The 65,039-nt window shown below is 38.3% G+C and overlaps 1 protein-coding gene across 1 annotated transcript; it reads right to left on the reverse strand.

The window, feature by feature from the left end:
• Positions 1-15,104: 15,104 nt before the first annotated feature.
• On the reverse strand, positions 15,105-55,854 carry SH3YL1 (SH3 and SYLF domain containing 1). The gene is made up of 10 exons (XM_074153633.1): positions 55,824-55,854; positions 52,123-52,233; positions 50,977-51,090; positions 50,407-50,471; positions 47,149-47,261; positions 44,455-44,583; positions 42,299-42,443; positions 41,587-41,659; positions 40,803-40,859; positions 15,105-15,694 (listed from the first exon to the last, which is right to left on the reverse strand). The coding sequence occupies exons 1-10, from the start codon at positions 55,852-55,854 to the stop codon at positions 15,495-15,497; spliced, it is 1,038 nt and encodes a 345-aa protein (XP_074009734.1). The 3' UTR covers positions 15,105-15,494.
• Between the last annotated feature and the right edge of the window lie 9,185 nt (positions 55,855-65,039).

Raw genomic sequence — 65,039 nt, forward strand, 5'->3', positions numbered from 1 at the left:
TGCTTCTCTTTCAAAAAAAATAACTGGGTAGCTAGGTGTGGCCCCTGTAATCATAGTAGCAATGTGCCACAGAGGTATCTAAGAAGAAAAGTAAAAATACCTGTCTTTTTCCTTCTCTCTGTGCAAAATTTTGTACTGAGCCTAAAAGCATAGTTTCCTTTGATTATGCAAGGAACTGAGTTGATATACCAAAAGTGAGGAGGGCGGGGGGGAAGGAGGAAATTCCAGGATAGCGGATGCGAAGAAATCAGTTTTTTACTTAGTTCTGATGGATTTTTGGAAATCACACGCATTAGGGGTAGATGCGCGGAGGCCAAGAGGGGAACTGCTCCACTGAGACTGGCACGGTCCATTGCTTACACGCTCGCTCACAGCCGAACGCTTTCTACTCACTGCTCGTGCCATTTTGGCGGCAGGCTCACCCTGACCAGCGCTCAGGGCAGCTATTAATAACCCACAGGAGGGAAAGTTTTGCTATCAAAAATTACAAATAGCCTTGCCTGAGACATCGTTTTTCTTGAGGGGGCTTCCAAGTTTTAACCGTGTTTCTGGCTTCGCAGAACACTTCACAGATTTCTCTGTAATCCTTGTCTGCGGGCCTTGTTAATCTCTGTGTTGTGCCAATTTTATGCTTTTGGCTTTATGTGAAGAGGATAAAGAGAAATAAAAGGGTGTTGAATATAATGGGAAACTCAATAGAACAACAGACATTTCTTCCAGTTATCCTTAGTTTATAAGAGAAAATGGACTCTTCAGTTCTCCTGCTATCTTCCTTCTAGGCCTTATAGATGGCTCCCGAAATAAAATGAGGTTGACACACCAACTGCAAAACACTGGGACAAATTAATTGGTGGTGCCGGTTTTCTGATACAATCCTTTTGTATCCTCTCTCTATTCTACAGCTTCTTCTCAAGTTCATGCCTTCCCTTCCCATCTTGCCCGACTCCTCATTTTCTCACAAATTCCGGTGCTGTCTGTCAGTGCCACTGCAGCTCCTCTTTTCTGAAGCCTACTCATAAGACCATGGTAGCTGGTTAAATTAGGTATTTATTTATCTTCTCTATTTATCTGGAACCACAAGAACTTCTTCCACTAGTGACATATCCCTTGCTCCTTTCCTTCGTCCCACACGACTTGGCATCTGGGCAGTAGTGTCTTGTATGGCTCACAAACACTTATCAAGAAGCCTTGATCAGCTTCTCATCTTGTCCCAATGATATTAATTTAATACAGAACACTTAAAGTATTAGGAAAAAAAAAAAACCCAAAAGATAAGAGGATGGTAAACATGGGTACTCTTGAGCTAATACAGAGCCCACCGCTGTTCTTGCTGACATTGATGGTATCTTTTCATCTGCGATTTGCCTGGGGCTGTGACTGCTGTAACTCTATGGGTGTTGACACATAGCCAACAGATCTGTAAATTAAATGCCCTTCACTTTACCCCAAACTCTTCAAATATGTTCAGTGAGGCAGCTCATTTCTTTAAAGAAGAATGTCCTTAGGCATTCAATATAAAACTCTCTAAAGTTAGTTCCTAATGATTTCAAGAGCAATTGAATCAAACCTTTATAGCATATAAACAATTTTAATCTAATGTTCTTTTTTTTTTCTTTGGTTTGGCTTTTTTTTTCTTTTTTTTTTTTTCTTTTTTTTTTTCGTTTCAGCATTTACTGAAGGACTTCTAAGACCACAATGGAAAAGCAGAAAAAACCAGCCCTTTTTTCTTGCATACTTTTTTTTTTTTTTTTTGTGATGAGAACCTCCTATTTTGTATTCATCATTCACGTGATACTTCTACTTTCCACAGAGGTTTCAAGTTAGATAGGATATGTAGCATCTGTGTACTCCCACCGGCAAACAGACAGCAGCCAAACTTGCCAAACCAGAAGGGGCATTTGCTCGGCCTGGTGACCTGTTGGCTTTGGACAAGCACAAACTACGGCCATTTTTAGCGTCTCTGAGACAGATCTGTTTGCTGTCTGTTTGCTTTAGGGTAAGCCAGGCAGGTGCTCAGGCAACAGTGCCTTTCCAAACAAAATGGGCTTGTCCGCAACAGAACCTTGCACAGACTTCCACTCTGCCGTGGAGGAGAGCTGCTGCCTTCACTGCTCTTCCCCCACCATGTTCCCACAGTATGGATGCTTATTTTAAACTTTTTTTTTTTTTTTCCCTTTCCCACGTCCTTGCTTCTTTTTGATAACATACATATAATTGTGAAAATATAAAGGGGCCAAAGGTTTGCTTTTGGAGTGATGGATGCCTAGGACATCTGGGGTTTACCCGAGATGGCAAGTCTTCTCTAGGGTATGGCTTCGATTATTTTGTGGGCATGCAGTAAGATTTCAACTAATTTGCTTTCACTTTCTCTAATACCATGGAGACCACAGGGAGCTCAGCTTGTTACTGTGCTGTCCCCTAAAATAAGTGACTAGTCCAAAACGACTGCACAGAAGCTGCCAAGGTACCAACATGGAGAATCTAAGAGGAGTGGTTTAGAAATGCACTTCCATCTTTCAAATGTGCCTGTGTTCCCTTCCATTTATCAGTCCCTGAAGTGTTCGAAACACAGGATGTTCCTCACATTGCACATGGGGCAGAGTAAGTGGCAAGGCTGGCTCAACCAAGAGATTGTCCCCAGCAAGTGGCAGACTGGTGAACTGGATGGACACAAATGCCCAGTTTTTTTCTCTCTGCTACTGCTTTGCCATTTTCCCAGCCTGGCAGCCTGCTCCTTGATCACTTCTGTTTGTGAATAATAAAAAAGCTGCGACCAAAACTTCATCTCCTGGTTTAAGGAGATGATGCTTTATCTCATGCCAGTCTCTCTGATGTGTAAGCTGCATGTAACACCTGAGTTCAGACAAGGCCGTCAGGCTTTGAGAACAAACTTATCTACATTTGCTCAGAGAAGACATAATTTTAACAGGGGTTACTTACATTTCTGTGCTGACCTTAGAAAATCACTTTATTCGTACTTAAAGAGAGATTTTTTCCATGTCAGTTCACTCCTCAGCCTCCCTGCTGAGTACATTAACTTGGAAGCTTGTTTCATCTATGGGGACAAAATATACTTCTTATAATAGAGAGCAACATTATTTGGTTCAGCTCCGTTTTGGATTCATGGGGTAACATCGGCGAAGGAATTACACCTAGGCACTCAAATTAAAATCAGGGCTACATCATATCTGCACCCTGAGTTATATTTGGCAATGTACAAGTATTTTGAATGTCATGGGAAGTGAGCAGACCTTGAAAAAATATGGATACTCCAAATGTTGATATCATTGCTATAAACTTTTTCGTTGCTCTGGTATTTGGAGTACTCTACACTGTTTAATTTGGGCTATTTACATTCCAAATGAAAGTAGCAAGAACTCCACCATAAGTTTATCTTTCTTTGACTAATCTTAACATGCAACCAAGTCTCTGTCTAGCTCTCCAAGAACCACACGGTACAGTTATATTTCAGAAGCACATTATCTACGCCGTCTGCTTTAGCCGTTTTACTGACACTGTCGAAGTGGCCTCTTTGGAAGCGCTTTCCTCTCTCCAGTGACTATGTAGGGAATTTGCTCTGCTAATTTTTCTCTTCTGAACCAGGGCAAAATTAGATCTTACAGTAGGCTAAACCAAACGATGCCAGTATGTCCACTAGCTAGCATCAAGTTAGAGTTTTGATCCTTTAAATTTTATTCATGCAAGTAAATCAGCAGTGCTGCTTGTGGAGTGGAAGAGAAGTGAAGCTACGTTATTAAAGGTCACGGGACGAGGGCTTCAGAATATCTGTGGCTTTTGCTCCACTCAGCCTTAAAATTCCCATGCTCAGCCCCCTCCTTCCATTGCTGTACTTTAGCCAATTTCTAAGTAATATTCCCAGCACAATATAAACTTCAAAGCAGGCTCTTTTTTTTTTTACAGATGTAGTAAAGTCACAGTTATGAAAATAAACATCAGCTAATAACGTAATAATGATGGAAAGGGCAAGACGCAATATAATCCAATCAAAGAGGTTCAGTCCAGCATCCGTTGTTCACCAAATACTACATATAGATACACACACATGCAGAGGTACTCATAAAAACTGCTACACAGAATCTACCCTTAGGTTATCCAGTCCCTTCACTTTATTACCTACTGATGCAGTAAAGCCTTTTGGCATTAATTTAATAAATGCAATGAATACCTACAAAAAAGATACTGAAGAAGAGGATTTGAAAGAATCTTCTTTCTCTGCAACCACAGTTTCAGCTGGCTTCAGTGCATTTTCCTTTGACATTCAAATCTAACACATCAGTGCAGAGGAGAAAGTTTGCGTTTTCTTTATTGCAGTCAATTACTAGACTGCTATACTGATAGTGCAAGAAAAATGATGGCAAGTGAAGAAAAAAGGAAGGAAAGAACTATAATTATGAAGCACACATTTACAGCTTTCTGTATATCTGATGTGCACATTCTACTGCAGGGATTTCAATACCTTTTTATTTCAGTAGTTAAGATCCTTTGCTCTGAAAGGCAGTGAAATGCATAAATACAAATCTAAGAGCAGTATGTACGAAAATTACTGAAATACTGTAGGATGACAAAACTACTGGGAATAGCAGAAGAAAAGTCTCAGGAGGCTGGAACACCTGAAACACACTTGAAGAAAATTTCTTTTTTCCTGATTTTTATTGAAATTATCCTTCAAACTATTTTCCACATTTTTTGGGGAAAAAAATTAAACACCTTTTATTTTAAAGAGTTAAAAAAATGGGTAATTTCTGAAAGGGAGTATTTAATGCAAAATTCCATCCTGTTGAAAAATTACTTTTGTCAACAACAAAACCCACAGCTCTGATTTAAAAAAAAATCAGAGAAGACAACATACCAAGAAGAGCAGATTCCCCTTTCAGGACCCAGAAGCTGGGACACTGGCCTCCATACGCTTCTCAGTGCTTATGCAAGGAGAGTCCCTTGCTGTCATCATTACAGCTCCGTAGGTCTGTGCATGGAATGCAGGTAGCTGTATGTCTGGGGCAGCATCTGTGGATGGTTTGCAAAAGTGCTTATAGCGTGCTGAATTTATAACTGTATAGCCTTTAATCTGAGGGAACTGACATTCGTGAGCTGTAAAAAGTAGATTTGAATAAACATAAATTAACACATTCACCGCTCCCACAAAAATAGTGTAAATTAATAGGAATTTGACTGCTGTGTGTTCACTTGTTTCACAAAGCATAGATAGCATTGCTATCCTTGTGTGCGCAGCACGTCACTCAAGGTTATCTTGTTCCACTACCAAGTCCTGCAATAGATTCTTCACAATCTTTTTATTTAAGTTGGCCATTGTTTCAGTGGTACTTGGGCAAGTTTCATCTTGTTTCAGTAAAGGTTAGGTGGTTTGTACCTCCTGAAGCATGTGTGGTACGAAGACATTGAGAGCCTCCTCGCACTCAGCGTATCTGCTGACCTCATCTGCTAAACCAAAGATCTGTTTAAAACATATCGTCATTTCAATTAAAGTTAATTCTGACACAAAAGAAAAACATGCAATACACCCATACTATTTTAGGCATATCTAATTCATTGATCTTATTAGGAGTTGGCCTTTGAATTCCTTTTGGCTGTAGAAAGTCGTGGGATACCCACAGGATTATTTTACACAGTCACGCAAATTGATAGGTTTTGTAGTGAGAAAAAGATAAAGACAACTATAGACAACTTAAGAAAGTTAAGTACAAGTGCCAGATTTAAAAGGGAAGATGCTGCCTCAGGATGCCAGCCATGTTATATAGCTGTTTTTCCAAGACAGGAACGCAAGAGTTGAAGGGACCGTATAAAATCCATCCCGGTGAAGAAAGGTGAAGGGAATACTTGGTGCCTGCCTGCAGGGAAATGGGGAGCACACTGAAAGAGAGGGGAATAGAAAAAGAAAAAAATGTAGCTAGGCAGTCTGACAAGGACAAAGGCAACTTTACACAGACTCTGCAGAACATACAAGCAAAGAAAAAGATTTAGGTAAGAGAGAGGAATAAAGATTTCTTGACTTTTTAACCCTTTCCTGCATGTATCTCTGTTTGAAGAAAGCCAATTCCGCATCACTAGTCATAGGTTCTTAGATGAAGGGATATTTTTTGTGGTGCCAGATACAGCTGAGTTTATCTTGTCATGCCATCTGGAAGTAAAGAAGTGCAACCGTGGGATAAGTTTAAAATTAAAAGAACTGTGATAATATTCCTAGCTACAAAAGCATGAGAGTACAGACACCCTGGAGCCCTGACAATTTTCAGAAGCTTTCCACCATTTTCATTTATCACGCTAAAATGTTCATTGTTTCCTTAGACTTTTGGGTTTCAGGTCACACTCTAGGGGAAGAATTTCCTTTTCCTTCCTTATTCCAAAAATTACAAGATATGTAATATCTATTCAGGAGCCAAGGCATCAGGAGGGGTTAACCACATTGTTAATGCTTTCACTTGACGCTGCACTGCGTAAGTAAGTATATATGTTGCAAAGGATGACTCTATCATGGAAGGTAGTATCATATTCAGTTCCTCAGGCACAAAGAAAATACCTGCATAGGAAGAAAGTATCTTTGTGGTTCAGTAAAATGCGAAGTTCTCTAGTTTTTGAGCAGTGCACAGGTCAGTTACAGAAAGGAGGTATAGAGACCTGACAACCCATTTCCAGGAGGAAATGTGAAAAAGGTCTTGAGGAGAACTTGAAACTTTTATTTTCTTCCAGGACATCAGTTTGAAAAGCCTTCAAAAATTTTTCAAATAAACTTTGATGTGTTCCACTGCCCAAAATTATGTTTCCCGTGAAGCCAATAGCAATGCTCCTGCAGATTTCAGTGGCTATAAAATCAAGATGTGACTGTTGATACAGAAGGTAGTGCAACGTAATTCATTTTGTGCTTTGAGACATCAGACCAGATTTGTTAAGATGTTGTAATTGCTCAGCTGCCATTGATCTAAGTGGAGGCAGGCAGTGTAATAATATTCTTCTGTAATATCTGCATCAGATCAGAGGACTTAAATCTTGAAGTCATCATATAAATCCCTATGATCAACTAACACGTCAGATCACTTAAACTGATAATACTTCAGATCACTTAAACTGATCATGTTCATATTTTTAATTCAAGTAGTAGCCTCAAACATACAATGACTTTTTCATCCAAGGTTATACTTTTGTTATCTATCGGTATCTATTTTCTTCGTTTAGCTTTTGCTACCTGCAAAAAACTTTGAAAAACAAACACAGCAAATCCACGGAAATTATGCATTTATTGAGACATGTCAGAATTTTAAGGCTTATTCTCTGCTGATTCCATTAACCTTTACTCATCCCCTAGCCTACATTGTTCAGACACCTCTTCTGGTTTTCACAGCAGCTTATAAAATACTTCCATTAAAATCCAGAAAGGAACTTTCCATCTATCATGGAGGTGCACGACTTTCTTCAAAAACAACAGCCTAGGCTCTGCCAGGGAAGAATGACTTTTTATCTTTGTGACAGAAATCCCAGCTGACAGCCCTGTTTACGCTACGGAAAATAATGACTGCTGACAGTCTCAAGGACCACCGGGTGGGTTATTTACATTTGAAACATTTGAAATCAACTCTGTTTAGATAATGTTTCAGTTTTGCATCTGGCTTGCCTGCACATGTTGCTTGTACGCTGTATTAAAGTTAGTACATCTCATTGGAACTGTAATCAATAATGTCCAAGTTTCCTACTGTCAGCCAGGATCTATTAACGTGAAACTGCTGAGTTTCATGTTAAACATTTTGTTCATTTAGATTTTGGAGCCCAGTTGTTAACAGAAAACTCTTCATGTTTAAGAAAACTGGCTTTTTTAAAATGTAAGTGAATAACATTTAGGCTTTTTATTCTGACATCAACCTGAGGAGAAAAATATAAATATAATTTTTTAATATTATAACATGTAAAAGAAAGATACTCCAGGCTACCTGAGTTCCCTTAGGCTTAGGTATATCATCAACAATTAATATTGTTAAATTAAGAGCCCTAGATTAAGATAATCCATTTAGCAGTGTATGATTTGAACAATTTTAAGAAATAGAAAAGATCTGTATTTTCTTCAGTTCAGGAAGTTCTCTTTTCAGATCACTATTTTCCATCTCTTTGTTTTGCCAAGAATATTTCTAAACTGATCAAAAGAAGAAGAACTCAAAGGGTGCTATATTAATCTAAAACAATTTTCTGAGTATCAAGTTAGATAGACACATATTTTTATCCAGCATTTGTCTTAGTACCAAAAAAGGCAATGATGAAATAAGCAGATAGCTTAAGTGTGTCAAAACTAGCAACTAAGATTAACATCCCATATTAATTCCTATTACCAAAGTAGATATGAACTTATATTGCTGTTAATTATATCTTTCCCTTTCTTAGATTCTCCATTCTTCATTCACAGTGGCAGTGATCCATAGCTTCACTTCATGTTCCAGTTTGGAAGCTTTTGTTAATAGGATTTGAAATTATGTCTCCTTACTTAATTTAGTAGGTCATGGAGAAAAAAATCGTACTTACTTCTGAAATGCAAGAATAAAGTATCTATATACAGAGATCATCCTGAAGGACTGCCAACAAAATGACATTAGGATGACAGTTTCAAGGAACAAGTTAATCTTCTCTACTACAGACTCCAGAAAGCTCTCTAGAAGGCACTTCACGCAACCTCCCTCTCTTGACTGACCGCTTTGGAAAACCAGACAGCTGACTCGGGAGGACTCCTACCTGAAAGTAGGTGCCACAAATCTAGGTATATTTTCAAAAATAAAAATGTTCTTTGGATGATGTGTTGGTTGGTGCTGGATATCCTACCCCTCCACTTTTGTTTTTGTTTTTTAACACGTATCAGCACCGCAGCAGTGAGTGCTACTCTACAGGAGGGGACCTCTGTGTATCAGAAGAAAAAGCCTTGCTACCAGAGGAAAATTCTTGGCATCATGAAATACTCTAACTTAAGCTAAGGTAATGTTCCAAACCTTGAGAAGGCAAAACAAGGAAATAGCTACAGGATTTTACTTTTTATATAGCATATTCTTTTTTATGTTATCCAATAAACAATTGTGATTAGGAATCTTTGAAAAGAAAGTCTGTTTCCTTTGGCTGCCATGTTCATGAGCAGACTCCAAGGGATCCATAGGAAAAGATGCTGGCAAACTGCACAGGAATCTGCAAAGAAGGTCAAGGCTGCTTCACAGCTTCGGTTGTAATTGGCTTCAAACGTGTGAGACAAAGTATGGGGTGGCTTTTTAAATGACAGAAATGACTGACCAGAAGAACACATAGATAGCAATACAGGGGAAAAAAATAGTTAGCACGGACTGATGCAAACTCATTATCCTTTCTGCTAGGAATGTGAGCTACTGGAAAGCTACATTAAGAATATGTGTTGCTTGAGTGTGTGATGGCCATGGAGAAAACACGGATTGGATTGTTTTCAGAGGCATATAAATACATCAATAATCTTTGTCTTACACTGTTATTTGAACAGCAGCCCGGCTTCTAGTAAAGTCAGCAGAGTAACAGAGATTTTAAGTAAATCTAGCACCATTTAACGTTTAAAGTCTACCTCAAAGCTACCAAAAGAATCCCACTGATGTAAAATCAACTGGAACAGGCCCAAGTATTTTCAGCGTTGCCAGAAGGAAACAAAGGGTTAGTCTGAAAAGCATGAAATCAGATATGCAGGAGAAGTAATCCAAAACACATGAAATACAATCTTCGGCTCCGAATCTTAAAGCAGCTTGTCCCGGTTCACATTTGTAAGAATCTGATGGCTGACAAGAAACCAATTAGAATAAGAGACTGATGTTTTGAATTTCTGGCTTAACTGTGGCCTTAATTTTGACATCAAATATGACAGAAGGAAATTGGGAACATTAAAATACAAGACACACTAAAGGGAATACCGGGCTGAGAGCAAGTAATATCCTGAGACAGGTTTTAAATGGTAATGGGCAGATCCAGTTTCCACAAGAAATGACCACCACAAAATGTAGAACTCAAATTAAAACCAGTATTTTAACAGACATCACTTCTACTTAAAAAGGTGTATTTTGGCCCAAATTTCTGCAGTTGATAAAATCTTACAGAATGGCACCTATTTAAGTGACTTGATGCTTTAGTAATCAGATATGTCTCCCAAGCAGCTGGAACTGTCAATCTGTGACAATACTTTTGCATCCAGGTGCTTTATTTATTTCCCTCAACAGCGTTATTTCAATTTATTCTGAGGCATAACTCACATTTAATTGCGTGAAAATTAGAGTCTAAAATTATTTAAAACCCCTGGAGTAAAGGATTTGACTAGCATTTGCATTTGGAAAATAAAATTGAAATGTCTGAAAGCCTAAAAGGCACTACAAATATTGCAAAAACAGGATGTTCAGAAACTCAGAATTCTAATCGTGTTTGTTGTGAGACCATACATCTGATTTGACTGAACAACAACTTTCATTTACAGGAATGATGTGAGAATTTAGGCACCCAAAGCCAGTTAACTAGTCATCGTCCCGCGTTGTCCCCCCACAGCTATTTGGTACAGTGGTGAGCATTACTCACATCATATATGGTTCAGGTTAGAAGGCAGCTTAAAGATCATTGAGTTCCAACCCCCCTGCCATGGGCAGGGACACCTCCCACTAGACCAGGTTGCTCAAAGCCCCATCCAGCCTGGCCTTAAACACTTCCAGGGATGGGACATCCACAACTTCCCTGGGCAACCTGTTCCAATGTCTCACCACCCTCACAGTAAAGAATTTATTCCTAATATCTAATCTAAATCTTCTCTCTTTCAGTTTAACACCATTCCCCCTCCCCCGATCACTACACTCCCGATAAAGAGTCCCTCCCCATCTCTCCTGTAGGTCCCCTTTAGGTACTGGAAGGGGCTATAAGGTCTCACTGGAGCCTTCTCTTCTCCGGGCTGAACAACCCCAGCTCTCAGCCTGTCCTCACAGGAGAGATGCTCCAGCCCTCTGATTGTCTTCGTAGTCTTTCAATGTTTAGAAGGAGGCCACAGGAAGGTTAGGTTTAACTGCCCTCAACACTGTCACACATAGTCCTCGAGCATTCAGCAAGTCAGATGCTAAAAGGCCATGAATAGCACAGGAATAGTACAAGACTGGAGAAGGATATGCAGATGGAAGAGAAGAAGAGAAGAGGGAAAATTCTTTGCTTCAAAATGTCTTAAACAATAAAATTGCTTTTGTGAATGGAATTAATTGTATTCAAGTAGTTTACGAAAACACTTCATATACTTAAAATGACCTTCAGGCTCGTATTACCACTACAGACAACATCCTCAGGTTCAACAAGCAAGCACCTCCTGGTTCTTCAGGCAGGCAAATCTTCCATGTGATAGACAATTATGTTTAGCCACTCTAGGCACTGCCCCTTGCCCAGCTTGCTTTCTCTGCCTCTCATATAAACTTTTGTATGAAACAAATTCTTAAGCTGAAGGCTAGAAATATGCGTAAGTGTGCTAGGAGCATTTTCCTTTTCCATAACGTTAAATGGGATGTGGACTTTGCCAGGTGTAAGGTTCAAGAACCATTGAAGAGAACCCCAAAGGCAGTATTACCTGTAAGCTTTATAAAGGCAGATGCAAAGACTCGGTGATGCAGATGGCAGAATTCCTCTGCAGTCTACACTTACCAGAATTTTGTTTCAACTGTTAAAAAAAAGATGCAGGTAAAGAATTACAGGATGAGTCACAGACATAGAAGAACACGTGGATATCAATCTAGCGTTAGGGTTAGCATGCATTAGTTCACACACTCCTGGCATTTAAGGAACTATTTACACTTAATTTTCGATGAAATTAACTAAAACCTTTTCCAAAGAATGAAGCTTGGTATTTCTTGTTATTTATTTTTCTTACATTAGTTATGGCATGGGAAAAGCCCAAAAGGTTTTCTTTGCAGTATTTCTAATTCAATTAAGAGCAAGAACCAATTAAAAACTCAAAAATGGTTTCCCACGAACTTTTAGACTGAAGTGTTGGATAAATTTAGATTCTCAATACAACCTAATTTGATTTCAAAATGTTCTGGCCAAGTTTTTTAGAAATAGATGCCTATAGGTAGGATGTTGTGCTTATATTTAGGTAACACAGAAGAAAGCTCTACATTTCAAAAGTTTATGCATCTAAGTACCCACAATAAATCAACTTAAACAGCTGCAGTTCAGCTCCCTTTAGATCAGACAATTCTTTTAAAGATCTACTGCAAAGGCTACATAAATGACTATTTTTGTCTTCCTTATGATCCTTTAGGCATAAGCTATGTATAGAATTGGTAGAAATGTATGCAATATGGATTTAAGACCGTAACGTTTGACACAAGTTGTAAAAATTTGGTTTCAAAATTTGGGCAAGTATGATTAGACCTACTGCAGAAATTTATTGAGCTTTTAAAGGAGAAATTCAATCATTTCTCAAGGAGATGCCAGCACTCAATCCTAAGGAATTTTTGCCTGCCATCCTGTCGTGGTTTAGGCTGGACACATCCTACTCCCAATTTATTAAGGCAAACAGAACAGAACATCACTGAGGAAGACATTCCACCAGACTGAGCTGGTCCTGATCCAAACGTGGAGCCAAAATAACCACCCAGTGCATGCGTGCGTGTGTGTGGGCATATACAGAAAGAGTGAAACAGAAGAGTTAATCAGGAAAGACCAGCCTGAGATGTTTTTGTGGAGGGTTCAACAAACGGAAATGTTTGACCTGATACGAGAAGGGAGAGTGTGATTACATGTTCACTTGTTGCTGAAGAACTGGAGATATTAGCCATGTCGGAAACTTATACCTAGAACTAACAGAACTAATTTTGGTCAGCAATGGCCTGCAAGGAAAAAAAGAATGGAAGAAAATGTCAGAGCAAAAGTTTTGCAGTTATACTTATAACCAAAGTTATTTTTAAAATTATGAGTTAAAGTTAAATTACTAGAAAATCAACAGATTTTTGCAATACAGATGTTACAATGAATAGAATCTGAACACACTCCAGTTATGGTTTTGTTAATGTACTTAAAAGTACCACAAATGAACATAAATGGACAAAATGATGTAAACTGTCAAAGAGGTGTTAGGAATAAACTGAAAAAGGTTTACAAAATTTTTTAAAATTTCTGAAAGCATAGACACCATTTAAAATAGTTAATGAAAGTGGATATATTAATTAAAATGGATGTGGAAGAAAGATCTGTTGATAACAGTTACATAATGTTTGTGTCTTAACAACTACCTGATGAAATGCCTGTAAGAAAGAAAGAAGCGTTTTTCAGTTATCCCCCTGCATTTTGTATCTTTGGCTGGTATCAGGATAAAATAAGTATTTTGGTTTTTAAGCTAATCTCAATGGTTTAAAGATAAACTTTAAAATGTAGCATCCTGTCCCATTAACAGAAGCTGAATAATTTTCTTATTTACATAATTTGTTGACAGATGGTTGCCTAAAAACTCCGAGTATTGAAAAATTTGGAAGCATGGAACTGTCAGATATTATTGTTTCACCATTACAAACATTATGTAAAACTTGGTGTATTTAATAATTATGGTTTTTTTTTTTTTCCTGAGTCTTTTCAATGGACTCAACTTGCAAAACTAACACACCCTGTAGTCAGCTAATGTAAATTTTGCTAAATACCAAGATAAATCAGATATCTAGTCTTCTGAAGTTTGATTCTCTGGAAAGGGTGGATTTGAAGAAACTAAGCTGTCATTTGACTTAAAACAACATAAAACAGAGAAGGAGAGTGAGTTTTGATCCAAAAGCTGGTGAGGAAATTGAATGCACTAGGATCTTCCTGTGAATTGAACTCTTGCTGGATAAACCTGGAAGATAGTCTTCGACATATATTCTCTGGTAAGCTTTTACTGTGGAAAAATATAATTTCCTTGATGACAGTGGATTGGAGAGTGAACTGGACAGTGAACAGCCTCACAAGGAAAAACTTACACTCACTGAACAAACTCAGATCAGAGGAGAAGCTACATCATTTCAACATGTCTAAGCTCCAGAAGTGCCTTCCTATAGGTGATGGAGCTTAGGAATTAACTCAAACTCAGGTTTGAAAATATGGGAAGGGGGAAAATACAGCTTAGCGAGACTATGGAAAGTCTTCAAAGAGGAGCAAGATTAACTTCCCTTTATATCTCTCCAGTGGTAAGCAATGAAAGCTATCACAAATGGATATAGATGGCAAAGCTTTAAGATTTACCTCAAAAAAACTCGTTTAGTCCTCTAAACTATTATGAGGAATATCTTTGAGTCCACTAGAAACCAAGCAAGACCCAAACTCCTGCTGAAGGTGAAAAAGACCTAAGTATTCATTCTTTTTTTTTTTTCTTCAACTGTGACATTTACGCAAGCATCTCGGTTTCTGAAAGGATGAACATGAAAAACTCCAAGTGTCATTCTCACCTCTGCTCTGATTTGTCACATCAAGTCAATATCTGCACCTGTAAAATGAAGTTGATTTGTGAAAATATTCAAAATTAAGTTGAAATCTGAGAATGACAGTGCTATAAATTACTACTACATACAATCTACAGAAACATCTTCCCTACCTTACTGTTAATAATTTAGTCTATTTACTCTGTAACTTACTCTACATTGCTCTTTCCTTAAAGATTAAATGTTAAAAAAAAACAAACTTGAATGGGAAGAAGCAGGAAGAGTTGTACAAGCTCACTTGTGAACTAGGCAAAGATTTCTCTATCTTGCTTTCCATCTGTGGAACAAGCTCCTGCGGGAATCAAGGGACATCATAAGACTATGTATTTTCTGGGAGGGACTATTCATGCATTTTATTAAACAAACTTTCAGAAGTGCTTAAATTCTTCAATTACAAAGGAAATATAAGCTATCAGAGAAGCTGAACTGCTTAACTGTTAGAGTTGTTTAAAAAAGGTCTTTGTATGCAAGGGCAAACATCCGGGACCAGACCTAAAGTAGGTAATAAAAAAGATTACAATGTCTAAAGTGATTTTTAAAACCAAGTATGAAGGTAATTTCTTCTGCCATACCTGTGAAAAAATATCTGTGTTTAGTAAAAGTAAAGAACTCCAACTCAGAGATGGTTTGAAGCAAATTTGAGACCATTTATTGTAGAAAGAGACCATAAAACATAATTTAATAGAAACCAGTATTTTTCAGCATTTAAATTGTTTGTAATTTTTCCCTCATGTAAAAAATAAATCCATATAGCAAGACAGAATTGAAACTAGACACAAATTGGAGTACTTTTTATATAGCACCTTGCTCAAAAATAAAATTTCATCATAAATTGACTATCACCTACTGTTTATCTAAGAAATAAGTTTAGGAAAAGTTAAGGTCATTTAAGGCATTTCAATTCTGTGTTAGAATAGTCTTGATCAAGAATCTCATTTTAATAAAATCTGAAAAGTTAAAATATATTTTTCAATGTAAATATATTACTGCTTCAATATTTTCTTCTATACAAATTTAATTGTTACTTATGGCAACATAGTTGGCTGGAAAGATGCCAGTTTTTCCTCCTATGCTTCCTTCCCACCAATCAAACTGGGAATCTGTTTTGGTTGTGACTGTGATTTTGTCGCCAGCTTTGAAAGTCAAGTCACCTGGCTGTTGTCCTTCGAATGAGTAAAGTGCAGTCACTTCCACTGGATTACTCCAAGAGTTACCTGAAGTGAAAGGAATTAAATAAAAAGGAAATTACTAAACTGCACGTCCTTAAATACAATATTCTTAAATGACAGCATAAAACATTGACAAAGACACCAAAATAATTTATCTGAGCATATAAACTGCTGATGAAAAAGACCTCCATTTCCATTACATTCTTAGGAAAGTGAAATTTGGATTCCATTCTATCAGCACAGTCTAGTTAATAAAGTAGTACTCTATAGAAAATAAAGATCAGCAATTTTTTCTCTATGCCTCATACAGCCACACAGAGACAGTAGGAACAAAATCGGTGTGTTGAACAAAGTGCAAGTGCTTCCTGAAAGATTGCTGAACAGATACACTTTCAGGTTTTACTTTTGGTATGTGTTCTCTGTGGAGTTTCTTCATAGAAACTGCAAAACTTGAAGCAGGGATTTGATTTTTTTTATCAATACTCAGGATATAGGATGGTAAAATACAAAATATCCACAGCTCTTCCCTTCTCTTTCCATAGGGTTTGCAGTGTCTAGGATTTTGATGTATCTTGCGTGTTAAACAAAACCCACAAAATGTACTAGTGCAAAGAACTGATTATGCTTCGGTGAACTGGAAGTGACTTGGCTTGCACAGTGGTATTTTAGACCACATATACAAACAGCTTTTATTCTCTTTCCACCAGTCTCTTAAATAACTCTTTCAGTCCTTAGCTGGGGTTGGAATCATGCCATGAGTCTTCTCATCTAATTTTAAAACATCTGAAGTCTTGAATACTCCCGCCTCCATTCCTGTTGACACTTTTTTAGCCAATATCTCAATGTTTATTATTATTGAAGTTTTAATCTAAGTGAATATCTTCAATTTGCTAATAACTATGTTTGCTCTCAATTCCTTTAACTGTCTGAACTATACAAGGTAGTTGCATTTGTTTAATGTTGATTTAGAAAACAGTTAAATCTCTCGCATTACTGGATCTAGAAGTGAAAAATGGAAGGTGCAATGGAAGACTAGTTAAGAGAAAATAATGAAGACATTTACAGAGTCAGGTAGAGAAATTTCAAGATGTATTGCTGCAAAAATGCTCAAACATGCAAGATTAAAGGCTTTTAGCATTAGCTGCACCTGCTTGCTGCCAGAACTGTGTTGCAAAATGAAAAAACCAAGCTCTGCTTAGTCTACACATTGCAAGTACGGAGCTAGAAAGGATGGTGAGAGAAGAACTGATAGAACCTTTTTTTTGGCAGTCCGTGGTTAACAAATGATACCCACAGAACTTTTCTTCTAGTTCCGTTTATCACTTCAAAATAAAGAGGAAAAATCCTTTTCCCCCCAAGCCTCCCAAATACAAATTGTAGCCAAAACAGGACAGACAGAAGACAATGGATTACAAATATATGCATAAACAGCATAGATTTTTTTTCCCCCAGCATCTGTCAATATATATGTTCATTCCATAGTCCAGTTCTTTCCCTTCATGATCTGCATTTTTATCAATCATCAAAGATTAATAAAGAATTATTTGGCCATGTGCTGGGAGAGTGTTGGTTGCAGAGAAGTCAAATGCTGTCTTCCTTGATCACACAGTCTCTCTCTCCTGACACCTGTATTCACCTGATCGCACACCACTATTTCTTTTGATGTGAAAACAAAACCAAATGAGAATACCTGTGTGCTCCACCAGTTACTCCTACCAAAAAAAAAAAAAAAAAGGCAGCAAAACAGTTTTTCTAAATATCTTTTTTTACTTTTACACCTGAAACCCTGACAGACTGAGTATTCAGCAATTACATAATCTTCCTCCAAGAACTCAAGCATTTGATGCAGTCAGGATGATATGATGTCTTCCCATGCAAAGTGTGGTTTGAAGCTAGATATTTTGATTGGGGAAATCATAGCAAAAACCACAAAAAGAAAAGATGCTTTGACTTTTTACTCCTAGTTTTAATTGAAGAACAGTAAGAGAATACTGAGGCTCAGGACTCTTTAGGTGTTCAGGCATGAAAACGGTTATGACCCAGTTGCATATAAAAAGGAAGAGGGGGTGTGTTTTGCTCCTGTGCCACATTCAGGCAGCACCCATGGGTAAAAGCACATTTTATAAGTTACAGTGAAGGCTACAAATGCTCACACTTTGCATTTTTAACCATGTGTGTTTCCATCCACCTAAACGTTCAAATGGAAAATCACTCAAGAAAAATTAGAGTTATTATATAACTGTCCAAACTATGGCAATATACTTGGAAAAAAATAGATAATTGACAGCACAAAAGAAGAGACTGAAAGTGCTAAAAGTGATGGTGAGAACTTCTTTTCATTACATGCAATAGAAGAACTGTCATCACCGCTTTAATGTGCTGAACTTGTAGCAATGGCTGCAAGTAATAGTTACGTCCTCCATGGATGAACTTGCATTAAGAGCAAGACTGTAATTCCTCTTATACAAACTATTGAACATACTAAAATTGGCTCAGAAAAAGTAGGAAGAAAAATGAAGGGAAACTAGACACAAATTAAAGCATGACAAGGTGGAACAAAAGAAATGCGTGTGAGATAAAGTGTAGGAGCGCAACTGATGTGCCACAATCACGCCTCCAATTATTGTTTGCTCTGTCACATGAAAAGATTGTTTTATGCATTTCCTTTCCCATTTTTGGCCCCTGTGCATGTGTATCTTTTCACATGTGTATCTTTCTGTGTATCAACACACGGAAACCTTAAAACACTACAGCTGATTACGAACACCAAGTTCCGCGTCCTTGCCCCCTTTGCTACCTGCTATCATTTAAAGGCATTTTCCAGCTTTATTCCTGTCAGCTATTTCATAAGAATTCCTACTTAATTTTCCCTAGCAGCTCTTTCCCATACTATAGTTTCATTTTATTTCTCACAAAGATTATAACCCCTGTGCTTTAATTCTGCATTTTTGTAACATAAAACAAATAAAATGCATATTTATTGCCTGCAGGCTGCAGCATCCCATACCTCATATTTATATGGATCATCCTAACAAATAGGTATCTTAAATGAATGCACTGTTATGAAATCTTCCACATATATTATAAGGGGGAGCTATTTCATGTTCTCATTTCCCAACCTCAGTTTTATATGAAAGGGTTTTACATAAAATTGTTATAGTCTGATAGATTGCTGAATGCGTATATTGAAACCACATTTGCAGCTCACACAAGATGGTGCTACAGTGCTACATACAGCATATGATACCGAAATCATTGAGATTTATGAGTATGCACACTGGAATAAAAACAAATTACACCGCGGAAAATCCTTAATTAATGGTATCTGACTACACACAGCACACTTCTACAACCACAGTGGTCAAAACAGCAATACAGAAATTTTGGCTGAAGATCAATTAGTGCAGCAGGCAGCATACATATTCAATGCTCTAGCATACATGGGTATGGTGTATGCTTGATAACAAACTGCTCTGACCACAATATCCTTTCATTTTTTTTCATCTTTACGTACCAGAATGATTTGAACTTTTTTGGTAAGGACTACTGCTATGGATTAAGGACTTGATGACGTATAAACTAGAGTGAATTTATGGCCTCTTGGGTGCGCTGCAGTACCAGCCCTAGAATGAATGAAAAAGCGCTAAAGCTATCTTTAATTACAGCACATTTACTGCAGAAGGAAAGCCTTCTCTAGAAAGTTGCTATAGAGCAGATACACTGGTTGCAGTTCTATTAGTCAGCTGAAGAGTGCCAGAGGCTTTCTTTGACTTTGAGGCCAACAGGCATAGACTGGCCACATACATACTAGTAAACACTCACCATCCAGAGAGGAGAGCCACGTCCAAACTACCTACTGGTTTCCATACTGGAGTAACTCCTAAACCACATCTGTGAATTAACTGGGAAAGTGCTAGGTAAGAATAATGTCAAGGAACTTTCTAACAACACAACCACATGGGTAACTGAGTTACAGTGCTTGGGCCCATGCCTTCACACTGTTTAATTTACTAGTAGATGTAGCCACTAGTTTCACATTGTAATGTGAACCTATAAAATATTAGTAAACCCATAGGCTGATTCTAAGACTGGGTTTTAGGGAAAAACAGGCATTTTACATCATTTGGGTTCAGCTTATTATGATTTCAAAAACTTAATCCAAGTTAAAAGACAGAATCGTACATTCCAGCTGTGGGTTCCATATATAATTTTACTGGTATAGATGTATATATCCCCTAGCCATTGAATGATGCTGAAGAGCTTGCAGAAGAATTATACAAAAACTGCAAAGTGCTGCTTTTGGCCATTGACACAGCAATAAAACTGAAAGAAGTTTCATGTGATTGAGGTTAGTGGTGAGATTGCTAAACATCCATTTTGCAAAAATTCACTAATTGTCAGCAACTAAAGACCTAGCATGATTTTGTGGGTCATGTGCGTGCCTATATGTTAGAAACCGTAAGTGAACACTGCTGATTTTGGATTCATCTAAACCATATTAAAGAACTTGCAAAGAAGGAGCCCTGTGACTCAGCTGTCACAGCCAACGAGCCATCTGATCAAGGGTACTGATGACCAACAGGGTAATCCCGTCATTGACTGTCCATACATTATGCACTTTCTGCTAAGTCTCTTCTTTAGTAAGTGGGCTGTGGATCTGATTTCTTCTGAAGTTGAAAGGTTATAACATTGCTTCCATTGGGACGCCACATACCATGTCAAAATGTGATTGTCTGGGTAGATACAGTTTTCCTCGAAACTGAATAGTCTTCCAATCTTACTCAATTTTTTTAGTGCAACCTTTAGAATGCCTGGCTATACTTTTCATTATTTAAAAATCCATCTGAATGAGCAAACACATTCCACATACTAACTTCTACTTTTGTAGAGAGAAATGACTGGAACTGCCACACTAAATGTTAAAAGTCAGATGAATCTCCAGCATCAGAGAGGACAAAAGTTATATAGTGCCGGCAGAAAAGCTCCACCAAAAAGTGTCAGCTTACAGAAAAGCTGTAATAGAATTCTCATTGATTAAATGGAGACCTAGAAAACTAAGCAACCACATGAGCCCTGTTTGTGCAGCAGAAGTAAGAGAAAACCAACAAACAGACCAAAGGATGGAAAACAACTAATGGATTTAGGCAGATGCAAACATCTATGCTTTTAAAAACAAATATATCAAGTATCAAAAAGGTTTACTATCACTAGTACAGCATTCAGTGGCATTAACAACCTCTGGTATTGCTCAGAGGTTTAGGATGAGAGCTGCAACTAACAATGAGCAGACAGAAATCTTAGTTCTTTATCCATTATGGGAAAAGAACTTTTGTTTGGAAAGAATTAGTATTGAGTTTATAATTAGAGTTCAGGAAAGAATCTGCAAATTTCTGAGTAAAAACTGATAGTTGGTGCCAGCAACAAGGAAGTGTTTACAGGATATTTTAATAGCCACTCTTAGCAAATGGTCTGGACAACACCACCTGACAAGGTACGATTGTAAAAGTAAATACTGTGTGTGTATACATACATTGGTTATACTAAACTGCCTGAAGGATGTTTGCCCCAAATTATGATATTAAAAAGGAAGACTATTATCAGGCCCCAACTGGACATGTTAAAGAGGAAGAGGACCGTTAACTTGATTCAACAGCTTTACCTGAGCCAGCAACGTGCCGTTGCGGCGAAGGCAGCAAATAGTATCTTGGGCTGCACTAGGTAAAGTATTGCCAGCAGATCAAGAGAGGTGATCCTTCCACCTGAAGTGCTGGGTCCAGCTCTCAGCTTCTTAGTACAGGAGAGACATGGACATGCTGGAGAGAGCCCAGCAAAGGGCTGTGGGGATGATGAAGGGACTGGAGCATCTCTCCTGTGAGGAAAGGCTGAGAGAGTCGGGACTGTTCAGCCAAGGGAAAAGACGGCTCATCAATGTCTACAAATACCTGAAGGGAGGATGGAGCCAGGCTCTTTTCGGTAGTGCCCAGTGACCAAAGCAGAGGAGGTGGGCACAAACTGAAACACAGGAGGTTCTGTCTGGACATCAGGAAACACTTTTTTACCGTGAGGGTGAGCACTGGAATAGGTTGCCCACAGAGGTTGTGGAGTTTCCATCCTTGGAGGTATTCAAAAGCTGTGTGGACATGGACCTGGGCAACTGGCTCTCGGTAGCCCTACTTGAGCACGGAGGTTGGACCAGATGATCTCCAGAGGCCTCTTCCAACCTCAACCATTACGTGATTTGGTGAAAAACCTCATAAAGGGACTTTTGAAACAAAGCAACCTTGAAGTAGAGAAGTAGCATGAAAATTTGTAATTGGGGGTGGACAGAGTTTGGACCAGAACAGCCCTAATCCAAACCCGATTTGATACAAATGGAAATCAGCTTGCCAGCATCACCTCTGTCTAGGCCAGACAGACCAGCCTCCCTGTCAGACCCTGTGACTGGCTTGTGCCCAGCCAGGGCAGCGCAGGAGCACGCAGAGATCTGCAGTAGCCACATTTCTGGCAAGAGGTTTGTGCAAGTAGGAGAACTGCCACTGCGAGAACAGATTGTGCGTGCTCATAACCCGCACTGCCCGTGAGAGGGGATGTGCATGAATCGATGTGGATAGATTGAACACATAATACTTGATCAGCATGCATGCCTGGAAGTGCAACTGAAACTATTTGAGGTTGCATTTAGAAACCACAGGTGTTTGTTTACTTTTTCTAGTTGTCTAATACTGTGATTCATTTGTTGTAATGCTGATATTGATCCTGAATGTGTACTTCACAGATTACTAGCTAATTATCTGTCATTAGTGAATTCATAAAGTACTTTGATCCTGATTTTGGTTTAAGCTACATGAACTGAGCAGTCTTTCTCCATGGCAGTTCTTGCAAAAGTGTCTTCTCCCACAGCAAAGATTAGGGTTCAGGCTGAATGGCTCATGCCCATTGCTTAGTTCTAATAAATAATTTTAATGAAAGAACTTATTTAACTGCTGGTCTCCTAATGATGGTCAGTATGCATTGTGATGATAAAGGTAGGCTTAGAGCAGGAATTCAAATACGTAATAAAAAGCTTAGCTCACGACCAGTCCCACGAGAAGCTCGGATGGCTGTTCCTTTTTGCAAAAACAAATCAGTTTAGCCTAGGACTGACAGAGCAACTGGGCTCCTGTTAGGGTTAAGACTAGGATCAGAGTTTAATAAAGTAAGGGGCTGAAGGGAAAGATTCGTTAGTGGACAAGCAATATCAGGAATGAGATGAGGCATTAAATGGCAAGAGTAAATACCTTACAGATGTTTCTGGATTTGCTATGCTCATCAACCAATAGAATTAGATCTGGAAACTAAAAGATAGCACTGGATCCTTGCAGGACAGGTGAAGGATAGAATAAGTGCAACAAATGTCTTATGGTTCATTCTGAGGTGGATATGAGTTACTGCGCTACAGTGAACATCAGCTTTAAGGGTGGAACTAGTATTTGAGTAAGGAATCCAGTCAGCAACAGCTATTCATCTCCTGCACTCACTGTTAATAGGAGTTTTAACCGGTCCAGTTCTTCCAGTGCTTACCACTGCCCCTCCTCCTTCATATTTTCAGACTTGAAGCTTACTGAGCTATATTTTGGGTAGGATTTGGGTAGGAAATGCAAGCACTGGAGAGATACATTTTCTGCTCGATCCAGCATGATGTGCATTAGAATGTGGAAGGTGGGCAAAAGAAATAGCATGTAGTAAATTCTGAAGGCATCAGGGTAACTACTAATGACAGGGATAGCTTCCAAATTAGTGCTAGGGCTTCATGAGAGTAGCAACTAAAGGTCTAAAATTTGAGGAATGCAGCAGCATTGGGCCATGATGATGCCTAAAGGCCAGCAGAGGAATGGTTTAAGTTTAACTTTGAGGTAGGTAGGTGAACCACTAATTTCAACCTGTAATACTCACAAGAATGGGATGAAAGCTGGATCTGGCAGGGAGTGCTTTTGGTCCTGTTTGAGCTCAGACATACGTAACCTAAGAGTCAGTGGAGGAATGTAACGGACAGGCAAAGTGATAGGGCAGGAAATTAACTTTGAAGCAAGAACTGAATCTAGATGAGAGTAAAGGAATATTGAATTTGCAAAGGTCAGAGAGAAGGATGTTGCAACAATTGAATCATAACAGGACAAAAGCCTGGACAAAAGTGGAGACTCAAAGGCTGCGTCTTTGAAATGGTATTCAGAGAACAATTTATAGGACTCATTGCTTCGAAAGTGAGAACTTCAACTTGGAGATCACACATGCTCTTCAGTGGTCAGCAACAGGCAGTTTCAGATTCTGTTTAATCATTTTTACCTTGAACTCATAATAGTTAACAAAGGAGTAAGACAGGAAGAGATAGATCTGGAACAAAGACAGTTATGACTTGTCTGCAGAAAATGTTATCTAGCAAATGAAAAGGGACAAAGACTAGCTAGCTGGGAAACCTTAACACAGAAAAAGAGAGCTGATAAGGGCACCTTCTCAGTGACACACTGGAAATATAGATGTAAAGGCGATTATAGACATAGCCCAGCAATGTAATTCAGTGAGCACAAACGTTATCAAAGAAAGCAGAAGATGACAATTAATCTATCTATTTATCAGTCAGATTAAGGGAGGATGGAATGCAATTTCTAATATGTGGTTATAAAGAGGTCACCAGCATCTTGGAAGTAACGGTTACATTTACATCAGTGAAAGGAGCAGTACCAAGGCCAACTGCCAGTCTGGCCCTGTCCGTGCCATTAAACTCCGCATCTCCAGATGAGAGTAGCTTCATTCATATTGACTACTGGGGACAGTCTCTGGCACATGCTAACTTCCAAATTACTAAAGACAGCCCACTACCTTTCCCAGATCAAAATCATACCAGGAACCTGCTAACAATTTAATGGAATAAATTATAAAGTTTCAGAGCCCAAGCACATTCCCTGGCAATGTTTAATTTATCAAGATAGATAGACTCAATGGCTTGAACTGGGTGCAAGAGAAACTGCTTTAAAGAGGGTCCAGCATAGTACTTAACAACTACAAAACAACAAGATAAAAGAAGATTAGATAGCAGCAACATGATCAACTATGGGCTTAATAAGATGAAAGAGGATGAGATGCTAAGACTGGGAAGAGATAGTGCTGGATGAGATCGAGAGTTTAAGGGTAAAAAAAAAAAAAGTGACAAGATAGGATGGATACCTGGGACATATAGGTAGAGGGGATAGAACAATGAGAATCTTCTGCATCTGTGAAAGCTGTAAAGTTTAAAGAAGGTATGAGCTGAGGATGAGTAGCACCATCATATTTATATCAGTATCCTCCTGAAAGATACCCAGTATGGACTGGTGAGAAGGGACAGACACTGGTTAGGATCTATAGAATGATCCAGTAATGCAAGACCTCCATAAAGGTGAGGCTGGGAGTGTGTAACTAAATAAAACACGTTCTCTGAGACTTAGGTTGGAGTCTGGTGTGTTGCCAGACATTAAACCACCTTTTTGGCCACTCCTCTTTTTGCACCTATTAGTCATTTGGGGAGGCTATTTAAGAGCTGTACTCCCCCAGTCAGTAAGATAGCTTTCTTAATGTCCAGCTTCAAGTAATTCATTGTTAGTTTCCATCTATTTTTTTGTTTGTTGACATTGGCCTTTGGCTGAAATCTTTCCTTCTTGGCATTTAACTTCCTTATGCCTTTATAGTCAAAAAAACATTTTTTCAAACCTTCAGACTGTTACACTAAAAATAATGTAGCCATCTCATATCAGTGACTCCTTGCTCCACTTGTATTTATTTTCAATTTAACCTAATTTTTCTTGAAAACGAGTAAATAGATTATTACCGTCAAGTAAGATGCCTGTAGATAACTGACTTCTTGCACGCTACCACTAGGGGCAGAGCTGTTTAAATAGAAGGGTTACAGAACTGAAGGAACAGAGAACTCATTTTGTGGAGATCATGGATTTATTACTGAATGAAAACAAAAAAACCACAACAAAACAATTAAAAAATTTGAAATGAATCTGCACAAGAGACTGTCAGAACAGATTTTTTGATGAGGAGGAGAGCCATGAATGAAGAAATGATCAAAGAAAAAAATGGAATGGGAAGGAGAGCAGAGAACACTGGAGGAACAGCCACAGAAAGCCGAGGTACAAGAATGAGAGAGGTATTAGTGATGTAGCGGAGCTGCTCTTTTAGCTGAAGGCTGAGCTGAACCAAAGCTGCAGAACAGGCGATAAAACTAGACAACATAGAGCTAAGTGGTCAAATGAAGTTACAAAAACTAACAATAAAGATTCAGAGAAATCAAAATAAAGGGGATGTGTACATAACATAAAGAAACTTCAATATAGAGAGATACAGACGTTGAATATGAATAGATGTATTCCAAATCCCAGAACTTGAAACCCAGGGCCATATTAGAATTCAACATAATACAATATTGAACAAAGATGTTACTCCTTAGTTTGATGATCATTAATCCAAAAAAAAGTCATCAGTTCTATAAACTGTTTCAACATTAGTAGGTTTTGAAAGGAGAGAGGTCTCTGTGTACAATAATGGAACTTGTTCCAAGATTACCGAAGACAAATAAAAAGGAAGTTGGCAACCAGGAGATTAGAGTGATGCAAAAGCTGAGAGGGAAAATAAAGATGTCATTGTGATTAGTGCCTTTATCTGTTCCCTGACCATAAGAAGAAATAGCAGCACATGAATTAAACGGTGCAGCTATTTCAAAGAAACTAAGGAAACAGGCATAAAACTGACCTGTCAATATTAATTTAGAAAACAATTAAGAACAGCATTAACCACGTTGAAGTCAAAACATTATATTGGTGGTCCAGCACGCAATTATAGAGAGAAATTGGATGGTATGTTGTCTCATATAATGCTAATTCTTCAGCTCTCTTTTCTCCAAAGAATTATGAAGCTGAAACTACTAACGTCTCAGTGATCCATCACCCTTTTCAAGAACGAGGCAAATCCGATGTCTTGGTTATGTATGATCAGTCATACTGGGGAGTATGTACCTTTTACTACGTCTAAACTTACTCTCTTCGTTTCCGTTATATTTTATGTCTATTTCTGAACTATTATGTAAAACAGTAGCTATGAAAATAACTTATGAACATAAAGTTATGCCCTACAGAGATTTGATTTCTTAGGTGAATTGTGTCAGGGATAGTCAAAGCAGCATTGGAAGGGAACTGAGAAGGAGTAGGTGCAGGAAAGATATAAGGCTTACTGCTGGATTTTTGAGGAAACCACTAATTACTCCTACATGCCAGTTTCCTGCAAGCTGTTCAATCCTTTAATTTTAAGGATCTCATGCCTTACGTCACCACTACATTTTGTAATTGCTTGTAAGTAAGAGTTTTAAAACAAAAATGAATACTAGTTTTAAATTCAAGATACGTGAATGAACAGTGGTTTTGATCGTAACAATTCTGTGCCACACTCTAATGAGTAAGAATAAAGAAACAATTGAAGACACACTTTGTCGATATTTTAAAAGACAATCTTAGAAATAGTTCAGTTATCTGAAAGCATGCATGTATGTGACTAAACTTGCCTCTTTAGAAACTAAACAATGGAAACTATTTCATTTATGTTATGATAATAGTCAAAAATTCACAGAATACCTATGAAAACACAGAAAAAGATATTGTATGATGTAAAGAAATAAAGCTACAAAGGTACATATGCTTACTAACTACATGCACACATACAACAAAAAATAATCTTTTGTTACAACTAATTTTTCTACTCAGAGTTTAGAAAGCAATCAAAATTATGAAAACTGCAACAGAAAACAACATTCTTCTACTGAAACAGAAAATATATGGCCTGCAATGGATGTGACTAACATTTTGAATATTTCCTCAAATTTAAAAACCTCTTGTATATATTATGTATTTCCCTTATTAAAAAGGACTGGCTCATTGATGTTTCAGAATTTTATCACATCACTGTGGAAAAAAATTTCCACAATGATGTTATAAAATACTGAAACAACATTGCTTCAAAATATCCACTTTATGACTACATGCAATAATAGAAACACGACAGGATCTTATTCTATGAGACTTTTGGAAAATTGGCATGTTGGAGATTAAGACCTCATTAGGTATAGTTACATAGTTGTACTTTGTAATGTTTTATGGATGCAGAAGTTTAATGCAATTAATTGTCCATGCTTTGATTATATTTGAATTCCGAGGCTTTACTATTCATAAGCAGTTTCCAACAAATATTGCTTGGGTAACGTGAACTTTGGCTCAAAGCTGGGGCTCAGATCCACAAAGGTGATGTTGAGTTCATGTTCACCACTAGGCTGCACAAAATTTAAGTCAGGTTACTGGATTGCCTAGGTTACAATGTCATGATAAGCAGAAAAAAAATACCTTATAATGTTAAGGGGCACTTACTGGGCAATGTCTGTTCTCAGGCCTTACCAATCCCTATGCCTGGCAATTGGCCTACAGCAGCAACATCTTTGGAAAGTGACAACTGGTCTGTCTTTCAAGACTTAAGATGGAAGTAAAGCAAGGAAAGTCAGAGAAAGGATGAAAGGAAGTGCCATATGAGTTACTACACAAAGGAAAAGGGGGCAGTAAACTAAAAGATGTCATGGCTTTCTTCTCTCAAGACAAGATGAAACTTCACCCAGTGAGGGATGAGGAAAAGAGGGTAAAGCAGAAGCATATTGTAGTATGTTGCACACTGGGACTCTCTGAAGAAATTAACTTTTCAGGTCCTGTATGGCAACAAAATATTACATCTGCTAATGCCTATTTAGAAGAAAAGTAATACTCACTTAGAAAGAAAAATAGTAGCCCAACTGTATTCTAAATACTAGAAGTCATGAAAATAATTTCAGTTCTTGAATCACACCAGTTTACAGATCTGTTCTTTTTTCAATCTAACGTGCTTCATTTTCCACATTCTTAGCTCACACCTCTCAGCCTTTAACCTAAGAAGAAAGGGTTTTATCTCACTTCTAGAGCAGAACAGACATATACCTACTCACAAATTTCATTTTAGTTGTTTCTGAACAAATTACAAACCAAGCGTTTGTTCAATCTTACAAGTGAAATCTCAAATGTCCTATCCATATTAAACTACTAATTTACTTAATGGCCTTTTTAATTTTGTTTTTTAAATGTAGACTCACCTCAAAAAACCCTCAGCATACACAAAACAACAACCTCAGATCTCACTGAACAGATGTTTGGGAAGGCCTAAATATGCACGGTAGATTTGACATTTTATATCTACAGGTACTAATCTGCTATAATCAGATATAAGCATAAATCTTTCTGTACAGATACTTGGAAGTATGTCATATGCCACCATTGATCCAATTAATCTCCAATAATGCTCATCTGATCAAAGGTCAGGAGACATGATATTCAGCAAATCACGCTCAGAAGAAATAATCTCTTGCTTTAGCTGTTGTTTTGCCACTAACTATGGCTTGTTTTGGGTAAGTAAACAAAACCACTTGTCTTTCTCTACTTTCTGAAAAAATCTTCTTAAGATTCTCAAAGTAATTAAATTCAACATTGAAACCTGAAAACAATTCCGTCTTCATAACTAAGAAAACAAGGATGGACTTTTTGGGGTAACGGACAGTGTAGTAAAGCAGTACCTTTTAAATGCCTATTTTTGCTATCAGTTACACAAACCTGCTCTCCAGAGGGAGGGCAGGCACCAGTTGCTTTGTTCTAGCCTACAATAACCTACAGGCCAAGAAGTGCCTTGTATCCAGAAGACCTGATGTCTGTTTTATTATAGCAGCTGGAGATTTAAGGCAATTTCAAAACATGCAAGGCACCTCGGATAATATCAAGGAAGGCCTGTGTCATTTCCAGGAACTACACTCTTTAATAGCTCTCACTTCTAAATGCACACCCCAGTCCTGGAAAGGAGTGCAAACCCAAATGTTAAGCCCTCTTCCACTCTTATGGGAACTGTCTCAGCAAATGCTGTTTTCTGAATCTGCTGCAGAGCTAGACATTACGCATTACTTCAACTAGGTACTTTGCCCAGGTTTCCAGTGTTGCAAAGCCCTCCAGTTGATTTCCAGAATAACTTAATAACTACCTTCTCTATTACTAAAGAAATGGTGGCTGGAAAAAACTACTCCATGTTTAATACTTGTTGTTAAAGCCAGTACAAAGCCAAGTGAGCCATAGATATTCCATATAAGGTACACTACCCTCAATTTTGCTCCAGAGCCTCAACAGATTCATCATCAGCTGCAAATCTGTATCCATGGAATGGAGGTGTTATACACACTTTTATAATAGACTCACAAAACCTAGAAAAAGGCTCACGTATCTTTGACCTCTTCTACATAAGCTGGAAATGGACCATTCCAAAGCAGCTTCCATGTCACCAACTTATGTCACTACTGAACAGTGTCACATCTAGCAAACAAAACCAGTGGTTTCATCAGTATTGAAACAGACCTGACTATATTTAAAGTTTAAGTTACTGTGCAAATTAAGCTCATTCAGTATGAAACATATTTCACTGTTTTTGAGTTTCTGGCCTACTAGGGAACATGCTGGCTCATCATCTTCATCTGCTGATGGAATGCTTTCTATCTTTGTTTCAGCACACTCAGCTTTTGCATTAAAGAAGTGCCTTTTTTGTCAAGCATCTGTGGATGTATTTGATATTTAGGATATAAAAAAACCACCTCCTGCTTGCAAGAGTCAATTCCGTAACAGTACTTTTGCTGATTACTTTTTGGATTTTTCTGCCTTTTCAAAAAACATTTACATTTTCATTCAAACTGAAATGGTCAAATAAACTATATCAATGTCAAGGGCTTTATTATGTTCAAGACTACATTAATGCAAATAATGCCTGTGCTGAAATCATACTGCAAAAGCTGAGACGCAACGCTAAGCATAACCTTCATATTCTGAAAAACACAGTACGGTAACGAGAACTGAGCACTGGTTTATGCAGGTCAAGCTGACAATTTAGGAATGATTTGCAGATCTTTTATTATGTTGACAAGTTTCTCCATGTTTCCTCTACATGTAGAGTTAACATCTCAACCTGAATACATGGTCTTTGCACTTTGCTTCTCAAATCTACGTACTGTCAGATTCAAAACCCAACTTAATTCTATTACAGTTTCTGCCAGTTTCTTAGGGTAACATTTTGTGAAATACTGATTGAAAATTTTTTCAGCCTTGCATGGAGGCATTACTTGTTGCAACTTGCAACATCCACCCTCATGAGGATGAAGCATCCTGGACTGCCACCGTGACCCTGCCTGTGTCCACATTATGCTTCCCAGGATGGCACAGCCAACCTTCGCTGAATACTCATTACATCAGTCGGGCAAAAAGTACACAGTTATGACAAAGTTCATGAAATGAAACAATACACAGTTCTGCAATTTTCAGCTAAAATTTAAGAATGGTGTTGACAGTATTCTTCATACTTTTATGAAATGATGCAATGCTACATATACTTTTAGGTCAAGTGAAATATTGGATTTGTAGATGCTCCTTCAAAAGAAAAAGCTTATAGTAACTACATTTGCAAAAAAAGTATGTCTTAGATCAAGTGTGATGAAATTCTGTCTTGCAGATGGGATTCACCCACTAACTCAAATTTGTCCAATGTGCAACAAACACGAAGGCAGATTTTTCTGCCAGCAGTTTTCTACTTTCTTTTTTTTTTAATCTTCTTTTGACACTTTCCTTGTTAAATACCAAAGGATCTGCTAAGAACACAAACATGCACCACTGAGAGGAAAGGGGGAAGAGGGGTACATGAAAAAGGAAAGTATTATCAGAGCCTTCCCTTAGCGCTTAGTAGAAAGTAGATGTTCAGTATGGTTCTAGGAACAGATGTGCAGCATTTCCTCCCATCTCCTTCCTGCCTCTCACCAGAGATAAGGGGAGTCTTGGGGACTTGGAAGACAGGATGTGCTCAAACATGCAGTTTTCAGATGTAGTGAATTTTCTTGTCCCTGCTATCAAGATGGATCTGTAAAGCATCACCCTACCGTTACTGCAAAATGATCTCCATTTCTCAGATCGGTGTTAGCTTTCATCTCAAGTCAATCAAGCACAGAGCATTTTGCTGCAGTGGATAGAAATCCTGTATAACTGTCACTTCCTTGAGGTACTTAAAAGTCCTGTTTGGCTTCTATTAGTATTAATGAAGCAGAAGCTCCCATACTCCCAAAGGCTTTTCTAGATAAATAGATAGGAAAGCAATTTAAATTTGCCTTTGTTGTACTACTTGAACAATACAGAAAGAAAATACTATCTAATGCAGTACACAGCTCTGAAACAACTTTTTAAGCATCTATTTCATAAATATGCTAAAACATTAAGCTGCATGCTTTACAAGGGCCTCAGACAAAAGACTTTAGCCTATACCTTTTAACATTTTTATGGTCACATGAACAATTTCACATTTTAACTGTTGTAAATCAGAATTATCACCTTAATAGTGCTTTACACTTAAAAAATAAGCATAGATTGCACTGAGATTTTCCAATTATTTAAGTCTAGTTTCCTAATTTTTAAGTCATTAAAAAATGCCAAAAAGAAAATTGTTCCCCTTGCCAGTATGTCTGGTTCATATTTAGCATAACAGCTCTCTGCCAATGCATGCGAACATCAGAAAGACCCTAATTTCATCCTAGCACGTCTGACCTCAATTTCTCTGTGCCTTGTTGTATTTTGAGTTAGCTGATTATAGGCAGTAAGTTATTTGTTTCAGTATGACCAGTGAAGTCCTGCATGCTACATATTTTCCCCTCAGCTTGCCACAACATAAGCCGTAAGCAGCTTGATTATCTGACTTATTACATTCATGATAGTAATAGTACGATCCTAGTAAAAGTGAATCAGGGATAAAAATAGTCTCAAAAATAATTTCCTGGGATTTCCTGGGTTTGGTTAGTATTAAGAAAGAGCTCATAATAGCAAGAAAATTAATACTGTGGGGGACCACCAGATGGATGTTTTATTTTTCCGGTAACTAAATATAAATATGTCACAAGCCTTGCCACGAAAACTACAAAAATATACCAAGCTTAGCTAAAACTCTTAAAACAAAAAAAAAAATACCACCAAACAAAAAAAGGTACTTTAGTTACTTTCCATGGGGTTAACTTCTTCATGTTTAGTAAATTAGTAGACAGTGTCATGAAGGATTATGACAGATACTTATTTTAGAAATTTTTTACAAAGTGAGATATATGATGTATCTATGAGTCACACTGAGCTGTCTTATTGATTTTACAGTTTATAATCTGCTAGAGTTCCTCCTCAAATTATAGTATAGAAGGAACAGATTACTGCACAGCTTGATGAGGGTTCTTGCTTACAATGTGAAATAGTTCTACTTGATCCTGCAGCAAATCTCTGCCTTTCTTGGAAAAGGAGTAATGCATGAACTGAAGAATGAAAAGTGGCTTCTTTTCAGTTCCAAATACACAGCACACATCCACAGCAGCTAAAGGAATATGCACATATCTGATTTTATGCGAGTTTGGGTTTTTTTAAATAATTTTATCCAGTTTTCAGTTAATTATTGAAATCAGTATCTTTTATTCACCATAAAAAATGTGTACTCCACTTCCCCATGAAGACACATAATGGGAGAACAATTTCATTAACCAGTTAACTTCCTCATCTACAAGGAGTGAGTGACAGCACAGAAATGTCACAGGAAAATATAGGGAATTCAATTGAAAGAACGGCTTCCTTTATCAGCTCTCCATGAGGTGGATTATTCCATTTATCTCTGAGTTCTCACACCCCCATTAACGAACAGACTTTTAAAAGTGTACAGTCTAATGCCTGTGAAAATGACTCAGGGCAAACATTTCTAAAATATCAGCCAGCCTCAGTGACAGAAATAAATCATGTTTCCATGGATGATTTCATTTCCAGTTCAAAAGAGAAATGCATTTTTCCCCTCATTGTGAACCATGGAGTCTTCCTCCATCCTTCAAAAATCCTGTGGATTCCTTCTCCCAGGTCTATGCAAATAGCATGGTACAAAAACCATTTTATAATCTTACTTAACTAAAAGTTAAAAGCTTTTCATTCATTTTCACTGCAACACAAGTGAGCAAATGAATCTTCAGAACGATGACACCATTTAAAATCATCTTGTTCCAGAACAGTGAAAGAAGTAAAAATTGCAATATTGACAATATTCTAGAAAGACAGACTGTAAGCATTTGCTTTCTGACAACAAAGGAAAAGCAAAAATTCAAGTATCACAGTGGGGAAAAGTTAGCCTCATACCACAGAGATACCTGAATTTTATTGGCTTGAAACTGGTGAAATACTTTTACTTTACTATTGTAGTGCTTAGTCTTAATTACAATAAAAATGCCCAAGTTGAAAGTTGCTCATCGAGAGGAGATTTGGGCACACTTAGATTTTTCTTACAGTGTAGTTGTCAGAACTTTTTTTGTCAGTGGGTATTTCTAAATATGGAACTGCATAGCTGTTATAAATAGCTGCATTTTAGACTTCCAGTTAAATTTAAGTTGTTCCAAAATAGTACTAGTTTTGTTAAAACTAAGAGAAGCATAGCAGAGAAATAAAGCAATTCCTTCAATACACATTTAGCAAAGCAAGCCTATTTTAAAGTTGCGAGCACATAGAGTGATGCTCTCTTTCAGCAACTCTACGGAAAAATTCCATTGTTTCACTACACTGTGTTTAAACAAGCTCAGAAGTACATGTAATTAAAGGTACTAATTAATGCAGAGACAGCTAGAATGGTCCATGTTCCAGGTTACATTTTGTCTTTTCCCTGAGTTTGATCAATATTATCCTACAGGGTAGTAGCTCTAAAAATAACAAGATCATAAGTCAGATGGAAACTGAACTGCAGAACAGGCATGCAAGTAAAATAAGTGAAACAGGAGGTGAAGTCACAAGTAAAAATTATGCCATTGCCCTCAGAGAGCTGCAAAACAGATTTTTTTTTTTTAAGCTTTTTACATCAGAAGCAGTCTATGGATTCTTAGTCCATGTAATCGCGTTGGCTTAGTTAACATGTTTTTAACTGGCCACAAAAAACCCCATCATGTACTAACAAAAAGAAATTCACATACAGACCCTCAAGTTTCCTTGACAAAATACATTTCAGGAGGCATGAAAATCTGTCCTGGAATTCTCACAGCAAACAGATTTTCATAGATCTACTGAACCATCTGCTGTTCATAGATTATTGAATGAAAAATTGAGAGTACCCCTGAAACCATAGGAAACTGGGAAAGATCTGATTCCTGGAGAACCGTAACCACGAAAAGCAGCATCTCCAAGAGGGATTTAGTTTTGACAAACCAAGTTTACCACAACCTCATGGTACCACCTGATGAAAAAGGGTTGATATTGCCTCAACTGTTGTAAGATAGAGTAGCAATATATAAGAAGGTTAAAATAAATAAATAATAGAAAAGGTAAGAACTGGTGTTTAGTCCACATTCATTATTCCTTTTTCGAGCCCAAATCTTATTGATCTCAGGATTTGCTATTTGTAGCCCTATTTAAAATTTGAGAGGAAAGAGATAATGACTTATGACAAAGAGCTCATCAATCTGTTTATCAACCAAAAGAAAGATCGAGGAAGATCAAAAAGTGATTTGATTACAGCACAAGTGTTTCAAAGGGAACAAGAGGGTATGAACCCTCTGGGTAGGAAAGGGCTCTTTAATATAGTGAAGAAAGCCACAACAAACATCATTGTCTAAAAGCTGCAGACAAATTCATATGGGAAGGCATGAATTTTTAATAATGAGATTGACAAATCACTCAAACCATCACTGAAGGAAGGAGGCTTTTTTAGCTTCTCAAAAACGGTGACAAATTTCTCATCTGTTTCTGTGTCTTCATCAGTAGGCTTGATATAGCACTTCTTTCAGTATGTAAGAATACAAATATATGCATAATGGAGCAGTAACAATCTGTTAATATTTTCATATTTTTTTCAAAGTGAAAGGTTTCTGCTGAAATAACTAGTTACAATTCATATTTTGTGGTTTGGGTTTTTTTTTTAAGTTTTAGTGTAATCAAGTTTGGGTGTGGTGATTTTATGCACCACATAAGTCTTAAGAGTTCGATGTCTGCAGATACATAATTTATTCAGTTCAAAAATCAAAAGACGACAGCACACGTTTTCCCCAAGATAAAATCAGATTTTTAAATAGTTAGTTCAAGTACTTGTGGAAGGTAAGAAAGCCAGTGTTTCTGAGAGAAGTCTTAAAAAACCCTTTACAGGCACAAGTTCTTATGAGTTTTTTAAGCAAATCATATGACTGCTTAAAAGATGCAAACAGCATCATTACTTTCTCCTAATTATGACAAAGCACTTGCACTGTTACAAAAAGAACCGCTTTTGTGTTTTCAGTAAGCATTTTGTCTTAAAATATTATAGCCATAGACCCACCCTCTTGTTCATAAAAATTCCTGAAAGGGAACACATTAACTGAGCAGAAGCAGAATGAAACACTTAGCAGTAAACATTTTCGAGGCCAGAGAACTCAAGTCCATGACGATTTCTGATAATTGTGAAAGAAAAGCATTTGGAAGGAAAAAGTTTTTTGTATTTTCATCCCCATTCCTGCCTAAAATCTGTTTCCTGATTGTTTCAGCATCTTGGTAATTTTAAGTGATTCTTTCCCAAACATGTGAACCAGTCCTTTTCTGATTAGCTGAGCTAATGAAAAAGTGAAAAAACCTAACTTCTGATTCTGAACAAATTGGCTGTTAATGATTCAGTTCTCACCAACATTCACTTTAACCCAGCTCCTGCTTTTACTAGCAGATCACCACTCCTGCTGCTACCAGTTCAGTTGGGAAACCACATCACTGCAATGTTTTCAGAATTGTATAGTATTCAGCAAACTGTTCGGAGGACAGATGGTCAACATAGTCAAGTATGGTTACAGAAGTCAAGTAACCATATACCTACAGTTTTGACTACTTTCTGCTCCATGGCAGAACCCCAAGCAGAAATAACTACAAATCATAAAACTAATGAAAAACTAGTATCTAGGATTAGATAGTCTAGTGTGACAATATCAACCTAATGTATCTAAAAAAATTATCCTAATAAAATAAACTTCTCCTGAGTCTACAATGCCCAAGTAGTCCACTAAAGAACCACAGGTCATTTATGTTACAGATGTGGTACAGAACTCTGCAGAAACCTTCTATCCAGATAAAGTAAAGCTAGATCGTGGTAACAGAGCTTGGAAGGACCAGTCAGCACTTTTATTAGATTGTATGACATAGCAGAAAGAAGTAGAAAAATGAAGCTGCAAATCCCTAATTCTAGTAAGGGAGAAGGCAAGGACTTTCACACTCATAAGAAAATATAATTTCTTTATCTGAACACTCTCAAGAAAAATCTCTACTACTGTAGAAACTTCACACTTCATTGAATCACAATAACCCTATCAGCTATTAGGGTGGTTTTGGTTTTTTTCCAGAATTGTAAAGGTGTCTGCAAATTATTATTTTTTTTTAAATAAAATTTGTCTTATTTCCAAGTTTCTGGAAACATTTTAAAGCATTACTGAACCTCATTTTACAACTAAATGCATTACCTTAAGCATTATTCAGTTACATGAAAACAATCTACTTGCATCTGAGTTCAAGTATCACATTATCAGTTTAGGAAAACATGTTTTTCATTTAACATTCTTCTTGCATTTGAAATTGGTTATATTACATTACCTATCTAGATAATTCAGGTCCATATAAAATAATTAAAAATGTTTATCCACAAGACTAGCTCTTCTTCCATCTAATAAGAAGAATTAACGTTTCAACCTTTCTACTACTTTTGTAACTGTTGCAAAACCAAACCTCATAACACAATGCCAACCTCTCCCCTCCCCACCCAAAAGCCAGTCCTAACAACTGGCAACCCAGACAAGCTTGTTGCTCAACATCAAAACCTACCCCTGAACCAGCCATTACACCTAAAATGTAAGTCCTTAGAGATTAGTTTCATTCTCTCTTGAATTAGTTATCTAAAACAGATACAGAGGAGGGCAATGAAGCTGGTGAAGGGCCTGGAGAATAAATCGCACGAGGAACGATTGAGGGAGCTGGGACTGTTCAGTTTGAGGAAGAGGAGACTGAGGGGTGACCTCACCACTCTCTATAACTACTTGACATTGTAGAGAGGCTGGTGCTGGTCTCTTCTCACAAGCAAATAGCGATAGAACAAGAGGGAATGGCTTCAAGCTCCAACAGGGTAGGTTTAGACTGGCCATTAGGAAGAAGTTCTTCACAGTAAGAGTGATCAGACACCAGAACGGGCTGCCCAGGGAGGTGGTTGAGTCACCATCCTTGGATGAGTTTAAGAGTCACTTAGATGTGGTGTTGGGGGATATGGTGTAGGGAAGAACTTTGTAGAGTAGGGTAGATGGTTGGACTCGATGATCCCAAGGGTCTTTTCCAACCTGAATGATTCTATGATTCTAAAAACTCGATATGCCCCTTGCTACTGATGAGAAAGGGACTGCAACTCTTTCCCAGCTTCCGATCAACATGCACGTAGGCTACAGTATTGAGACACTCAGGGAAATTGACTTCAGCCTTGGTTTTTCCCTGTGATAGTAACAATTCTTTAGCTTTTAGAAACACATAGTACTTCTGTGGGTTTGGATAGCATCTGAACCATTACCTACGGAAATACAATCTGCAATAGAAAGCAAAATATACCATGCCAAGCTTGTTCGGTAAACAAAAATTTACTGTGAGACAGTATTTCTTGCAGGACATGTCATTTACACAAGATCCTACTGCCTCTTGCACACCTCAAAGATAAGCTTGCGTGTTTCTAGAAATTGTTAGGAGTCCTCAGTAGTAGACTAATTGAGCCTACATTTTGATTTCAAAGAATCTTGAAAGCCATCAACACATAGCTCTGGAGGATTTCTACCTTGTCACTTGTACCTGAATGGAAGAGCAGTTCAAGAAGGACAGGGAACTGCTGGAGAGGGTACAGCAGAAGACTACAAAGATGATTAGGGGCCTGGAGCATCTCTCTTATGATGAAAGGCTGAGGGACTTGGGTCTTTTTAGTCGGAGAAGAGTGAGGGGGGATCTGATCAACACCTATAAATACTTAAAGGGAGGGTGTCAAGAGGAAGGGGCCAGTCTTTTTTCACTGGTGCCCAGTGACAGGACAAGAGGAAATGGGCACAAACTTGAACATAAGAAGTTCCATCTAAACATGAGGAGGAACTTCTTCACTTTGAGGATGGCAGAGCCTTGGAACAGGCTGCCCAGAGAGGTGGTGGAGTCTCCTTCTCTGGAGACATTCCAAACCCGCCTGGACATGTTCCTGTGCAACCTGCTCTAGGTGGACCTGCTTTGGCAGGGGCGTTGAACTAGATGGTCTCCAGAGGTCCCTTTCAACCCCATATCATAGAATCATAGAATGAATCATAGAATGGTTAGAGTCGGAAGGGAGCTTAAAGACCATCGAGTTCCAACCCCCCTGCCATGGGCAGGGACACCTCCACTAGAGCAGGTTGCTCAAAGCCCCATCCAGCCTGGCCTTAAACACTTCCAGGGATGGAGCAAATCATATCGTATCATATCATTCTGTGATTCTGTCACACTCCCTTTAATATAGCATATGTGTGTGCAAGCTTTTCCTACTTTTTTAGAAACCTCTTCTCAATTGGCATGGGGTTTTGTAAGATGGAAAATTTAGTTTTAATGGACAGAAGACCGATTTTTCTTTCTTTTTGGATGACAGCTACTGAGAACAGATCCCTAGAGTAATCATTCTTTCCCTGGTAAAAGTCCTACAGTAGAACAGCAAATTTTGATTCTCAGAAAGTCTCTGATCTGCAGGAGTCACATCAACAGCTCAGCTTAAGATCCTCCAATGTCGGTCTCCTCAACAGACAACACGCATCAACAGCATGTATGGAAAGAAGATGAAGGAGAACGTAAAGACAATGACACATATAATCTATCTTGATTTTTAGTGAAAATGTGTAATAATATGAACGAAGAAATGAAAAATACAATCATGATTTTGGCCTTCAGACAACAGAGTTTAGATACTCTGTCAAATCACAGTACTCTCCCTGAAATAGACTTTTCACTGTGATCTATTACCAAGCTTGATTTTAGCACCATTTTCAAAAGTAAAAAAAAAAAAAAAAAAAGAGATATCTTTTGTTTCATTTTCTTTCCAAGTGGTGCATGCAGTATGTGAAAAATCTGTGTACATAGTCACATATATAAACATATATATATGTAATATAGAAAGCTTTCATCTTGGTTTTGATCTAGCAGAGACCACCAAAACATTTATTTATAAAATGGACAAAATATTTCATGGGAGAAATAATTTATTTCAGTGACTTTGAAACAGCTAACAGTTTTTTACCTGTGAAAGACGGGACTCCTGGTGGGAAAGAACACTACAGCAGCCAAATGAACACAACTACTTTTGTAATAAAATTTTTTCCTAACAGATCACAAGTTTCCAGATGATGGCCCCCACAGTGCAAGAGTTACATTGCAAATAGTGCAGAGTAAGATTCTTCCATTGGAGCTGAAACTGCTTTAAACTTAAGAGAATCGGAATAGAACAATGAACAAGTAGTATCTTTGTAGTATAATGCAGAGTTATCACAACTCAATACGAAACCCTCAAGGAGTGTAACTGCAATGGAAATCTGTGTTTACGCCAGCAAAATCAGATATGACCAGTGGAAGCACTTTTTAATTAAAACAGGAATTATAGTACCTTGCATAAGGACTTGAATGCAAGCTTGTTATATCAGCTTTCTTTTTCAGTTCCATTAGGTGGTAACGTAAAACAGTTTTACTACTTTCAGTGCATTTTTCAAGCTCATTGAACAGAGCAACAGAACTTTTACTGTTCAGAAAAAGAACATCACTGTTGGAATCTAAAGTCAGGGAATAAGATTCACATTTATGAAATATTTTTCGGGACAGCATACAAGACCTGAATCTCATTTTAACACATGGACAATAAAGAAAAATACGTATGGCCAGATATTGTTAGATGTCTTCCAAAGTACTTTTAGGACTTCTTAGATTCCACACTGCATTAATAAAATATGTGTAAGCTTAGTACTTACCCACAGAGGAATAATCATTTGGAAGTTCAGGATAAAGTTTGTTTGTATTCTTTTTAGCTGAAAGAGAAAATAAAGTAGCAAGAGATATGATATACTAACATATATTGTTATATTTCATATACTGCTTTTCTAATACATGTTCAATAGTTATAAAATGACTGCAGTTATCTAAGGAGCAGTACAGAAGAAAGAAATAAGGACTTCATCTTATATCCTTTATTTCCAGAGAAATAAATCAAGTTAACAACAGGAGCTGCACAGTTAAGCCTCACTTTCCATGAGAGCGCTTTGGTAGATAAACTGTCATAGAAGCAAAACTCTGCCTCCTCTGCTCTACTGTAATACCTCTACCTATTAAAAGATAATGACAATCTGTAAGAGAAACTAAATTTTCTAGAAACCAGAAGTTTCTAGAAGTAGGACTAGCAGTTTCTAGTCGGACTGTTCTTTTTACTAAGAAGTTTCATTGTACTATGGGTCTTCTACATATCCAATAAACATGAATGCTTCCTTTGAACAATTACATGCTTCTGCAACTATACAAACACTATTTCTATAGCAAATTTGTCAGAGAGAAAAGGTTTGTTAATATAAAACAAACAAACAAAACCTTTACCCTTCATCAGTCATGACACTATCCCAACATGCTTTCAGTGTTTGCCCAAGGAGGAACATTAACAAAATATTTTTATACACAGCTACTACTATAATAATTGCATAACATTCATTAGCTTTAATGCTCTAATTTTATATAAAGAATCATCATTATCAAAATGTTTTTAACCTGGTGGCGTTGGTCTAACAGTAGGTTTAGGTGGCTCTGGTCTCAATGATGGTCTAGCAGGTGGGTCATTTACCTAAAATGTACAAATTTTTATAAAAAGTTGCATCACACCTGGAGGAAGATTGTAGCTTCAGAACCTAGAGGTATGTCAAGTTACACTGAAAAAAAATAAAATATTCACTCTTTCTCCACTGAAATTGTATGAACTAAAAAACTAGGTTTATATACACGACTATGAAGTAACTCTATCAGTAACATCAACATCTACAAGAAAATATCTTCTACAGTCTTAGTATCATATTATAAATGTTATTGTTTGAATGGAAGACAGAAAAAGTAGAAAAATGAAGAATATCCATATCGAACTCAGTATGCTCATTATTTGCAGATTAACTTGATTAGGAATACTTGAACAAATTTTTTTAATCATCACCTCAGATTTGATTATGCACTATTATAAAAACAAGGACATACTTTCTTATTCTGGAGGATGCAAAGCAAAGCTAGCAACATTCTTGTCCAGAAGAGCCTACCAGGGCAATACTTGAACGAATGTATTACTCACGTGCAGTATCTACAATGTGTTTAAGAATCCAATAGACAAGTTATGAATGCCACACAAATATCAACATGACCACTGACTAGGAACAGTTCAGGAACAGAAAGAGCCTATGTGAAAAAGAGGTGCACAAACAATTCTCTGTTCCCTTACAGCTTTTCCTGGGTTATTTCTTTGCTCTTCGTTTTCATATACTTCAGTGAAGGATGCTAGAGTTTCATAAAGATCATCTGCTTGAGTAGGAAAAGGCACATCACCAAGCAAAATGGCACTAGCACGAATATCCTGCCCGTAAAACCTGATACAAAAGAAAAGATGCCAGGTATTTGATCACTGTTACATTTCAATCTCTAGACAAATTCATCTTGCACAAACATTCTCCCCCTCCTCCCTGGACCTGCATTTCTCCTACTGATCATCTGTTGAGCAATGACAGAAACTAGTTCAACGCTGTAAACTTGGAATGATAAGTAATTGTAGCAAACCTGAATGCCTACCCTACCACCTTATTTCAAAATGATCTTCACCAGTAATATTCTGTTCCTGGTCACGTGGTATGCATCAGCTAGATCATTTGAAAGCCACTCACACAGCAAAATGAAGGAACACACACCACTTTTGCAAAACATTGTAATAGATTACTTAATGATGTAGTAAGATTCCTTAATGCGTTGGAACCTCAATTTTATGAATGGAGATTGCTAAAGTTACTGACATACTGTCATTGAATCAGTATTAGTCTCTGCTGATATTAGCACAATCAGATTTTTCATACACACAGAACATACAAGTGCAAGACACTCAGAGGTTTCTTGGATTTTAAACTTAACAGGCTGCACAAAGGAAGCAGCATTCTATAAGCTGGGTATTTTCTCTAAGTCAGTGACACTCCAAACCAGACTTTTGGTTTGTTTGTTTCAAGTGACCTAAAATAATATTTCTCATTATGCAGTAAATACCCCAATATCTATCTTCTACAACATCATGCTGGGTTTTGGTAAGGGGTGGGGCTGCAGGGGTGGCTTCTGTGAGAAGATGCAAGAAGCTACCCCCATGTCAGACAGAGGCAGTTCCAGCTGGCTCCAAGATGGACCCGCTGCTGGCCAAGGCCAACCCCATCAGCAATGGTGGTAGGGCCTCTGTGACAACATATTTAAGAAGGGTAAAAAAATGCTGCCCAACAGCAACTGGAAGAGAGGAGTGAGAGTATGTGAGAGAAACAACTCTGCAGACACCAACGTCAGTGGAGAAGGAAGGGGAGGAAGTGCTCCAGGCACCAGAGCAGAGATTCCCCTGCAGCCCATGGTGAAGACTATGTTGAGGCAGGCTAGACCCCTGCAGCCCACAGAGGTCCGTGGTGGAGCAGATATCCACCTGCAGCCCACAGAGGACCCCACACTGGACCAGGTGGATATGCCTGAAGGAGGCTGTGACCCCATGGAGAGGCTGTGCTGGAGCAGACTCCTGGGCAGGACCTGTGGACCCGTGGAGAGAGCAGCCCATGCTGGAGCAGGTTTGCTGGCAGGACCTGTAACCCAGTGAGGGACCCACACTGGAGCAGTCCATTCCTGAAGGACTGCACCTCATGGAAAGGACCCTTGCTGGAGCAGTTTGTGAAGAACTGCAGGCTGTGGGAAGGGCTCATGTTGGAGAAGTTTGTGAAGGACTGTCTTCTCAGTGGGAGGGATCCCATGCTGAACCAGCAGAAGAGGGTGAGGAAGAAAGAGTGACAGAGACAAGGTGTGATGAACTGACCTCAACCCCCATTCCCCATCCCCCTGCACTGCTCAGGGGAAGGAGGTGGAGTAGCTGGGAATGAAGATGAGCCCACGAAGATGGGACGGGTGGGGGGAAGGTGGTTATTTTTTTTTCATTTGTTCTTATTTCTCATTATCCTACTCTGTTATTAACTAGCAATAAATCAAATTAATATTCCCAAATTGAAGGGTTTTTTTGCCTGAGACAGTAATTGGTAAGTGATCTCCCTGCCTTTATCTCAACCCATAAGCTTGTCATCATATTTTTTCTCCTCCCATCCTGCTGAGGAGGAGGAGGATTGACAGAGCAGCTTGGCTGGCATCTGGTGGCTAGCCAAGGTCAACCTGCCACAGATATATAATCTCTAAATATTCAGCATCATCTCAATACCCATTTCAAGATGTTTAAATTGAAGAAACCCTTGGCCCTCAAGCAACTCTAAATTCAGCAAAGTATGTTCTCACAGCAAACTCTTTTTCCAAATTGAATGTGTCTTAGTTCATTTTGTCACTATGTCTTCACCAAATCTTCTATATTTGAAGAGAACTTACTTGCGATTTGTTTCTTTTCTTTCAATTAAACAGGTTCCTTCCAGAGATACACCTGCAAACAGTCCTCGAGATTTGCAGTATGTATAGACAGCAGCAGAGCTTCTCAGGGCAACGTCCCCTTCTAAGTTTCTAGAAGGAAAAAAATTTTGGTTGGCATTCTTCAGTATGGCTTTGCAATATGAACAGCAATTGTCTTTCTATTTTAATCCCATGAAAAGTCAGCAAGAGCTTCACTTCCCTCTGTTCTTACAAACTCTATTGAATATATTCAAGTGGGTCAGACTTGAAATCCATTTTCAGTTCTTATTTCAGACAGGACCAAGTACAAAGTAATTAAATTGTCTGATAAGGTTTCCTCTGAATCACAGAACAATGTTGCCTCATCTGAATGCTCTATGTTAGACCTCCTCTTGCATGCCAAAGTCTGAAACTTATTAACCCATGTTTGAATCATGTTTTAAAATGATCTGATTACGTTTGTGGTGACTTGGAACTCTATTCAATATACCCAAATAGTTCTCGATTTTATGGTGCCCAAAACAGCACAAAATATTTCAAGTAAGGCCTTATCAGACCTCAGTAGAACTGGAAGATTGCAATTTTTGTTTTACACAGGACTACATAATAATTTAGGTTTGAAGATACCTCAGGCAGTCAGCCAGTCCAGCATCCTGCTCAAAATGGATACAACGTCAAATTGAGATCAAGTTGCTCTGGGCTTTGTCTAGCCAGTTTTTGAAGACTTCCAAGGACGTAGTTTCCACGCTCTAAGCAACCTGTGTCAGTGCTCAATTACACTCATGTTGAAAATTTTTTTCTCATATCCAGTCAAATCTTCCTTGTTTCAATTTATGACTACCATCTCTCACTCTCTTGCCATGCACCTCATTTGGGTCTGTGTTCTTGGTGATCCCCTGCCGAGAATAGAAGACCTCAAGGTCTTCTCTCCTCCAGGTTAAATCAGCCGAGCTCCCCCAGCCTCGTTGTTCATGTGGTCCAAGTCCCTGGCCACACACTGCACGCACTCAAGTGCATCTCAAGCATCTCCCTTGTACTGCAGGGACAAAATTGGACACAATATTCTAGACATAGTCTATGAAGTGCCAAGTAAAGGGGAACAATCACTTTCCTTATCTACTGGTTACAGCTCTGCTGATGCAGCGCCCTACACTGTTCACTGCCTTTTCTGTCAGAATGCACAGTTGGCTCAGCTTATTGTCCACAAGGACCCCAGCACCTTCTCCTGCCTACATAACTGCAGGAGGTTCATCCAACCAATGGTGCAGAACTTAGCATTTTTCCTTGTTTAATTTCATGAGGTTTCCTGTTGGATCTTTTCTCTTCATTCTCTAGGTCCATTGCTCTGAATGGCAGCCCTACCCTGAAGTGTACTGGCTGCACCCCATGATTTGGTGTCATCCACAAACTTGACGAGAATATTTTGCATCTGCTCCTCCAGGTCACTGATAGAAATATCAAGCAGGAGAGGTCTCAGAATAGTCTCATGAGGAATTCCACAGAAACCTCATTTCTGAGTACAACATGAATCATTTACCACTATTCTTCAAGCCTGATGATCTGGTTTTTCACCTATTTGCTATCCTGTCCCACCCTGACACCTAGGCGTCCCAGCTTGGACGCAGAGATTTTGCAGGACAGCACACTGAATGTCTCTGCAAGGCAGATGACATTCACTGCCCTACCCTCATTCACAGATCTCTCTCATCTGTGGAACAGGCATCATCTTATCCTTTTTACTTTGTCAGAAAAGACAAAAAAAATGTCAGTAAAAATTTCATCATCATCAAAAAAAAAAAAGGCATAGTGAGGCACATGTCCCATGAGCACAGTCTGAGGCAACTGGGCTTGGTAAGCCTGGAGAAGAAAGCCTAGCAGCAGCCTTCAAGTATCTCTAAAGAGGCAATCAAGAACATGAAGCCGGGCTCTTTATAGCAGTGTATGGTGGAAGGATAAAAAGTTATGGACATAAATTAAAACAAGAAATGTTTTGTCTGAATGGAAGGCAAAACCTTTCACCATGAGGACAGCTGAACAGTAGAGCAGGTTGCCCAGACAGCCTAAGCAGTCTCCATCTTTGGATTTTTTTCAAGACCCAACAGGAATAAAGGCCTGAGCAACCTGATCTGAAGTCGTAACAGACCTTACTTTGAGTAGGAGGCTGAATTAGAGATCTTCCAAGTTAAGTTATTCTGTGATCGTATCATCTCATCCTTCAAAGTAAACTGGCTTAACCACTTAAGGTTTAAAAGTAATTATTTGGTGTATTTTTTATTTACTGTCAGGTGGATCTGTGGTGACAGAAAGCACAGACCCATAGGTTAATTAAAATAATAGTTCAGTCAGGCACAGTAGCACCTGTGCTCTTTATTGAGCTTAGCCAAGCAGTCTCCTGAGAAAAGAGAATAAATCTCAGAACACTTTCCTTCTAACAATAAAAGCCTTTATCAGGAAAGAAAAAAAAGCAAAACAAAACAAAACAAAGCAACAAGTGACTAAAAATGTCTAACACTACAAGAACAATAAGGTCCAGTCAACATACAGGTTGCACAGGTTGTTTTGTAACATATCAAAAAAGCCATGTAAATGTTTATATATAATTTTTAAAGCTAGCTGCAATATTTAATTCTACCCTATGTTTAAATCTACCTCCTATTAGGAAGGCATTTCACTCACCTCCCCAGAGGTCCAATTGCCACAGTAAGATTTCCTCCAAGTGTAAGATTCCCTCCTTTGGCAAAAGCTTCTACTGCTCTTTCATGATTCAATATTATCACTAAGTCTGAAACCTACAAAATATCAAATAAAAGTACTATGCTTTTTAAGAAGAAAGAACGGCATGGGAGAAGTATCTCCCATTCTGCAGGAAAACATGTAGGAGTATTGAAGATAGTCCCTTCCACAAATGAAAACCAGCTCCAGATTTATCAAGGTTTTAATTCAAGTGACAATTTTTCATTCTCTCCGAATTACTTCCTTTCTTGTAAAGGATCCTTTTGAAATAATTTTCATAACAACGTTGATTCTTTTTCTGCAAGGTATTTTGAAACTAAAAATCCTTTCACCTACTATTTTAATCAAATTTGACTGATTTTTGCCCAAGTGCTGATATGGTCAGTATGTGATAAACAACAGGTGTAACAGAAACTCTATTTTAATTCAAAATTTCCTAATTAGCAAATTTTTATTTTCTATGGCTTTTGCAAACTATTATGAAGGCATTTTGAGATGTGACAAGAGATCAGATCAAGAAAATAATTTTGATCCTTCCATAGCTGAATTAATAACAGCAAGACAGAACTTAGTAAACAAAATTACTGTCCAAAGAATAAACAGCAAAAATTATAGAGGTTTTCCTGTTATTGATTAAATTTTATTTTCTTGATAGAAAACTAAGGTTTTAATATGAATTAATATTTAATTTTTTAAGACTTGAATATATGAGATGTAGCCAGTTTCTTCAAGAAACTATTAAACTAAATAACTGAAGAACTAACAAAGTATTTTTGAAAGATTCAAATGCAAAATGGAAAAAAAAGAAACTCACTATTTTTAAAAGACTATTTGTCTGGACTGCGACACAAAATGCACATATTAAAGAACTTCTATTACTATTTAAATTGATGCCTACTACTACCACTACTGTAAAACTACAACTCTCTTCAATTTAACAAATTTCAATAAAAGTCTCCTACGCCTCTTTTCCCAAACTAGGAAGCATATTAAACAAAGAAAAAGTCTTTCAAATGCAAGCATGATCCTATAAAGATCATTCTATCTTACCTAAAAGCTCAGTAAACACACTACATGTATTAAAAAAAAAAAATACTGAAGCAGTACCAGCCTGTCCAACAGAGTAGATGACACTTTTGTAGCTTACTGCGATGGATTATCTTTTCAACAGGTATCTTGACTACTCAAGGACTACCGTGCCTGATCTTCCATCTGATGGACTTGACTGAAAGCCAGGTTCAGAAAAAACTTGCAACTTACCCCAAATTCCAAACAGTGACAGCAGGGAATACAAGAGGAAATACCAGATTATTTGCAAAACAAGGCTGGCCCAGAAGTATCACACACAGTGGAAGAGAGGCCTTTGTTCTTAGCCCTCTGGTAACCTCCACCCCATCCCAAACACAAGATGGCTGACATGAGTAGTTTCTGAATCATCCAGGGATGAAGAGAGAATGTCATTCAGGCTGCTGCCACCTCCTCTTACCCATTAAGAGGATGAATCCACAGCTAACGCTAAATGAATCCCATAGTGAGAAAACCTTCAAGGAAAGTATTTAGATGAATTTTAAAATTGGTCTTTAATTTGAGATACCAAGTTGTTTCACTTGGAAAAACATGCAAATACTATGACTTCTAAAGTTTGTGATTTCCTTCTTATTGTTTAAAACCACCCATAAGTACCACTACAACTATGCCAACTATAGTATCTCCTATAGGAATAAAATTCAACCGATTTCTACAAGGTTTAAGTTTATATATGACTAAAAGAATGCTGAAATTGGACTGTGGGGTCCTAAGCCACTTATGTATTTCTGAATAGCATATCTTCTCTAGAATTAAGTAAGAATGTGTTATAACAATGCCAGTAAGGAAACGGTATTTTGTAGGCTGACTAAAATTTCAAATGAAGGGCACAATATTGTTCAGACAAAACATCCTCTCAGAAATAGCTTCTGTATTGAAATTATTTGAGTATCGATAGGAAATGGTTACATTATCTAAAATATCATATGGAGATGATTAAGGGAAAAGCTTAATAGATTAATCAAAGCGTGTGAAAAGTCTATTTCATTATCATAAGAAAAAAAAAAAAACAAAACCCAACCCCCAAAACCAAAACACAAACGCTGGGGCTCAAACTCAATGTTCGGTAATGCATTTAGATCCTGTTGTCATGAAAACCAAAAGAAAACCCTTAAAAAAATTAATGATTTTGTATCCACAGTGTCCTTTAAAAAGTGCACAGTAATAATGCCTGAGATCACATAGTGAACAATGAGGATACAGTAAAATATTGATCCGTTGCTTATTACGAGAGTGCTGGCTGACTGGCTGTCAGGACAGGGATAGCTGGGTAGCTGTAGGAGACACACTGGGGGCTGGAGTGGACCACCCAGATCAGCTGTGCCTGGACTCTTCTGAAGGTGACAACACCCATAGCAATAGATCTTGTTGGCAGCATACTGTTACTTTGATTTTCTTTGGGAATCAGCAGAACAGAAGCTAAACAGAAAGAAAAAAGGACAGGACTAGAGGCTAGGGTGGGAAAGAGGAGGAAAGACAGAAACAAACAGGCGTGAAGGAGCTGTGAGGAAGAAGAGACGGGAAGCAGAGGCAGAGAGCTGTCGGGGCTCAGATCAAAATGATTTCTCTGAACATGTTGAGAGTCCCTTAACCATTTCTGCTGGCTGGAAACTGGCTCATTTTCTGTAGCATCCCTTTAGAGGAGGCACCATCAGTTTTGCTGTTCCCAAACCGAAGGGTGAAGTGGGAAATGCATGAAATATGGTAACATTAGCCAGACTCCATTTCACTCTACATTCAATTCTCTTCACTGTTTCTGGCTAGATAGAGTCCTTGTGCTCTTTAACAAAGCATTTGATACAGTATTAAGTATGAGATACTTTTAAGTAACTCCAGTTGGCTCCTACGTGAACACTGACAGGAAGCTTTCCATAAGGGAAAAATTCAGTCTGCTAGAAGTGAGAAATATCAAGGAAATAGCTGTTATGTCACTTATTTTCATTTAAATCTCTCCAAGCGATTGGATTGATAGGATCAAATACCCTATTTTGTTTGTCTTGTATAAATGAATTTTATAATAGATTCTACTGTCTCACTAACATTCAGATCTTTGTCAATGCATTTTAATTTCTTGCAAAAAAAGTCACCAACAATATTTGAAATGCAAAATTATACCTCAATTCCAATTTCAAATCCACCACCAAGGCCAGCAATTCCTATTGCAGAAGGAGCAGACCAGGCTGTCATGCAAAACAAGACAAATTTACAGATTTTTTACCACATGTTACAGGAAGTACTCATTTTATTATTACAGTTAAAAAACACTAACAAATTCTCTATTTAAAACCATGTTCAAAAACACCAATGGAATTACATAATTATACTGGTTTAGCCCACAGGTAGGAATTTAAGAAACACAAACCCTCATGATCTAAACAAATCTTTGTCACAAATTGTTTATCATACAGTTGTCTATAATTGGATATAATTCATTCTTCTAATGAGTTTTAAATGATATGCTTTTATATTTCATCCTTTTGTACAAAGATACTTAAAGCATTTACATCTGGTCAAAAGTAGGTACAAAATTTTGAAAACAGCTTTCAAACCAAACATTGTCATCTACTGGCTTGACTCTTCACAAATCTTGTGCTTTATGCTACAAAAAGAAATAATGGAAAAAAAAAAAAAGATTTATTTTTTTTTAATTCTCCCATGAAGTACAAAAGTAAAATATCCACTTACTTCCATTAGGAAGACGAGCTAATACAATCCCACTTCCGCCTCGAGCTGTCACCAAAAATCCAGCTTTGATAACAGACAAAACTGCAAGGCCTTTGGCTTTAGCTATTACATGAGCTGAAACAGCAAAATCATTTATTTAAGATCTTGTAAGAGAAGTTCTAAGAGAAGAGGAAAATAAATCTCTACATTTAACAATTTTGGACACACAAGAGTCAAATAATCAAAGCCAAAGCTTAAAGAAAACGGCAAAAAACACTGAACGAGTGAACACTGAAGAGCACTGAATGACGCCTCCACCCTATCGTCAACCACAAAGCTAGTCACAGGTCACATCAGCCTCCGCCAATTTTTACGCTGCCACAACTGCTTCACCCATCCTGGTTAGCTCATACAGAATTAGTTTGCGTACCACCATGAACATTGAGTACCTTTGAGTGAGTACCCTTAGCAAGATAAAGAGACAGTGGATAGTTGACATCCACATCTCTACAGATTTTTGCAGGACAGGAGTCTGAATTTAAATCACGACGACACATAGCAGCCTAATGAGCTTATATCATTAGACAGTGTTTGTGGCAAATAAAGTGTCATCATCCTGCAATTCTTATTACAGACCTTCTGGAACACAATAGTTATAAATTCAAAGCCACAACCAGCAACACCAGATTAACGGAAGGAACTAGGAGAAACATAGCATAACAATTGCAAAAATAAAGAGGACAGCAGCAAATAAGAGTGTTTAATCAGTATCAGAGAAACACACCCTGATTTCTTTCCTTCAACTTATTTTCATCTAACTAATTCTAACACACACAGACAGAGCTACTATTCCAGGTTCTCCCTTAAGAAGAATCACAGGGTGAGCATTAGACAGTCCATTCAGCCCAGAGGGAAGCTTTCCTCTGCAGATATCCTGTGGTTGTGAATGTGCAAAAGATTTCTCCCAGTAAGTAATGTCTGCCTAGAAAACAGCAAACTGAACCCCTTAACTTCCAAAAGGTTTTCACAGAAGTTATGGCACTCCAGATCTTCATTCCTTCCTAAGTTATGATCAATCAAAATAGAGGGAGTTAGTAAAGAGAGCATGATTGCAACACAGCAGAATGTTGGAGGTTTTAGCTGAATCAAAACATTTTCTTTACTCACGAGGTATGATTTTGTCGGGTCCATTTCTGGAAGTTATTTCTGTGAATTCTCGTAATATTTTAGCTGCCTTTTTAGCTTCTGACTTCAGGTTGGAAGGTATAGGGTTATTCACTGTAAAACATGAAAGAAGTAAGAAATTATATCTATGGTCAGTTTAGGATAGCTCATCTAAAAATAAAATACTGTCATTTGTATGGGTAAAGTGATTCTTTACAAATAAAGAGTAAACCACACAAATGGGAAAACAGCAAATAGAAATGATCTTCTGCATCAGACCCACAGTTGGTCTCTGATGGCTGTAATGGAAGATGCTGCTTAGGAAGAGCACACAAGCCAGGTTCTTTTCCGCAACCTGTTCCCCTTCTACTTCCTCAGAATCCACATTGGTAACAGCAAGGATGTTGGAGATACCTCCTCAGTTGTTCCTACCACTGTTTATTTATGGGCTTGTTGCACATGAATTTTTCAAACCTGCTGATAATCTTTGCCTCCAGAATTCCTGCAGCAGCAGCTCAAAAATACTTGATCTATTTTAAATTAATCTACTAGTTACAGCAAATGTCTGCTAGTTCAAGTCTCATGAAATCTGGTGAACAACTACATTATTCAACTTATCCACTACCTGCATGCTTTTATAAATAGTCACAGCCCTCCAGCCTTCTCCTCTCCTTCAGGAGTCTCAGCCTTCTTACTCTCTCCTCAAGACAGAGATATAAATATCACTTTATGGATGAATAGTAACATTTCACCTGTAAATTTGCAAAAGAGGCCTTAGTGCAGATAAAAAGATATGAGTTAGTCCTGATTCTTACATCGACTAATAATTTTTTTCTTGTTTTCCTGTCTGGACATATCTACCCACCATTTCCAAGTTTATCACAGCAACAAATTGTCCCAGTAATGCATGAGTATATTGTCAGACTAAAGATGCATCTAGCCTCACGTCTTGTCTCTGGAAAGAACTAGCAACAGTATTTCCATACAATTCCATTGCTCTTAAATTCACAAAAGCATAGAAAATACTGTGCATAAAGAAACAACTTTCTGTCAGAAGTGGCCTAGTTTTTTAACTGAACAGGTGAACATTCATTCACCTCTTCACTCTGGGCAACGTTCCCACTAACAGCCATGAAGGTGAGGACTAAATACGTTTTGAGATTAAATCAATGAAACTTGGAGAGTAATCCAGCTCAGACTAAGTGAAACACTTAGCAGCAAGTCAGCCAAGTTTCTGTCCAGGCTCCATTGACTAGAATAAAAATTACACCTCCACTTTTCAAAGTGAAATATATTCCTCCGGTATGTTCTCCAAGCAAGACGAAAGATTACTAGAACAAGAGAGATTTTCACAGCTGAGTCTCTGAACTAGCTTTCCCTGTGAAAGCTTGTAGCAACATTTGGCTTTGGTGAAAACGCAGGAGGTATAGCACTGGAGAGTTTGAAGTGACAGCAGATATCAGAAATACAGAAATATCAGCCTCTCTGGGAACAGAAAGAAATAAATGCATAAAATGCAACAGATTCTAAACTGCACCACAGTAACAGAGTGAAGACATGCTAATTTTATCCTAATCATCCCATCTGTTCTCAGAAAGCTAAGATGATGGCCAAGTCCCCAGTGTGTGAAAAGATAGGAGAAGGTGTAGCTCTAAACTCTAAGAGCTCAGGACCTTCAGAAATAGCTATTGGCACAGGCAATTGTCTCTGACTGTTCTGGCACTAAAACTGTAAGCCAGTGCTGTGGTTTAACCTCAGCTGGCAACTCAGCAGCATACAGCCACTCGCTCACTCCCCGCCCCAGCAGGATGGGGGGGAAGAGAAGCGGAAGGGTAACAGTGAGAAAACTCATGGGTTGAGGTAAGAACAGTGCAATAATTGAAATAAAGTAATAACAACAACAACAATAATAAATTGTAATGAAAGAGCAAAAATAAAACCCAAGAAAAACAAGTGATTCAAATGAAAACAATTGCTCACCACCAACCGATGCCCCGCCAGTCCCCAAGCAGCAGCCCCCTGGACAATCTCCTCCCTGATTTATGGCTGAGCACAACATCATATGGTGTGGCTATCCCTTGGGTCAGTTGGGGTCAGCTGTCCCAGCTGTGTCCCCTCCCATCTCCTTGTGCACCCCCAGCCTACTCGCTGGTGGGGTGGGATGAGAAACAGAAAAGGCCTCGACTCTGTAAGCCCTGCTCAGGAGTAACTAAAATGTCCTGGTGTTATAAACCCTGTTTCCAGCACAAACCTAAAACATAGCCCCATACTACCTACTATGAAGCAAATTAATTCTGCCCCAGCCAAAACCAGCAGAGCCAGTCTGCAGGAGTTTTGAACGTGCCTTTCTTCCTTGGTTCACCAGGCTGGAACTCAGCCACAGGGACACAGCAAGAAGAGAGGCCAGCGTAGCCCATACAAAACATGAACATGTAGATTAACAAATGGGCTGGAACAAACTTGCCCATTACTTCTGTTGTTTGTACTTGACATTGCATTTTCAAGGTCAGAGGGAAAACATTGCCAGCATGTCGTAAGAGAAAAATAGGAAAATTTTTGCTTTCGTATGGACATACATTAAGGCAGTTACAAAAAGCATATTGCAACACCTTCTTCTCAAGAAGGCATGAATAATATATGTTTACCGTATTATAATTTGCAATTAATACTGTAACACACAATGCATATCCATTTGCATAACCAGGTGAACACTTTCGTATGTAGATTTCACTTAAGATATTTCGTAAGTCTAGAAGTCTTGATTTTGGAGAGGGTCACCTACCCAGTCTACCCACGATACACATTCCCTGATGCTTAATTATTCCTATGGTTTAGTAAGATTAAAGTGGAAGATATGCTCCATTTTAACCGTGGTAACATGGACAGTTTCATGCCTGACCAGGCAGGACTCCCAGCAAAGTGATCAAGAGAATGAAATAAGACATGTGGAAATAAAAAACATTACAGAGATAAAAAAACATTACGGAGCAAAACCAAGAATTATCCAGCTTCTAGATGACAGAAGTAAAATAAACTTCTGTGCTCCTCTCACTCTCCTCTTCCTTATCTTTGCACGCGTTCCTTCCTCCCCTTTGCTTCTCTTTGGCCAATCGCAGAATTTGGAGGATCATCTCCAATTCATTCCTCTTACTACTAAAAAGGGAAAAAAAGCAGTTCATCTTTCAGAAAGAGTAGAAGCGAAATCCCTCAGCTAAGTCCATTGAGAAAACATGAGATGTTTTCAGACTCAAGTGTCTGCAAACAAGAAGAGATGAGTTTTAAAAAAAGCAAAAAAAAAAAAAACACTTTACAGTTTTCATATGCATTTTCAGATAAAGAATTGCTTCAGAAAGATTTGATGGTTACCAGAAAACAGTGTGTGCAAATTTATGTGCATGTAGGAGTTACTATTTAATAGAAGACAATTCAAAGCTGAACTTTATGAGCCAGCAAAAGTGACACTGTTACTACCTCTCTGTCCCTTCAATTCTCAATATATATTTGGTTTTGAAATCAGATTTTGGTCTCGCTTTGGGGCAGGAGGGAGGATGTCAAATTAACCCTTCTCAGTGTTTACTTTGAAAGTTTCACAGGATACCTAGGCTGACTCCATGATTTTCCTACCTGGCTTATTTTTATCCTGTTATTATTTAGAGACAAATTAGGAAGAAATATTTTATGAGGACGACAGTGTTTTTACAAACAGGTTGCCCAGAGAGGTGGTAGATACCCCATTTCCGGAAACATTCGAGGTTGGGACGGGGCTCTGATCAACCTGATCTAGTTGAAGGTGTCCCTGCTCATTGCAGGGGGGTTGGACTAGATGACATTTAAAGGTCCCTTCCAACCCAACCCTATGATTCCATGATTTATCTGCACTATGATTCTATACATTATATTTCCAAATGCAAATGTTACACAGAAAAATAGCATTACTTGAGCAAACTGAAGATTATATATTTCCACTCCAATCCCTCTGAAAGGGTATTTTTTTGTGCACGTTGTGGGGTTCCTTTATTACCAAGGGATAGGGGAGATAGATTCCTCATCTAACTGTACACCGCAACACTAAGCACGAGAATAACCTAACTTCCCATCCTCAGAGTAACAGCAGAAACTTCACTTTCTCCCTGTATTATTTTTTCCCTACATCAGTATTGCTTCCGCATCCCCTGGGTATCTACAGGAATTCACACTTCTATTGTCCCTTGCTTTTTCCCTTCCTGCCACAGGCCAAAGCAATGCAGGATTATTTTTCTGGACTAAGAAACAGCAGGAGGATTTGACAACATTCTGCCAGTTATTTTGCATGGAGTCAGATTTGTGCACTTTCAGAAGCATACTAAGAAATGGGTGATACCTCTAAAGCATAGTAAAGCTACAGAGGGAGAAAGAGGGAACTAAAAAAAGGAAGAGGCGGAACGCACTGACAACCGAAGAACTCAAAGCTACATCCTATAGAGAAGGGTTGCAAGTAAGATTACTTACATCCAGATTTTTATTTAGACAGCAATAGGTACAAGTTGAAGTTACTTGAATTGGCATGGCACAGAAAGGTTTTCATAACAAAGGACAAGATCAACAAGCCAGCTGATTAAATACTTTCATTGCTGAAAACCAACATAGTTACTCAGAGCGGCTACTGTATGATTCCTTCCATAGGCTCATTTTCAGTTTCTTTATTTACTTCCATAATATTACGTAGATACTAAGAAACTGGCAGGATGCCTACAGGGATAGAATCATAGAATCACAGAATGGTTAGAGTTGGAAGGAACCTTAAAGATCACCTATTTCCAACCCCCCTGCCACGGGCAGGGACACCTCCCACTAGACCAGGTTGCTCAAAGCCCCATCCAGCCTGGCCTTGAATACTTCCAGGATCTTGAGGAACTGACAACTTATTTAAAAAAAAAAACAACCACCAACAAACAACAAGCCCACACCCTGACCTTAATTATGTATAATATGATGCTTGATAAAGCAAGCCTGGCTGGACTCCCACTTTGCTAAGATTGCTAAAGCCATAGCAAAAGAAATCTACTATTTTTATCACTGCAGAAAGGGGAAGGTTTGACTCTCCCTCTTAGGCTATGCCACACTCAAGATTTGTTTGACAGAATTCAAGGTTAAATAAGCACACAGACAAAAATCAACACTAAAACATCTAATGGTTAGCTATATAGCAAGGGTGAGGCCTCACTCTTACTGTTAAATTTTATTTAAATAAGTTTCATAAAACTTTGTCCAAAGGTAAAGAACATGTTTTTCCACTAAAAAAGCCCAGGAAGTAGAAAATCGCACAACTGTGTAAAGACAATTCAAAACTAGTTATTTACTTTTTTTTATTTAAAAAAACTCCACAGAAGTACATGGAAATTTGCACTATGGTGGTGTCTGTCCGAAAATATAATAGAAATAAAATTATTAAAGATTATGAAAGTTAGAGACAAAATCTTTTTTCTTTTTAATCACTGTACAAACAAACAAAACCATAAGTGGGATTTCTGTGCCAAAGATGGTTTAAACGCCTGTTCACCTACCAAACCGTCCTCCTCCCCCTCAAGCTTACCTTAGGATTTGAACTATAGAATTATTGTCTTAAAAACTGATTTAATATTGCAAGTCTATTGAACAGACATTACAGAAATATCTGCTTTTTAATAAAAACACTGCATGAAATATTTAGAAATAAGCTGAAGTTCCATGTTCAGTTTACCCCTTCAAAAACATAAGAAATAAGAAATCCTGTAGGACTGTGTTCGCTATTAGCTGTTAAGTATGCATATATAATTGTCTGTTTTGTATTCAAGTAATGCTCAGGAAAGAGGTAACCAGGAGCAATAAGACAATAATCTCTATCAGGAGGATATACTGACTGATGGATTTGGAATGCCATGACCAGTGAATGCTCAGCTGGGAGCAAGCTTCATTTGCACTCCTGCTTGTTGTTGAAAAGAGAAGATATTGAGCATATGTGAGTCAGCAACACAAACCCCATGGGGGAATATCACACCAAAATTGATTAACTGCTTAATTTGTAAGCTGATGAGGCAAGTGCGTCAGCCTCTAATTTACATTCTGACTAACAGTAATAATGTGTTGGCTGAACATTTGGTGAAATTATCTGAGCAAGGTGTAATAAAGAATAAATAAAGCTTTTTTACTTAAAAGCTATAACTAATTCTGATATAATCAAAATTCTGCTGAATATGAACCGATGAAATAAAGTATGGTGGCATTATGAGAACCTGAACATCAAAAGTACAGTTTCAAAGGAGACTGATGATAAAGTGGAGACAAAGCCTTACATACATATTTCATATATATGTTGCCCATGTATGTATAAGCTTTGAAGTATACTGGTGTAAGGTGGTTTGGGGTTTTTTTTGATTACCAAAAAGAAGAAAAAACAATAACAAATACCTTCTATAAGCCTCAGACAGTAATTCAGTCTTCACTTTCACTTTTACTAAAAAGTTCAGAAACAGCACAAGAATATCTTAAAGCATAGCTGTTTTGCCAATACCCATGGCTATAGCAGCAACATCAATGCTAAAAAGCTTGTATGAGCAGAGAACATTGAAAGCTATGATTAAGAACATTCATAAACATGAGAACTAGTGTAGTCAAGAAAGGTTAAAGAGTAACATCTAATAGGAAAGAGAAACCTGAAAAGCAAGACAGTGCAGTGTTGGTAAAGAGCCTGAACAAGAGATTTCAATTCAGCATTACAATTAAAGAAATGAGTGTAATTTTGGTTTCACAAATGTGTAACATCGTGGTACTGTGGTAGCCAGCTCCAGCCTGGGATTCATCTGGTACCTGAAATTCACAGAATTGTAGGGGCTGGAAGGAACCTTTGGAGATCATCTAGTCCAAACCCCCTGCCAAAGCAGGTTCACCTAGAGCAGGTTGCACAGGAACATGTCCAGGTGGGTTTTGAATATCTCCTGAGAAGGAGACTCCACCACCTCTCTGGGCAGCCTGTTCCAGGGCTCTGTCACCCTCAAAGTAAAGAAGTTTTTCCTCATGTTCAGATGGAACTTCCTCTGTTCCAGTTTGTGCCCGTAGCCCCTTGTCCTGTCACCAGGCACCACTGAAAAGAATCTGGCCTCATCCTCTTGACACCCACTCTTTAGATATTGATAAGCATTGATAAGGTCCCGTCTCAGTCTTCTCCAGGCTAAAGAGACCCAGGTCTCTCAGCCTTTCCTCATAAGAGAGGTGCTCCAGTCCCTTGATCATATTCATAGCCCTCTGACGGACTCTCCCCAGTGGTTCCCCTTCCTTCTTGAACTGGGGGGCCCAGAACTGGGCCCAGTATTCCAGATGCAGCCTCACCAGGGCAGAGTAGAGGGGGAGGATGACGTCCCTTGATCTGTTGGCCATGCTCTTTTTAATGCACCCCAGGAGACCATTGGCCTTCTGGGCCACAAGGGCACACTGCTGCCTCATGGTCAGCTTGTCGTCCACCAGGACTCCAGGTTTCTCTCTACAGAGCTGCTCTCCAGTAGATCAGCCCCTTACCTGTATTGGTGCATGGAGTTATTCCTCCCCAGGTGCAGGACCCTACACTTGCCTTTGTTGAACCTTCATTAGGTTCCCCCCCACCCAACTCTCCAGCCTGTCCAGGTCTCACTGTATGGCAGCACAGCCTTCTGGTGTGTCAGCCGTTCCTCCCAGTTTTGTGTCATCAGCAAACTTGCTGAGGGTACACTCTGTCCCCTCATCCAGGTCACTGATGAATATGTTGAACAAGACTGGACTCTGCACTGCTGATGACAACCCTCTGAGCTCTGCCATTGAGCCAGTTCTCAGTCTATCTCACTGTCCACAGTGAGACAGCGTCAAAAGCCTCAAGGTAGACAACATCCACCGCTCTCCCCTCATCTACCCAGCCAGTCATGCCATCATAGAAGGCTATCAGATTGGTCAAGCATGATTCCCCCATGTTGACCACTCCCAATAACCTTGTTTTCCTCCACATGCTTAAAGATGACATCCAGAATGAGCTGTTCCATCACCTTTTCAGGGACAGAGGTGAGGCTGACTGGCCTGTAGTTTCCTTGGTCCTCTTTCTTGCCCTTTTTGAAGATTGGAGTGACACTGGCTTTCCTCCATCCTCCAGCACTTCTCCTGTTCCTAGAACAGCGTGCAAGACGTGCATCATAAGCATTTTGCCTAACCACAAGAAAAAGTGAAGCAATATACAGCAATGGATAACAAGTAGCAAACTATGTTAAACATGTCTCCAGCAGTGTCCCTCCATTTACTATTTCCAACACTTGAAGTCAATGGCAGACAGCAAAGCAGCCAGGTCAATGAAACATCAAGAAAAGATCTGTGGGGTCCAGGGAAATAGTGGCGGAAGTTGAAAAGGAACCTGGATGTAAAGGATGAAATAAAATAAACGCAATAACCATCCTGTTTAGTTGAAACCCAGCAGACTTCTGTTTTCAGAGGCCGAGTTCCTTGCTCCTGGTTTTGGAGCCAACAGCAGCAAGCACATTGTTTCCTTGAGACTCCAAGGAACATGAAAGAGAAAAGCCTCAGAATGTGCACTAATGGTATGGCAAAAAGAAGTCTAGGAAAGCAGTAGCAGGGAATGAGAAACTAGCAATTATTGCCACAGGTTTGTGCCAATTGTCTATGTTGTACAATTCTGCCACAGACCTTGAAAACAGCACAGGAGACAGAGGAAAACAGAAAAGATATTAGCGTAAGGCAATGGAAGCAAAGTCAAAAAGGAGAAAACAGGGTCTCTCTGTACAGTGAAAATTTAAACTAATCTCATGTATTTCTACCATGCCCCTCATCACTTGGATTCCTGAAATTCTACTAACTTTCATGCAGTACTGTTCCTCAACAACCTTGGTGTGAGTAGTTAGTGGTATGTCAGAGACAGTAAGAGTTACGGCAGGGTACAAGTACTACAGCAGGAACTACATGGCCTTGCAGAGCGGCAGCTGAGCTGCACTGCGAGACTAACGTGTGCTTTCACGACCTTACAGGTTTTTGTACTGTGAATTAACGGTAACTACTCTCTCCTCCATCCCCACTCTGGGTTACACGAAGTTTACTGGATTAAGACTGTGCTTGTAGCAGTGGCAGAAGGAGAACAGATCAGAAAGGTCCACAGAAGCTGCAGAAAACAAGGAGCTGGAAGTATTTTAAGGTTTACTTAAAATAGATGGAAATAAAAGAACAATCAGATTTTTCTTTCCAAACACCGCATTGGAAAGAAGTGAAATGGTGCTTAGAAGTAAAGCTGAAAATTAACCCCCCACACTTTTATCCATGTTAAAACCAGCCTGTTTTATCTTGTTTCACTGGCAATAACCTCCTAAATTAGCTGTTGGCAGCAGCCTGTACACAGGAAAAACCTCATGAGCATACTAAATTTACAACTAAATTCAGCCTTCAAGAACACAAATATGAAACAGGAATGTCATAACAGAAGATAACACCTTCTCTAAAAGGAAAATAGCCCAACAATTATTCCTTAAGGAACAGAATTTCACAGACATTTCTATCACTACATAAAACTAAGATATTTACAGTATTTTGAAGATTTTTTTAATTGAATTGGGGAGAGGGCTATAATAAGAAATCATTCTTGAATTTATGAAGCTTACATTTTCAAAACTACATATATATATTCATATATATTTAAATCACAGTAATTTGAGGGGAAGCAGGACAGGGAAATGACAAATGCCATCTTAAAGATTAGTACTTCTGAAAACCTGTATGGAATCTTGCATTGCATCAGTATGCTTATTTCAAGACAGGTAAGAAGTCAGACAACAACGATGAGAAACCCAGTCATCCCCATTTGGATTTTTGGATTTTGGTATGCAAATACACAGTATGGAGTCAAACAAAAACCTACAACAGAATCACAAGTCTTTATGCAAAAAAGAACCACTTCAAACACAGAAGCCTTCCCATTGATAGAAATGAACTAATGGAGACAGAGAACAGATTCCTTCCTTTATTCCTTGTTGTTTCTTTAAGCCTGTGTTTTCTGGTTTGTTTGTTTGTTTTTGTAATGTATTACTTTGAGTTATGGAAATTCACAATACCTCTGAAGATAACGTGAAGAAAATCAGTATTATTGGAAGATGTAACTGTGGTAACTCTGAACCCAGAGAGGGAAACTACCCCACCTTCAACCTGCACTTGTACTACTTTTACTATTAGCTGGTGTTTTAAGGCAAATTGCTCTTTGCAGCCTTTATAAGCACCTAACTTTGGTGCAGGGCTTTCTGCTATGACATTTTTTAAAGGAGAAAACTTATCCTGCCTGGTCAGGTTCTTACGCTGTTGTCCTCTAAGCATAGGGATTTTGTAAACTCAAGCTTAGAGAGATATGAACTGAGATGCTAACTGACGACCTTTCTGAAAGCAAAGCAAAATTTATTTGAAATGCAGTAATTACATAAAATAACACATCCAAAGATAAGCTTAGCCTCTGCATAGGCTGAGTAAATTAAATTGTATGAAATGTGATAAAAGCCTGTTAGCTATGTCAGTGTGAGTACTGTCACACATAGGGTCCGAAAGCATACAAGGTTTTTGGTGAGCTGCTAAGTGTTCACAAGATGCTTTTTCAGATTTTGCTATCAATTACATATGTCTTTCTAGACAATGGGATCTCAACTTTTTTCATATGGAGTATCCATTTTGTTAATGCTAAAACCCCCCACCAACATGCAAAAAACGCCCATGCCTACAGTTTCATCGTGTGCATACTTTTTATTAGTTTTCTCAACAAAGAGGAAAGGACAAAGAATACCACTTGGTAACTTCATGGCGTATCAGTCCTCAATCCCACTTTGAATTAACTATTTCCTTCAGAAAAGTAAAAGAATTAAAAAAAAAAAAAAAAAAAGCAAGCAAAAAAAAAAGCAAGCAAAACCAAAGGACAAACCCCAAAACAAACCAGTAACACACAAACACACATTATCAAAAGCATTTGATGAGTTGGGTTCCCAGCAGTTTTTGTAAGGAAGTCAGCTTAGAAATTCTAATTAGAGATGCTGAATTTCCTCTCATCTCCTAGAATGATGAACTTTCTGGTGAGAGCTGGAATACATGAGGGTAAAATGATACTGACATCGCTAACAAGACACTTTAAAGAAAAACGTGTTCCCTTTGTACATGCAAGATGTTTCAACTAGGTGATGTCTTCTTATTTCTAAGGAACTGTGCGTGTGAAGATAGTCGCTAACTGCCTGAAGCACAGCTGAATCAGAGGATTTGTTCCAAAAAGCACATCAGACATCTGCTTAGCTGCACAGGAGGCAGAGCAGTGGAACACCTATAGCTGAAAGTCTTCAAAAATCCTTGTAACTTTTAGCAACTACAAGAATGCTAAAATCCTGAGTCCACAATTGTATAATTGAGTTGGAGCCTTCGCACTAGGAGAGAGGATAAACACAAGGGGCATGGGGAAGAAATCACTCATTTTGTATAAAGATAGTCAGAAACTAGCATTTTCAAAAATACAGAGACAGTGGTAGGCTCTACAAGCAGCACCAAAGGTAGAGTTACCCTGGGGGTTGTCTGGGACTAACAAATGAACTCTTTCAAGAATTTGTACGAGAATTGCAGGCTTTTGCTCAAAACACGCCACCACACCTATCCACTCTGCCACCCAAGCCTTGGGAAGCTGTCTACCTGTAACTCTTTTAGCAAGTCTTTCATATACACTTATTGTAATATGTTTGATGTGTAAACAGTTGGTACCAAAGGGGCTGGGTGCTGCCCACCAAGCCAGATAAGTAGCATGACTGAAGCTAAGTCAGAGCTCGGAATTCAGTTCTGCCTGTCTCTCCTCATGTTAATACAAGAGTTGGTGTGATATGTGAAATTTAGACACAGGAGTAAGGGAAAAAATCCTAAAGGGAATCCCAGCTTTGGCTTGCTAACTCTATTTTAATCATGAAGAATACACTTCGAGGCAATCCAAGCAGGTAAATACATTAACCTTCACACAAGAAAGCTTTAAGTAAAACAAAGCTGTGCTTTTCAGAAAAAAATCTTAAAAAACAACTTGTTTATTTTCTCACCAGGGACAGAAACAGAGAGAGAACAAAAATGTGAGAAACTACAACCCCAGTGTGCGCTACCCAATATCCTCATATGCTACAATAATAACCTACATGAAAAAAATATTTGGGTACCTTAACAAAACACAGACTCCATCTACTTCCTGTAGAAAATATTTAACAATTCTATCAGTCAAAATGTCACCAACATTCTGACCCTCTCATTTCCCCATTTCATACATGTCCCAATTCCTTATGTGCATGCGTCAAATCTAGGAAGCTACTAATTCCCACAATGAATTAATCTCTACAATGAATCATACAAGAAATGTTTCTTCAAACTAAAAGGAATAAACACTAAAAAGTGCTTGATATTTATTAATTGAGAGTTTGAAGAGCCCGAGTTCTACCTAAGCTCTTAGATTGTCTTCATCACAATAGCATTTCTCTCCCTCCAAGTCGTAAAGCCTATTCCTATTCTTCACAGCAGCCTTGCATTGCAAGCTCTTTTACAGCAGTGTAATGGATGTTTAAAAAAAAAAAACCCACATCACATCAGAAATAGTAATTCTTAGTGGTGAGAAACCATGACACAAGCCAAAGGACAACAGGGAATTCTGTTCATCTCACAGGTATGAAACTGACATTAACTGAAGAAGGTACAGACTGTGACTTTCTTCCACTGCTGAGGGCTGAGAATGCAGAACAATGTTCAAGATAACCATCCTCCCCACTCCTCTCCCCAAGACATGGAAACATGAAATACTTGATCTCAGTGTTAGAGCTAGGCACACCTACATGTTACATACGCAAAGACAAACACTGAGTTTTATATGAACTCTGGAATGGTCTTTCAAAGTACTC

The sequence above is a fragment of the Numenius arquata genome, chromosome 9, assembly GCF_964106895.1.
Source record: "Numenius arquata chromosome 9, bNumArq3.hap1.1, whole genome shotgun sequence".
Lineage (NCBI taxonomy): Eukaryota > Metazoa > Chordata > Aves > Charadriiformes > Scolopacidae > Numenius > Numenius arquata.

Excerpts from the sequence above, each read along its gene's own strand:
- SH3YL1 (XM_074153633.1), bottom strand. The coding sequence starts at position 55,854 with ATGGGGTATCTACCACCTCTCTGGGCAACCT. Across the intron at positions 50,472-50,976 it reads AGCTCGTCTTCCTAATGGAA|CCTGGTCTGCTCCTTCTGCA; the intron begins GTAAGTGGATAT and ends TTTGCATGACAG. Across the intron at positions 15,695-40,802 it reads AAATGATTATTCCTCTGTGG|GTAACTCTTGGAGTAATCCA; the intron begins GTAAGTACTAAG and ends CTTTCACTTCAG.